The sequence below is a fragment of the Protopterus annectens genome, chromosome 10.part0, assembly GCF_019279795.1.
Source record: "Protopterus annectens isolate FY-2018-M chromosome 10.part0, PAN1.0, whole genome shotgun sequence".
NCBI lineage: Eukaryota > Metazoa > Chordata > Ceratodontiformes > Protopteridae > Protopterus > Protopterus annectens.
This window is the reverse complement of record NC_056744.1, coordinates 1,623,995,295-1,624,057,668: the sequence shown is the minus strand read 5'-3', so window position 1 is coordinate 1,624,057,668 and position 62,374 is coordinate 1,623,995,295. Positions and strand designations below refer to the sequence as shown.

At 39.1% G+C, this 62,374-nt stretch overlaps 1 protein-coding gene across 1 annotated transcript; it reads right to left on the bottom strand.

Moving 5' to 3' along the window:
- Nucleotides 1–1,780: 1,780 nt before the first annotated feature.
- Nucleotides 1,781–30,256, bottom strand: ASPHD1 (aspartate beta-hydroxylase domain containing 1). The gene is made up of 3 exons (XM_044086318.1): nt 28,789–30,256; nt 14,974–15,087; nt 1,781–8,131 (listed from the first exon to the last, which is right to left on the bottom strand). Exons 1-3 carry the CDS (start codon nt 29,582–29,584, stop codon nt 8,022–8,024), a joined length of 1,020 nt encoding a protein of 339 aa, XP_043942253.1. The 5' UTR covers nt 29,585–30,256; the 3' UTR covers nt 1,781–8,021.
- Nucleotides 30,257–62,374: the final 32,118 nt, after the last annotated feature.

Sequence of the window (62,374 nt, the reverse complement as noted above, 5' to 3'; positions counted from 1 at the left end):
GTATTATATTTAAGGTCCACAACAAATCTGTTATTGCAGTATTGAACATTAGGTGCTTTGATTATATAATGCTTTGATGCCTAGACATTGCAGTTAGAATTCAACAAAATGGCATTTGAAACAAAGGAATGATCCCTAAATAGCTATTAACTACAAGGATTTGAGACGTGGCTAAAATATTGGGGGGACAAAGGCCCAAAATCAAGGATGATTTGTAAATATTAATCTAATTTACTTGGAAAGTTAATAGAACAATATGTTTTTCATCAACATGCAATTTCTGAAGATTAAGAAATATGAAACTCTAATGGCTGCCATTATACTGACTGAGTAATCCTCAGTAATTTCTTAGAAAATCCGAAAATCAAAAATTTTTCAAGGGGCAGGAAAAAATACGAGACAAAAATTATGGATGTTCTGCAAAAATCAGGAACATCAAGAGCTATGTGCCACCCTATTTGTTTTACAATTTACTTATGCTTATGTACATTGTTTTATTTTTTTACATGTATTTTATGTTTTCCTTTATAAGTCTTTTATTCTTTTACATTTTTTCCTCCCACTTGTTGTTCAGCACCTTGAAAGATTTGATTTGATAAAGAGTATTATAAATAAAATGCTGGTCGACTGTCTGGAATGATTCAGGAATGTCAGAAGAAAACCACCAGAAAAGTTCATGGGATGGATAGGAAAGGATATGACCCGAGATCAGAGGAGCTAAAGCTCTTCTTACTAGAGATCGAACAAAATAAGCGTGGAGCAAAGTACTGATTCAAATGATAGTCTCAAGGAGACGTGAAGCAGTCATTTCTCAAAAGTAAGAATGAAGGGGTAATGGCGGGGCACAGGCTGTTGATTGTATGGAAAATTTCTTCAACGAGAGGGGAGAATCCACAGAGGCATTCAAGAAGGCTGAGAGCAGGTGGAGAAAGGGCAAGGGTGAGGCAGAAATGTAAAAGAGATACAATGTTAAATGCATTTAAAAGGAAGAACAGGTAGGCTTATTGCCTCCTTCTGCCACTGAGCAAATGTAATACAACATAGTGTAGGAACTATTTCTTAACACACAGTATGTTCTTTGTTCTTCCTTCACACATTGTTCAAAAATTCCATGTTGTGGCTAACAAGCACCTACTGTTTATTCCATGCTGGTAACCAATAATGAGCTTGAATATATCTTCATCTCATTTTATCAAGTGTCCACCCAGTGTATTCTGCAACCAGCTGTTCTAATTTGACCACAGTGATTGCCCTGGACTATGTCTTAGAAAACTCGACTGTGCCACTATATTTATTGGATCATCAAAATAAATAAATCAGTGGAGTGTATTGAGAAATGTACTGTGGGCTACTCACTACATCCTGGATTGGATTTTTTCCAGAAACTTCACCTCCAACATTTTTCCTATTGTGAGGGGGAACATTACCATCCACCCATCTACCCACTGCTACATACAAAAACCCAGAGGTCTTGACATCTTGGGATAAATATCAAACTTTCCAGCAGTGCACATATCAGTGTGCTCCATTTCAGCTGTTTGAACTGTTAGCCTCGCATCCTTCAATTACAACCCCTGAATTCATCAGCAGCTGCTGTGAAGACTTATCAATCCTACTATGCAGAACAGTAAAAAACATTTTATCACCCTCTGCATGTACAACATCTGTGAGCCATGACACTAAATTCTGATGTAAGCCAACACATCTGATGCATCCATGACATTGGTTATTGAAAGCCTGCCCATTGTCTGCAACAAATAATTCACAACAAAACCGCTAATTGTGCAAAATAATGTTTAATTTATTGTGAATATACAAAGCAAAATGCACTTTTGAATCAGTACTAGTTTGTCATTCCCAGTGAGCTGAAGCAGAGAGCACCAGCCACCTACAATCCCTTTGTGCAACCTCGTACTATGCCTGGTGTTTGTAACTGACAATGTATGCAACTGCAAGTTTTTAGTAACTTACACCCACATCTTAAGCATGAATCACACCTTACTGAATACCAGAGCACATCACCCAGCTGACAGTCGAGTACTGCTGGCAACTCTTAGCTGGCCCTGGTAATGTAGCCCATGTCCAAACTGCACCAACCAGATTATTGCAGTCCAGAATGCAATGCAATGGTTTGGGTGGTACAGGTAAGACATTGCAGTCCAGAATGTATGCAGCTGTATGATATGATGCAGAAAGCTTCTATGGTTAGGAAGACCACCTGCAAGAGATGCTGAGTTTCCTTACTTACATTCATTGCTTAATTCTGTGTTCATTCTTTCTTTCAGATGTAGTGGCTGGTCTAATATGCCCTGCAACAATACTGTTAATGGTACCCACAATGCCAGTCTGACTCACTACTGATCACTGCATTTCTTGTGGCCTGTCATACTTTGCTTCATACCAAGAAAGGAGATACTGCCCTTGAAAATGGAGAACTTGACCATGGGATGGAGCAAGTGGTTCATATAGTCAGCATTATTTTCTCTCATTTGTTGCCATATCTCCTTCATCCAGTCTCAGCAAAGTATTTTCCTTTCTCCATTTCCTATGCTCATAATCATTATATTTTAATTTTGTGTCTACAATTGTCCTGTCTTCTGCTGGACATTCCTAATAGCCAACTCCTATAATCTCATCATATGTGAAGTCATTTGGTTTAGCCTGAACAGTAACTTTTTGTTTTTGATAAAATGTATAGACAAAAATAAGGGACTGCAGTGGAGGCCATTATTTTCACTTTGTATGGCAATTTGACCTTGGGGCTTTTTGAAATGAAATATATTTATACTACAGATTATTTTATTGAGAATATAGTGAAATATATAAGATAAAAATATGACTTACTATTTATATGTAAAGGGAGAGCTGACAAATTACATATATTTATGTAGGTTTATAAGAAAATAGATTTTGGTTAAAGTTTAAAATGAAAATGAATATAAAAATAATTGATTTTTTTTTTAAATTTAACATTAATAGGAAGTAAAAAGAATATGGTAACAACAAAAATATGTAGAAAAGAATCCAATGCTGCGCCATGTGTACATGGCAAAAGCAGGCAACCTGAAAGTTAAGGCCTGTGTGGAAGGTAGGAAGGCAGAAAGGAATCGATTTTTGGATGTACATACAAGGATTTGATTAACACTGAAAATAATAAAGTTAAGGATTGTGATTTATATTTAGTGATGCAGCATAATGCATGTAGTCCTATCTTAATTTAAAATATTAAAGATAACTGACATTTTATTAAGGATGATTTAAGAATAAAGGTAGCCATCCCTGGAAATGTTAAAGTTTCTTACTCCTCTGGGTCGGAGTGTTAAGGATATGATATACGTGGGGGGTGCAGGGGGTCTTGCCCCCTGCATATATGTGTTTTAAGTTGTTTTTTTTTTTTTTTGAATTTTCAATATTAAAAAACTTCGATCATATGGTCCCGACCATATGAGTTTGAAGTTTTGTAATTTCGATCATTCAACGTAGACCCGATAGTACATAGCCAGTATACACCAACAAATGTTAGTGTAACTAAAGAGGGTATCTGGGCAATAATTCCTCAGGTGTGCGAACATTGCAGTGGTTGTAGCTTTATGGTGGTCAGATGTGAAATCAGAACAAGCACTCACAGTGTAAGGTTGTATGATAATAATTTTTACAAAGGTAAGACTGTAGTATATGTTATACAGTGCCTTGTAAAAAAGTCTACTTTGGAGAAACAAAAAGGAAATTTTCAGATGGACTTAAAGAGCACTGCAGAAATGTTAAAAAAAAAAAAAATCAGTAGTCCACTGGCACAGCTCTTTAATAATTTACCAGGAAGTAGAATATTCAAATATGAGGTCAGACATTGTTTATAAGTACATGAAAAAGGAGAGAGTTGATGGAACTGGTAAAGAGGATTTTGAGATACAAGGAAACATGCTCTATTTTACACTGTAATAGGCTGACAGCTTTGATTTTAATCAGGAAATTAATTGGAGTGCAGTAATTAGTTAATGCTTTTAATTGATGTTTTTAATGTTTTACAATGGGTAGGGTTTGTACGTGTGAACTAGTTTGTGGTTTGAATGTGTACATCCTTTGAAGGCTGCTGTAGCTGAGGCACTAGAAGGTACTATTAAAACGTGCTGCTCTGGACTGTGATAGTTGCTCTTCTTTTCTTAACCTCAGGATTATGCTATTAGCACTTCTGGCTTTATTCATTTCTCTTTTCTGTTGCTGGCCACCTTCACCTTATATGACTTGGTGTGGTGCAAGATGAGTTATACCCTCTCCATTGAGAACTGCCATGTGATGTTTTCCAGTGGGGTGCCTAGTAAGGGGACAGGTAAGAGCAAAGGGCTCCATGTGACCTTTGACTTATCACACAACAGGAAGCTGTTGGTCTCTGTTATTCCTTAATGTGGACTTTGGGCCATTAATGTAGATGGGAAGTTACAGTATGTACACATATCTGTATAGGGCTGCAGAGCACACTGTGCTTAATGTAAATAATAAAAGCTAAAGAGCCACAGTTCACTGCAGATCTCATCAGATGCTCCCTTGTTAGTGTGTTTTACTCCTAAATTGCCTCCTATGGGAACTAGCAGTTTCCCCCTTTGATGCAGTTTTCTTTGCGCTGATTATGTTAGAGAATATGATGCAGAAATATCCCCCTACATGGGGGGGGAGGTGGCATGCAGAATTTTTTTTGTCATTTACTTAATCATGTTACTTCAGAAAGGACTGGCTCAATTTCCATTTGATCACAAAGTCATATCCCATGATCCCCCTCTCTCATTTTTATCTGCTATAGGATTTGTCCAGTGGCTCTCCTTCCTTTGTCTCACTGGCTCATGTTATCCTTCCATGAGAGAGTGACAGGCATCCCAGGAATGGACATTTGGTGAACCTTATTTGCCCATTCGTTTCTCCTGGAAGGCATGAGTTGACTATTAGGGGGTGGGTCAGATGATGGTCCTGTGGCTTTCCCTCCCCATTCAACCATCCGTAGTAGGCAGCTTGCAAACTCCACAATAGTTATCTGGTTAGGGAGAGACACGTGCTTCCACACTTCTACCTCCTTGGCTCAGTAGTACTCAGACCATGTCCATGAGTGAACAACATCCCACTAGTAAATTTTGTTAATATGGTGGTCCTAACCGACTCCCCCTGATGGGTGAGTTGGCATTTGATGCTCAGACTCATCATCTTCTGCCTCACACCTCCAACACCCATGCTGCTATGGGCTGTAGTTGGGCTTCATTCCTCTTTGCCATAAAGCTAGGCACCCTGCCTTTCATCTTTAACATAGGCCTGTCTGACTACAGTAAAGCTCCTGATCTCCACCAAGGGATGTTGAACCTACATCTGGAAATGTCTGAATCATTTACTGTTCTGCCACCCTCTGCCATGAGGCAGGTAAGTTGGCTTGTCTTATCACATCTCAGGCAGCCTTGCATGACTTGGAATGCTAATCAAACCTGATCCATGGGTGGTGCAGGCAGATTATACTACACTATGCTGTACAGCAATGAGCCAGCTTCTGTGAAGTGATAGTTCTTAACTTTTTTTGTTAATGTACAACCTGCAGACTTTAATTTATGCAGCCAAGTTTCTCCTTGTGGTGTTTTTCTCACTGCAAAGGTATCTTTGTCCTTCATTTGCTTATTCTAATAATTGTTTCCATCCAGTCATTCATTTCTTTTCAGTACCCCTTTTATCCAGTTCAGGACTGTGGGAATCCAGAGTCTAACCTGACAAACAATTGGTATAAAGCAATAACCAGTCCTGAATTTCTCTTCAGAATGCATACATTTTGTGCCTTTTTTTGCCTTATGCTGGGGAATTGCAGGACAGAAGCAGATGCACACAGAAACATATAAACACACTTAAAGGCAATCTGAACATGATCACTTCATCTACCTGTATATCTTTGGGACATAGGAGAAAACTGGAGCTGTAGGCAAAAACATGGACAGAGGCAGGATATGCAGACTCTGCCCAGAAGAACCAAACCAAAGAACTAAGCACTGTGAGCCACTAATTTTAATATGTCTTTTAAAATGGAGGGGGAAAGTACATGTTACAATTGGTCAATATGTCATTTTTGTGTGTTGCAATATAGCCATGACCATAGCCCAATTGAGTTATTCAGAAGATGTGAGGGAAAAGTGCAGTAGCCATTTTAAAAATGGGTTATGACACTTCAAGGAGTTAATTCTGGACTGAAAAGAGTTCATCTTATGGACTAAAGGCACTAGCTCAAGTGCCCATACCTTATTATCACCTGGAATGTGTTATTGTTAATTGTAAGCTACACCTTATTGTGGATTACAATGAGCAACCTCAGAGGTTCCTCACAAGGAAAATATAGGGTGTAAACCACATGTCCTGTATGGACAAACTAAAAGCCCTATACCTTTACTCTGTCTCCTACTGTCTATTAAGGAGTGACCTATGCCCAATCTACAAAGCACTCACAAATCCAGCCCTGATGGAACTGTTACACATCCACAAGTCAAACAGAATGAGGGTCAACTGATTTAGGGAGCTACACTTAGTCAGCAACTCAAACAAAACATGCTGGAGAGACAGATATGTGTCTCAGAGATTGCCCCATCTTTGGAACAGGCTTCCAATTCACATTATGCAGAGCCCTTCCCTGTTCCTCTTCAAACGTAATTTGGATCAATAAATCCATGCCTTCCTCTTGCCCCTGGGAAACATATATTGGGTAAAACTGGGTTATATTGGCTAGGCTTGTAAGGGCTCTTAAGCAGTTAGCCTAGTAATTTCCTATGAACCTATAAACCTTGTATAACCTTTTTTTCTGCAGGGCTTAGGTTAAGCTCTAACGCATTTGCCTCCTTTGAGTTTCTTGCAAAACCCAGTACTACTTTTGTGGTCATCTATGTCTGTCCCCTACTGGACTTATAAATAACTGAAACATCATATGCCAACTAGGATCTTACCAGGGATAATGCAATGACAACACTGTCCCCATTCCAGCTATAAAATACTGTAAGTATAAAAATGATTTATTTATTTATTTACTTATTTGTCTGTTATCTGCACCGATATCACGGAGGCCATTTGCAAATGTGTCTGCAGATTACTGTTCTCACCCTCCAAGCAGAAGGTCAAACATGCTAACAGTGTGTTCACAGTGAGAATGCTACATCTTCAGCTATTCTGAGATACGAACTGTGTTTTCCTTTCTCTGTTTTGTTATAAAAATGACAGTCCTAGCCACAGCACCATCACAAATCAAATATGCTCTGTTAGTGTCTGCCATGACTGAAAATTTGAATATCTATGCTAACTGGGTTTCTTAATGAAAACACATAAATGGAGAACTTGTATCAATTACTGCATTCTTCCTGTGCTACAGAAATGTACATGTAAACAATATAGCACAGTATGATTTCACCATCTCATAACACAGAGTTACTGAACTATGCACTGAATACCTGCCCTTGCTGCCAGGTTCACTATGATTTATAAAATGCTGTACACAAATGAATCCATCTCATTGGTTGACATGGCTCTGGAATATACCATGGATGTGGGGGTGAATATTGCTTAAAACAAAAGGAAACAGTTTACAGATATAATAAGTCCATTCATGGATACACTGTTATGGTTAAGCAGAGCTCTTATTTAAGCTGCCTAATGTGCCTTCATGCTAACACTATGGAGACTTGCTAGCCCAGAGTCCCTCAATATTAGGCATACAGGCATTGATAGTATCTCTCTGTGAGAGTCATCGTGTTCTATAAAGTTGTAGATTATCATTTCCATATGTCTATGGTGCGCCATATTGCAAATGCAGTAAAAATTTATATTTGCTGGAGATCTGAATTTCAGTTGAAAAAACGTACTGTAACACCTTCCGTCTTCCCAAGAGAGCTTAGTAATGTCACTTTACTCTCCCATATAGTTTCCTGCTTCATTTTACAAAATTCCCACCTTGGAAACGGAATGAAATAAATATCCCCTTCCCTGAAAATTTTTTCTTTTTTTTCTTTGCCACTGTGCACTTATCGTCCAGGTGCAAAAATGTAGTCTAGGGCCTGGCGTTCTGCTGCTGCTATGTTTGGATGCCAGAGGTCCACCATGAAAATCACCCGGGGGCCATCTTCAAAAGAACCTGAAAGACGATACCAGAAATCAAAAAGTTTGTTTATTTCTCTCATCTTTAGCTTTGATGAAAACAATTCCCAAACATGAAAATCAGAGAAAATGCTGAAACCCATTTAAATAAGACAATAAGTGGTTTGAAACCTCAAGACATTCATAACTAATGTTTGCGCAAATCATTGATTACATGATGCATATATATGTATAGGAGCCAACAATAAAATTTCTTTCTTACTATAATACTTGTTTATCTTCTGAGATCTGTCTTTTACATACAGTGAACACTCAGCTGCATAACAGAATGTATAACTTCCGATATGCAAACGCCTGAGCTATACAGTTTATCAGGAATGTTATCTTACAGGAATTTGGGCACAAGACACACTCTGACTGTGGTGCTGAGTCTGAAAAAGGGACATGTGGATCACTGTTTGCCCTGTATAACAAATACAAATAAGTGACAGATGTCAAAGTGTGAGGTGAAGAATCTTATGGCCAGTGACCACCTCTTCACACTCAGATAGATGTTTGGGGTTTTTGTGACACCTGACTACCATCTGTTAGTGGGTAAAAGCTCTCTACCAGACATTAAGGTTCATGGGTTCATAGTTGTACACTAGGCTAGCAACCACTTTATAAGCCTAGCCATGCAATCTACATGTATCGCAGGAGTTATTGCACCTAAGAGGTTACTATAACAGGTGTATGTTAGTTATGGGATAATTTCACAGCTGCATCTGTCTATCAGAAATATAGGTGTCAGATAAAGGGTGAATTTCTGATTTCTCATTCACTGGTCCAGGTTGCACTTGAGTAGGGTTAGGGAAGGGCTCTGCTTTACATGTTTGGGAAGCCTGTTCCAGAGAAGGGGGATTCTCTGAGATACATACCTGTTCCTCCAACATGTCCTATTTAAGTCAACAAAGTTTAAATCCTACAGTAGTTCTGGTGCTGTTCACTTTGCAGATATGCAAAAGGTTCATCAAAGTGGGATGCTAGGATGCCTTGTATGCCAGGTATAAGTAACATCTCAATTGTCTGTAGGAAACAGAGTATAGCGATAGGGCTTTGAGGCAATCTGCATAGGACTTTATGTTTACCCCCTGTATTCTTTTTGTGAGGAACCTATGTGGACTTTCCAGCTGTTGCATGTGCCTGGTCAGGTAAATAAAAAAGGGGGCGTTATACTCAATGATGGGTCTAATGAGGACTGAGTACAGGGGCACTATGACTTCCCAGGACCAAGATGCCATGCTCTTACTTATAAGTTGAGTGACATAGAATGATTTTCTTGCAATCTTAGACACATGCTTGTTAAAAGACAGGTTATTATCTACATTAGTCCCCAAATCCCTGACTACTGTGTCTGCCTTTAGGGGTGTTTTATCAATGAGATAACTTCCCATGTTGGCTAACTTCCCAAAAGGTACTATTATGCATTTCTTCGCATTGAGTTTTAAGCAATGGCTTTGGCACCAGTCATTTGTCTGTGTTAGCCCTTCTTGTAAGATATTAATATCTTGAGGGGTTTCTTTGATTGCTCCTAGAGTATAATCAGTGCAAACATGGTAAGCCAAAAGCCCTTGACATTGACCTTGACTTCCAGAAATAGATACCAAAGAGGGACAGATACAGCGCAAAGCCCTGGGGGATCTACTGGTGACTAGCCTCTTTGAGCCACTTGGCTATCCAAGTTGCATAAGGATTTATGCCTAATTCCTGGTGTTAGCTTACAATTCTTGAGTGAGACATTGTTAGAAATGTCTTACCTAGGTCAAACTAGGCAATATGCACCATTTTGCCCTCATCCATTGCCTTGGATACCTTTTCAAAGTATTCCACCAGGTTCAGTAGATATGATCTGATTTGATGAAACCAAACCAGTTTGGGTACAATGTCTGAATGTTTTCTATATTACTGGCAATTATTTCCATGATAATTCTTTTTATGGCTTTACATATGAGACTAGTCAGACTAATGGTTGTGTAATTCCCTGGATCCATTGATGGTCTGCCCTTGTGCAGAGTTATGACCACTGTAGTCTTGCATTTGCATGGTACAAAGCTTGTGTAGAGACTAGTTGATAGTGACATCAGTGTCCCTGATAAGTCATGTTTCAGGCTATTTAGGAAGTATCCTGGGATATTATTGGGGCCCATTGAAGCTGTATTCTTGACATTACAGACAGTGCGACTGGGGTTGGTGGGGGGGTTGGAGATGAATCTGTCAGCCACACAAGTTGCTATATCTCCTGATTCTGTGAATGTGGCTGCATTTACCAACAGTCTGGCACACTGTTGTGAGCTGTCTTTGAGGTTTGGAACATAGCAAAAGAAGGCCTTTCTTTGAGATTTGGGACATAGCTAAAGATGGCCTGATGTTTGTTCTTAGCTTGGGGTGCTACCGTTACTTCAAAATTTGCTTTGTTGAACTTGATTAGTCCTCTTAGTTGTCTATTCAGTTTGCTGAGAAAGTTTTTATATTTTTTTGTGTTACACTTCCTAATTTTTAGCTATGACTGATTTTCATTTGTTGTACAACCTATTTAAATTTTGTTTCCACCAGGTAGTTTGTTGTTTGAATTAGTTTTGGGCTTACTTCTAATGAGTATAACAGCCTCTGTGCATTCATTGACATAGCAGTACAGAGCTTTTGTGAATAATTCCGCATAGCTTTGGTATCTAGGTATGGAGGGGGTTGACATTTTGACAGGTTATCATTTAATAAAGCATAGTTTGCCTTGGAGTAGTTTCTAATTGAACTAGGGTTTGTTGGGGTTATAGAATTTATTCTTATTTTGAAGGATACTGCTTTGTGGTCTGACCTTACCAGAGAAGACAAGACATTGGGGGGAGGAGGGTTCAGTGTTGTCCCATATTTGTGAGCACCAGGTCCAATATGCTTGTATCTTAAGTAGACATATGCACTAAGAGGTCCAGGATGTTTGTATTTATAAAGTCTAGGAATCTCTGGGCCTGTAAATCTGGGGGTATGTAGGATTCCCAGTTTACATAAGGATAATTAAAGTCCCCCCATAAGTATGATATTTTGTTGAATGGTGATTGTCTCCAGTAGGTCAAAGTATGAGCTATGAGTTTCATGAGACATAAAGGGTGACCTATAGCTTGCTAGGATATAGTATGAGAATTTGTCTATGGTAATCTGGATGTGGAGCAACTGCAGTGAGTCACCCTGTTTAACCAATCTAGAGGGATGCTTGTTACTGATGTAGATCAAGACACCTCCACCTTTAGATCTTGTCCGTGCAGTTGCTGGTCTAAATGTGTGGAAGATGCTGAAGCCTTGCACTGCTGGGTTACTCTCTGGGGCTTTAAACCATGTTGTGGTAACTACACAGATGTCTGCATTTTCCATGGTGAGGAGAGCTTGGAGGGAGTGGAGCTTCTTGTTTAGACTCCTGGCATTGACAGTAACACCCTTAGATTTCCTTTGGTAGATTTTGCTATGTTTGAAGGTCTGTCAATTTGTCATTGCCTAAAAAAGGCTCTATGGGGGAGGATAAAGTTTTAGCCAATACTTGAAAGCCTAGAGGGGACAGGTGTAAACCATCCTTGGCAAAGCAACGTGGTTCTCCCATGCTGACAAATATTGTATCCCCCTAGAATGACACCAAAAACTAAGCAAATTATTAAAGTCCATAATCTTCTGTTTTTATTGTGGCATCATCCTCGGTGAAGGTAAAATGCTGCTCAGTACTAGGCACATACCAGCCTGTGACACAGCCATAGAGCTGCATAATGTTTCTCTCTGGTCATTTGCATCTACGTGGAATATGACTGACTCATACTGGTACCTGTGGTACAATGCCTTTAAAGTATGCAAAAACTAGTGAACCTTGGCCCATGATAGGCAACTGACTATTGTTTTCTCCTTGTTCAGCATCAATATGGCATCAGTGTGTCATACAATTGGGTCCCCTATGCCTAGAGTCCTGGATAGTGTATTGACTTCCCTTATGGGCTTAGTAGTTGAGGATCCACTGGGTTTGGGTGTATGTGCAGTGTTAGGTGTTACACCACTGGGTGTGGCTGTATATGCAGTGTTAGGTGTTACACCACTGGGTGTGGCTGTATGTGCAGTGTTAGGTGTTACACCACTGGGTGTGGCTGTATATGCAGTGTTAGGTGTTACACCACTGGGTGTGGCTGTATGTGTAGTGTTAGGTGATACACCACTGGGCATGGCTGTATGTGCAGTGTTAGGTGTTACACCACTGGGTGTGGCTGCATGTGCAGGGTTAGGTGTTACACCACTGGGCATGGCTGTATGTGCAGTGTTAGGTGTTACACCACTGGGTGTGGCTGCATGTGCAGGGTTAGGTGTTACACCAGTGGGCATGGCTGTATGTGCAGTGTTAGGTGTTGTTTCTGTTGAATGCTTTCAGGTTTACTGAAGATAATTTTTTGCAGGTGGAACATCTGTGAGGTCTTTGGGGCTTGGGAAGATTGCATTTAAGTGCATCAGCATAGTAGGTCTATATGTGGGGAGAGTGGTGGGTGTAGCTTGTGGGTTTCTGACAACCATATTATTATTATGAGTGTTTTGTTTTTTTTACAAAAGAGTTTTGCCTCCCGACACATTGTGCATTTACATCTCTCACATACTGTATTTGTCTCTTTGAAGATTAAATGGTTGTCACTGAACAACAGACAATTGTTACATTGTCTCAGTATACCCATATCCTCCAAACTGTCTGTAGAGCAATTGGGAAAGTGCATATCCATTATGTTAGGTCCTTAATTGGGTGAGCTACAAGGGTTCAGTGCTTGAAGGGTTAATAATGGGCTGATTAGTGGTGCTTTGGGAGCTAGAGACAAGACTAGGATACATAATACTAAAGTCAAGAGACAGTGCTCTTCAGTGCACAGGCTAGCTGCTCTGTGCTACTCAATGTGCAAAGAAGTTGCTCTACACTCACCAAGTTATTGTTACAGTTTTTGACATAGTTTCATAGGGAACAGTTGTTTTCTAGCTGTCTGCATCTATACAGGACATTACTAACCATGGTTGCACAATGGACAGCAGTGTGCAAATGTGCCAAATGTATACAGGCAATTAAAACACAGAAAACTGTCTAAGTCCTCTGGTCAATGAAATCACTAGACTTACAGATTTTTTTATGTGTTTGCCAACTCATATAGACCAGACCACCACTTACTGCCAGTCACCACAAAACAACTTAAACAAACTAGCTGGGCAAGATGATTTCAAATATTAGGGACCTTTAAAATGCAAAATGAACAAATAAAGGAAATATAAAGCAGTTACACTCCTAAACAGTTAACTTAAGTGCAAAATAATAAAATAAATCTGTTATCTACCAAAGATGAAGAAAGATTAATTTAGGACCCTCTCAGAATGTGGTATGGGTGCCAAGCAGATGTGAGCACTAGGAAAATGAGCAGGGGACAATTTATAGTAAAGGAGGTTTATTCAAAAGCAATACTTGTTTACTGGGTGGGCACTCAGTGTTAAGAATCTATGGAAAACAACGGGTAGGAAAAGTATGTAAATGGCCTACACAACAGACAATAACAGTGAAAGAAGAAAGGAAGGGACTTTAGTAGTATGATTACCATAAGGGGCAAAAGACAGAGACATAGTCTTTTAAAACCACAATAGGAAAAGGGCAAGAGGGTTGGGAAAAATTTAAAAAGCTGCAAGATGCAGGCTAGTTAGAAAGCGATCAAATTAAATAAAACTAATGACTCTGAGCTACAGGTCAATGACTCCAGTAAGGTTAGAACTTCAGAATATGTAGTTAATGTCTCAGTGGGGGCTGCGGCAGACACAAAGAACAGGGAATAGAAAGACACTGGAATATAACTTTAAGCAGGTAAATGATTGGCAAATATATATATAAAAGCACTGAAGCACCAATTCTGTAGCACCAATCCTGGAGCAGAATTTACACTACTCTCAATGTTGCAATTCTACCACTGTCTAAGGTACCAGAGTAGGCAGAACTTTACCAGTAACATTGTTTAAGGAAAAATGGAGTAATAAATGACTAAATAAAGCTCAAATCTGGCAGTAGTTCACAGTTCTGCAACAACTTTGAATGAATCTATAAGACTAAGGCCCCAGACAGGGTTCAAAATACAAACAGCTAGCTTTTACAATTAATTCTACTCCAGGAGATAGAACTGCAGTATAATATATAAACAATGCTAAGATCTTGCAGCAATATGCAGTCTTCCCACAACTGCAAAGGAAGTCACAAAACTAAGGTCCCATAGCAAACTAAAAAATGCAAGCAGATAACTTTTTTGGCTAAAACATGGAAAAAAGTAGAAAAGCACAAAAAAGTATCACCACACACCTGACTATAAGTGCAACTTAAAATATTTAAGCAGAATTAAATGTGGGTAGACATTTACATGGATAACTTTCTAGAAACCTGTATTCAGTTCTGGGCTAAAAGTCACTGTATTCTGACATCTCAGGTTATACAAACTGATATGGTAACATTAAATAAAACACCCCTTTTACAGAATAATGGAACACAGAACCCTTGTGCTTAGCCCCAAAACTTCAAGAGATATTAACATGGGAAACTGCTTAACAAAGTAACTGACCAGGGTAGCAGGGAGCAGAGTGGCTGCAGTTAGCGGGAGGGTAGGGAAACAACAATCTGAAAAAAAATAAGAGGGATGTTGGGTTACAAAGACTCTAGGCTAAATTCTGGGTTGGGAAGGTGAAAAGTGCTTAACTGAAACTTAAACATAAAAGGCTTGGAGGTAAGAATATGCTACCAGGTTCTAGTAATGTCGTAATTTTATCCTGTGGTAATGTAGAGGAGAACAACTGACTTTAAAAGAGTCTACTTACCATTATGGGATGTTGTGTGAAGGAATGAGTCATCAACCAGCAGACAGCAGCCCTCGGACCAGCACTGGGGCTCTCCACCAACCACTAGCTCACAGCCCTGTGGAATCTTCAGACCTGAAAGAGTCAGAAGGTTTAATAATGAGTGACCTTCAATGGTTCTGTTATTTCCACATTCTCTTCTTCTGCGAACATCAGCACACCCCCATCCCCATGTGTTTAAATTATATTGCCAATGTGCTGAGAAAGTATGTGTTACTGAGTTCAAGCACACCCCTTTCCAGTTGTGCACTAGGATGAGAATCCTGCTTCATACATTACAACCACATATGCTGATTCTTACATCATATAGCAAGAACAGGTATTAGGCTCATGACCAACATTAAAGTTATGTTTTTGTACTTGCCTATTTATTCTTTATTAACTGTCAGATTGCAGATCCCTAGGAAAAATAATATCTGAGACAATCTTTTCAAACCACTGGGTCCGAGAATGTGTATGCTTCAGTATGAGATTGGGGTAGTGTGATCTGTGCTTCAGCCTTTAAAGTTTTTTTCTCTTTTTTCCTGAGCTTTGTGCAACTATGAAGGTTATTATTATATGTAATATATATATATATATATATATATATATATATATATATATAATAAGGAGGAGGGTGTTAGGAGCAAAGTCCCCTCCAAATGTTTTGATTTTCCTTGGATGTGCAGCATAACTGCATTTTTTTTGCATTTGAGGAATATGCATTGGGTGTTAAAACTGTGGGAAATCTGAAGTCTGACTTTGGGTAGTTCTAATGGATCAGACACATATATACATATATATATATATATATATATATATATATATATATATATATATATATATATGAAGAAAGAGAAAGTGAGAGACAGAGACAGAGACAAAATGTAGAGTTTAGTTTAGATAACCAACTAGTAGATTTCTGGGAAACTGGAGGAAGATGGGAAACTTGAGTACTTGCAGAAAATCCAAAAGGATTCAAAGAGAGTATGCAACCGCAATGAAAGACTGGAGGCCGGGACTGAACCCCATACAATGGAGAGGATGAGGTACAGGCATCAGCATGTGATACAAGGGCTGTAAGCCATTCTCATGTATGGACTATTTTTATTTTCTGTTAGCATATTTTAAGAGTCTGTCTTGCTAAATAGGTGAAGACAACTTCCTTTCTGTCCTGCAAGAGAGCAAACCATCCTAAACACAGAAAGACACACACACACACACACACACACACACACACACACACACACACACACACACACACACACACACACACGCACACGCTAACACATAAACTCACCATACCTGCCAGACACACCAGTTACCCTCAGTTTTGTCACTAATGAGGTCTGCAACCCATAGAAGTCTCTAGTGAAGGCTGTAGTCCTATCTGTCAATCACTTCCTTCCCTTGAGATTTATAAGGTCACAAAATGCAATTCATTCCCCTCCTTCTCCTATGCATTCCTGACAGACCAGATCTACTAAATGAATCTAGGTCTTTTGAATTGCAATGCCAGTGTTCTATCCCTCTGTGCCATGGAACCAGCCAGGTCTTGTAGATTTAAAGAAATGAAGGATATTTTCACACCTGATTTAAGCATTTTCTTTAACATTTACATCAGTGTTTTAGCACTCCGTTACCCCGGCAAGGGTACAGACAGACATACCCCAGGGGTATAATACCACCACCCAAAAATAAGTAGTAAGAGACATCCACTAGGTTGAGAAATCTCTTCAAACAAAACGTGATATAATTCACTTTGGTATCTTGGCTAGTTGTCTTCAAATGTAAAATGAAGTACAAAGATCTTCTTTCTGCTTCATATCTTCATTGTCTGACTCCTTTCTCCTGTCTTCCATAGTACTTTCTCCAAAAAATCCATGTTAATGTGCTTCATACCTCTCAGCCTCTTAGAGCAAGAAATCTGGACAAAGCCATAAATAAAAATGGGACAAAGGCCCAAAAATTCTGTGAAAATCTGTACAGTTGAGCGGCATGTGTACTTTCCTTTTTTCTGCCACCCCTCACATTCATGTCCCTTATCCCTATCTTCTTTATCTTTACATTTCTTGCCTCTTCCTGCTCCACCTCAGAAATAACTAGTACTAAGTAAGTTGTCTTTTGCCCCCACATGTGTGAGTGAGTGTGTGTGTGTGTGTGTGTGTGTGTGTGTGTGTGTGTGTGTGTGTGTGTGTGTGTTATATATATATATATATATATATATATATATATATATATATATATATATATGTGTGTGTGTGTGTGTATGTATATACACATATGAAGGAAAAAACTGCAGAAACTGGAAAAAATATCTAGGGATGTGGAAGAACAATCGGATGTGAAGACACCTTTAACTTTTAGCGCTTTTGTCCTTTATTGTTACAGAGTTTCATCAGAAAGTGCACTTTCTGATGAAGTACTGTAACAATAAAGGACGAAAGCGCTAAAAGTTAAACAGGTCTTCACATCTGATTGCTCTTCCACATCCCTAGAATTTTTTTCAAATATATATATATATATATATATATATATATATATATATATATATATATATATATATATATATATATCTGTGTGTGTATGTATGTATGGGTGTGGGGGTGTTAGCTCCTATCAGCCCTAGCATCCAATTAACCTAGCCATTCCCCTATCCTAACTGGTATTATTACTGTGCATCATTAACTAACACTTAGGTAATCTCATTATTGTCCTGCCAGGTATCTGATGAATTTCACACACACACTGGGCTTGGATTTTTCTGTTTTGATCCTTCTTTTTTGATCTGGGCTTTACAAAAGAATGTAAATTTTCTCAGTATCAATCTTACATGCCTATACATGCTAGAGGTTTGGCTTAGGTTTGTACTGACTTTTGTCAAGCTTGTTCCATAGTTTATTCATCTAAGGCTAGGTTTCTGATGTACATATCAGGGTACGTCTGTGGTTAGGAATCCCACACCCTCCCTATTGCACAAATGGTAGAAGAAAAATATGTATCAATCACAAGAGCACTTTTGATGAAAAAGCTTTAGTTTGAGACCTTCTGTATAAAAGCTAGACCCACAAACCCTGAAAACTTGATCAAACTAGAAAAAGACTTAAACAAAAGCATTCTGTTCCATCTCTTCAATCACTGTTTATCTCTCACATTCTATCCCATTCCCTCGGTCACTCTTTGTCCCTCACAATCCGCATTCTTTTCCATTCCATCAGTCTTTATCCCTCATATTCTATCCCTTTCCCTCTGTCACTTTTTGTCCCTCATATTTCACATTCTATCTCATTACCTCAGTCACTCTTTACCTCTCAGATGCCATATTTTCTCATTCTGTCATTTACTCTTTGCCCCCACTCCCCACATTCCACATTCTATCATGTTACCTCAGTCACTCTTTCTCCTTCACATTTCACATTCTGAACCATTCCTTCACTCTCCAACCCTCACATTCCAGTGTCTAGCTCATTCCTCAGTCACTGTTCATCCCTTACATTCCACAATCTCTGCCCTTTCCTGAAATTCTTAGTAATTTAACAGAAAAAAATGAGGGACAGAGTGAAAATATAAGGCAAAATCAGGGATGTTCTGCAAAATTATGAACTTTGAGAGGTATGCTTCATTCTCCATATAAAGGTGTGGTAAAGCTTGGTTTGTGAGTTATGTTAACATTCATCTTCCTTTCTTGCTTCACTTGTTGTTGTGTCTTTCTGCTTTTTCCCGGTTAGGGGTCGCCACAGCGGAACTCCAGTCTGCTAATGATTGGCAGTTGATTTTTACGTGCTGAGTTGCCGGCCCTAACGCACAACCTTCAACGAAGGTACGCCCATTCACGCATGTCTCCACAGAAGATGCTCTAGCTATTTTTTACCATGCATGATATGCAAGTATGCAGTGTCAATTACTAGAGACTGGTGTCTGTAAGAAAGCACTTGTGAAAACAGCAAGATGCCATTCTGTTCCACACTTTCTTTTATTAACTTCACTTTCTCAGTTATATGCTGTCTTTTGGCCCATGGAACATGCTTTGACAAATAACATGTTTAGACTTCCTGCCAAGGTAGTCCAGAGTATTGGACTCAGTGTCCGTTTGGTGGTTCTTGTGAAAACGTAATATATCTCTTTCTCTGTATAGAGAAGAAAGCAGATTATTTACTTTTAAAGAAGGAAACATTAATCTTTACTTGCATCTCATTTGCTGTTATAACCTGTGTTTTTACCAGAAAATTTGCTTTAAAGAATACTTCAGAGGTAAAACCTTATCCAAACATGCTGTTAAAGGTAACTGTTTCCCCAGGGCACATACATAAGCACAACGCTGAAACTTAAAGGTCAATACTGCATCAGAAAGAGTCATATTACACTTTCATGGTTGACTATCTTCATTCAACCTCAGGAATATAATGTGTCATGGGTGTACAGTACATGCCTTAGTAACATTATCAAAGTGTATACTTCAACAAAACTTTTTTTTCATAGCAGACATCTCAACCTCTGAGTGCAGGGAATCTGTGCAAAGCCAAAATAGTTGGGGGTGGGGGTGAAACAAAGGCCTAAAATCAGGGACACTTTTTAAATATTGCTCTTTTAAACTTAGAAAGTTGCTAGAATAGCAGGTTTTGCATTAGCATGCACGTTCAGAAGGATATGAAATCTGAAACTCAAGCATGTCATTATTTTGAAACTTCATGCATCAATAATTTGACAGAAAAAGCACACGTTTTATGAGGAAAAGACCAAAAATATGTAAAAAAATCTGGATGTTCTGTGAAAATCTGGACAGCTGAGAAGTATATCCCATAGGAACATCATTTTATTTATGCCTGTGTCATGGTTCATTTCCTCTGTAGCTGTTTGCAAAGGTGTACCCTTTGTTGGCCACTTAGTGAAAGGACCACTGTTAGAACTTTTCTTTTTCATCTCAGTAATGTCTCCAAGTTTCCATCTCATTTTTACAGCTGTCATATCACCTTGTCTCACCAAAACAGAAGCAACTTTAGAATTATAAACCATCTTTTGCTACCTCTTTATTAAAAATGGAAGGAGATATGCAATGCATTTTCTTTTGATGAAACAAGTTTTACTTTGTCCTTCCCTGAAAACCTGAGGCAGCAAACACTGATACTGTATCTTGGCTGGAAACAGCTTCAATTAAAAACTTGTTCTTTACCTTTTCCCATTCTCTCAATCTCTAAAATACCATTACATCAAAGACAGAGAGAAAAATATTAAAGGAGCAGGCACACCATAAACTATTCTTGTCCCAAAAGTAGAAAAATATCCCCACCCAAAGACAAGAGAGTGGACCATCTGAGCCTATGCCCCCCCCCATCTGTCCATCCAGCTCCAGGTTTATTAATCAAATCTAGATCACTGGAAGTGGAGTCTGGCATCCTGCCAATGCACCACCAGCCTGGGTCAATCTTAGCAGATATTTATCCTACTTAGCCTCTCTTCAGTGCCAGCAATACAACTCTGGCTACCATCCAGCCCTCAGACTACGAATTGAATGGTGTCCTCATGTTTGTGGAACATACCCAAGCTGTCCCATTTATCTTCAGTAACTTCAAATGGTCGTAACGCAGAAGTGCCAACTGTCAAAAGTGACCCTGGGTTAACAACTGATATATTTACATTGATGAGAGACACAATTCTGCAAGTGGAAGCACTGGAAATTGAACCCAAGCCTGCAGCAAGAATATTGGGGGTTGTACAGTCCATTGAGTCTTGATACATCAACAGGCCATTTCAATTGTTAACTTCTCCTGAAATTGTGAAACCTTAGAAAATATATTATTAAGAAAAAGGTGCAAACAGTAAGGCCCCTGCATAAGAGTTTGGGGAAGCCTGCTCTCCACTTCACCCAGGATATCCAACTAACCTTTTGTTGTAAATGTGTTCACTTAAACAGTCTGTTGATGTAGCAGGACCTGATGGACCAGACCATAACCATCTCTTTTCCAATCTCTTATCTACAGTGCTACAGTTCCAGTCTAAACTTTTTGTTTACGTTCTACATATTCCTGCTAAGGCAAACATGGCAAAACACTAACAAAGCCATTTAGTTATTTTTGCCACTGGTGCATTTTATCAAGTCATTTGCTACATGCCTCACCATTGGACCACAGGGGGATAGTCTTCCTTTCCCTCAAAAACTACTCCCAAAGCAGTGACCTCTTTCCTTACCAGGCACCAGGAAGCCAGGTTTGTTTTTCAGGCATGAATCATCAGCAAAGCAGGCAGGATGGTGCTTAACATTTCTGCCAAATGGCCATCTGTTTTCTCCACTGCAGTATACCTCAGTGCTTACAATATGAATGATAAACCTGTCATCAAATCCTTTTCGTTCTGTACACTAAACTAATATATGCTCTCCTCCCACAGTACTGAACAAGATGAATACCTTTCATGGTCATTCTGCAGGACAGTCCTGCTTTTGACTGTAATATCCAGCAAAATATATAAAAATAAGTACATAAATAAGCATGAATACATACATGTATTTTTATGTATGTCTGAATGCATGAAATGGAATTAGAAAAAAAAAAACTCTAATTAATACAGATGTATAATCATGTTCAGATCACACCTAAAATAAATTCCCCCATACAATTGCTACAGAACAGAAATATCATGTTATGTTATAAGTGAAATAAAACATGCCAAGTTGTATGTAGAACAGATATTGCCATACACTCGTTAGTTGGATTTATACCTCAAAATACCCTGAATGTGTGGTAATATATGTTCAATGCACACTGCAACATGCATGTGTCATTACATCTGCACACACATGCATGGACAGGCACATATATACATACACATACATACACATGTGTGCGAGCTCACAAACACACACACACACACACACACACACACACACATGCACACACTTTGTAACGGGTCTATATTATAAGACTGAAAGTGCATATGTGTAACTACATAAAAGTCAACACATAATGCACGAAAGCTGACAATAGCGAATGGCCACATAATCAAATTTTTCATTAGGGAAAAAACTTATGTGGCAGTTCGCTTCAAAACATAATTTAAGACCATAAACAGGTGGGGGGCTTTGCCCTGACACCCCCCAAGGTGGGGGGCTCTGCCTGCCACAACCCCCTAACTAAATATACCAACTTTGAGATCGCACTATAGGGAAGGAAAGGGCAAATCCGTGAAGTTGGCCAACTATCTCCTTGCCCTATGACATATTCATGGAATCGCTTAAATGCTATTCGATGAATATGTGTTGTTTCCATATTCGCTAAGAAGGCCTTTCATGGTTCTAATATAGACCCTTTGTAACATAGCATGGTAGCTCTAACAGAACATTGTCTAACAGATAGGGATACTAGGTATAGGTAGAGACATGTAGTGAGCTAAGAACAGAGTCAAAACGGTATCTGGTAGAGGGGGAAAAGGACACAATTATATATGGGAAAATACACTGAAACAAAGTAACAGAGACCTACCCCTTTAAAGACAGACACCTGCAGCCCAGGTAATAGACATCAGCTGTACATCTGTGTCTTTTTAAGGCCAGGAAACCTGCAGTATGGCAAAAGTGATTAGAACTAGAGTCCTGCTGAGTTTAGAGTATTTTGGTGAAAGAAGAGAAAAACCAAGGCCAAAGTAGACAGCTCTGAAATGGGAGTCCTGGTTGGAGATTGGTAGTGTCGATGGAAGTTCTGGTATCTGAGTCTCAGAGTTGCTTAACTGGAGAGTTGTCACTAAATGACTTTACTATCAAATACTTTGGATTGCCTAGCTAGAAAGGGGTTGGTAAAAAGACTTCAGTTTCAACCAGCAGAAGTCCTAGTGAAAAAAAACTTTGAACTACCTTTTGTGTGTGCCACCTGTAAACTCTTTTGCTCAAGGACTGTGTAATGATGAGGTAAGACGGTCAGCCCCGATATCTGTGTTTCCACTTTATTTGAGGAGTGCCTCCAAAGTGGCTGATAAACTTACCAATTTCTTGTTGTGAAAACTAAACTGTTGACTTACTGGTTGATTTTCCACCTGTCATTGCATTTTTATTCCTGTTTATAGCAAAGTTAGCACTTTTTTGTTCAATGTACTAAAACCACTATTTTCATATAAGACTTATGTGTGTTTGCTGCTTGGAAATAGCAAAACTAGCAGATGTAGTGGGCACCGATGGTTCATGCCTTAAGTTCCAATTCCACCTATTGGTGTTGAGCAGCGAGTTTTGATTCAGTGTGATAAGAGATTTTTTTCCCACTTTAATTTCTGGGCATTGAGTTGTATTGTTGTGAATCTCCTGAAGTTAGTCCATGGTCCAAAGAAGTGTCAGATTTCCAGTGATGGGCTTTAGAGGTTACAAGATAACCATTATTAATTAGCTCCTGCAAACAATAGTTGCTGCTGTTTTATCAGTAGCACGGCCAAGGTCCACACCTCAGCTCAAGCCACTTAATGTTGACGAAAACATCAAGATGTGTTTAGTAACCTTTGTGAGAACAGCCAATCAAGACAGGTGGGATTGCTCCATTTGGACTTGAATTTTGGTAGCTAACTTCAAAGTGGAGCTCCTCTGTGCTTACATGGACATACTTGGTGTAGACTCTATGGATTTTGATGAGGTATGGTGGCAAGGCAGGGAGTCACTTCCAAGACTGAGGTCCATAAGTTTCACAAATTGACTTTTTTCTAGGTGCAAAACAGTAAAAGTACAACTACTTGACTTAAAGCACATTATAAAGTTTTTGCGTAGCTCCAGAAGATCTTATCAACAAGGAAGTGAAGTTAGAAATGCTTGTGATAGGAAGGCTTGAGAGAGCTTTGCAGGCATCCATTAAGAGCTAGGTGTGTCAAGTGGGCCCATAAGATACCAAGAGCTTTGTAATTTTAGAAGAAAAGGTATTGTACTATGAGGTGGTATGTAAAGAATTACCTACCTAAGTAGGTCATAAAACTGTGAAAGGAGTGATGGGGAACATGTACTCTATTCCATTCTGTGATTTAATTGCAGTATACAAGGGCATTTTGCAAAATATCACAGTGGAGATTATGTTAGGCACTCCCATATAGGCAACTAAAGAGCTAAGGAGGTTGAAGGAATGCAGTTAAGTTACCACCAGGCGGGTCAAGACAGCATTTTGTTACTGTATTGCTGCACAATTGATGAAATGCTTGATAAAAGTAGCTAGGCAAAAACTGCAGGAACTGTTGGACTCTTGTAACATGATTACCTTAGTGAAACACAGTACATCTTTAAAATGAAAGCTCGCTTATCAGGGTCCATTGCAGTTGTTTCTATCTATGGCAAGAACAGGTATTACCCAGCTATCCAGGTGGAGGTGCAAACCCAGTTTGGCAAAGCTCTGCATCTGGTAGCCATGCTATCCCATTTTCACGAGGATGAAATAACTGGGAAAGCTTTCCCATTTTACAGACCTTTAGAAACAGTAGGAGGGGAATAATGTTAAGGTATCTAGAGCAGCCCTTATTGAAAGGAACAGTACTGAGACACTTTACCAATTTGTAATATATACGCAACTCCCCCAGTCAAAAAAATTATAAAAGCAGGGGTTATATGAGACCCATGGTAACAGTGGAGGGCCATAGGAAGACTAAAGTGTGGAAAACTTACCTGGAGAGGTGATGATGATGCTGCCCTTGCACTACAGAGATGCACAGTAAAGGCAGGGGGAGCAGTACTCAGGGAGGAGATAAGGTCCCAGAGTCCCAAATGTGACATAAAATTACAGGAAGGGGTAAATGAGGATGGAAAACTCCAAAGTAAAAGGAGGGCTTCAGATAAAGGGGACAGTAAAGATTATCCTTTAAAGTACTGTAGTGAGTTACCCTTCCCTAGAGACAAATCGGACGTAGATAGTTCTGTACCTGTCTTAGCAGTGGAGGCAGAAGTGTTCTCTACCTCTCAAGATGCTAAAAAAGAAAGGGATCTCAGTCTGTCCCAGTTCCAGTTGATTCCTGATTATGGCAAAGTTAGCCTGTTTTATGTTCACATGAATAAAACCACTGTTTTTACATGGAACTCAAGTGTGACTGCTAATTTGGAGTTACACACACACACACACACACACACACACACACACACACACACACACACACACACACACACACACACACACACACACAGAAACTACTACTTTTGTTGAACAGTGCTTTGGTCAACATCTGTTTAGTAGACACAGTTTGGAATTTGCTCTTTCCCTGAAAACTGTGCAACTTCAGAGTTAGGCTGTATAATTAGCAGGGGGTGTGATGGGTGTCCACTGCAGAAAATTGTGTTTTCTTTTCATTTTTGTTTTAAACTTTTTGCAAACACTGAGATTGATGCTAACATTATGCACATCATTAGTGCCATTTGACAAAGGTAAGTAAATATATATATATATATATATATATATATATATATATATATATATATATATACACACACATATATAGGTTTACCTTTATAATATTGATCACGTATTACTGAACGGCCACATCACTGAACCATTTCCGCGAAACCAGAACAGTGAAAACTTTCAAATGTCGAATAAACTTCGAATTTCGACATTTCCAACCGCGCCACACCTACAAACAAGTGCTAACATGGGTCAAAAAGGGAGCGAGATTTTGCAGTTCGGAAATTCGGTGTTCGAAGTTTTGTGAAGTCGCAGTTCGGTGTTCGCAGAAGTGGGTTCGACATTCTGGACGCCAACATTATAAAGGTAACCTATATATATATATATATATATATATATATATATATATATATAGATATATATATATATATATATATATATGTGTGTGTGTGTGTGTGTGTGTGTATATATATATATATATATAAATATATATATATATATATATTTATATATATATATACATATACATACACAGAGACACACACACACACACACACACACACACACACACACACACACACATAGACGTACACTTGGAAAAACAAATCCTTACTTTCATCTAGATTTAAATACAGCAAAAAAATCTCTCAATAGCATATGAAACAAAAGAAACAACTAAGGTAGAACAGAAATATGTCTTAAGTCTGGTAATGTGAATAAAATGAATTATGACAAGTTTCAGTATGCAATAATTCTATTTTCAGTATCTGAAGAAGCGGAAACCCTAAATAAACTGAGTGCTAATCTTTCCAGTGGGTTAACTCAGGATACTGAAACACCAGTGGGCTACTTCCATAAACAATAGAGACACTGCATTCCTTTACTTGTCCTCTGTTCCACTGCACTCAGTGGGCTGGATCTGGAGACATACAATAAGTATAACCTATGGGACAGCTGACAAGCATTGCCCAATCACAGCATTATTTTATTATCACCTTTTTCTCCCTTTTCCTGTTACCTTTCTCTGTGTGTGGGATTTGAGTTTAGAAACTTGGATTAATTTTCAGGAAATGACAGCAAAAAAATTGGTCACTGCTAGCATCTCTTGTTTCTACCAACTGAATGCCCCATCCCCCGTAGTCAGACTTGTCCTTTAAGCAGGACTGCCTACTGATATGTCCCACAAAATACCCAGGGTCTAAGCAGCAGCTGTTGTATCATCAAGTCTGCCATTCTCATACAGGCCCAACTTCATTCATTCATTTAAGCTGGCAGTTAATTGAATGAAACTGTCATTTTTCCAATAAAATAATTCTTATTAGCCTGATTTTTTTACTTCCCTTACCTTGTCATTTGGATCTGTTCCATCAGACTGCTAAGCTGTCCCAGATTTTCAGGGATGCTTGCCTCTTTGTTATGCACTGTTCCTTGTAAAATTAGTGATTTGGACAAAGTTATTAAATAGTTACAGACATCTTGATACTCAAATAAAATGTATAATACAAATTCTCCTCTTTTGTTAACTTTGTAAGAGAGAACTCTCAATGCATAAAAATAAATACCCTAAGTATATTTAAAAAGTGTCCCTCTGATTTCACGCCCTTGTCACTACTCTCCTGGCATAATGGACATGTGAAACGATGGGCCTGGCAGTCATGTGGTGCATACCTACAAATGTTTACATTTGATTGTGGTAGATGGAAATATCACTCTTCAGTTTTCAAACTCTGCATGCACTAATATATATGAGTTGCGTGCAAGAGGGATACATGCTGATCCATCTTTATGTGGCAGATTTGCTCTGGTAGTGTGGGTTAAGCAAATGAGGAGCCAATAAGACTGGGTATAATCTGGTGGGTTCAGTTTAACTTCTATGTGTGCAGCACAGAGCAAATCATTTCACAAAGCAATGCTTCTAAATCACATCTGAAATGATGCACCTTTGTCTAAAGGGTTTAACCTGCTTAACATAAATAAATAAGTAAAATATGGGGAACAAACTCTGGCAAGACACAGTAGTAATTTTAGAACTGGTTATGCAAGGTCAGTAGATAAGCTTCAAACAGATGTGGTATTTATATGATGTAAAATCAAAATCTCTGTGTAAATATTTGCAATGTTCGACTAACTTCAAAGTATTTGCTTTTCCATTTAGGATACTCCCTGCTATATTACTGCTGCAATGATATGACCTGCCTTGTGATGTAACACTTTGAACTGTGTGAACCAGGACCATGTGTCATTGTGCATGTTGGACAGACATAGAGTAGTCTGGACACGTGTAGATAAGGCAGCAGTATATTATTTGAAAGTAAGGATCATTCTTTGTAATCATTCTGGGGCAGAATGTAATTGTAGGAATTCACTTAGCACTGTATAGCAATGATGTGGCATTTAACAGCATCCTTAATTTAGCATGAGACCAAACTGACCATGGATGCTTTCACATTACCAAACCCAAGCTTATCTCTCATAAAAAGTAGCCGATACCCTCATTTAAAAAAAATGCATTTTTAAAAGTCCTACTTCCTGATGAGGGGTTAATTTTTCAGTCTTATCTTTGTACCAGCAGTGACTTTGACAAATTTCCAGAATATATATCCCCTGTGGCTTGCTTCCCTGTTAAAGCCCAAGAGAAGAAGAAGCGTTACCCCTCCCTAATTATGTCAGGAATTCTCTACCTGCCATATGATGGCCCCCCGAGTATAAAGACAAAGAACAAGAGAGTGACAGAGAGATAGCTCTATATATATATATATATATATATATATATATATATATATATATATATAGAGAGAGAGAGAGAGAGAGACACACACACACACACACACACACACACACACACACACACACACACACACACACACACACACACACGAACATGTGGGATTCTAGCAGTCTCCACTCTGTTTGTTTTTTACACTCCCCCATGGAATATTCCCCAGCATGCATTGCACACATATATGAAAGCATGTCCAGTCTTCACACCCATGTCTCCTTCCTTTCCTTACAGTTATTTAGGATTTCTTTACCACTAATGCCTGACTTTTCTTTGGTCCTAAATGTGGTTAAACTCTGCTTTAGTACAGTGTAGGAGTCACGGGCCAAACCAACCATCTGACTTTTCCTTAGCAGGAACAAGCTGCCCTTAAAAGTTTGAAGCCCACCCACACACACACACATACACCTTTCCTATATATTATGCCTTCAGAATATGGACAACCAACATGACAGAAAAATGGGCATCAGCATTTAGGCATTGGCTCCACTGCACAAAAGCAATCAAAGAAAGATCTTTCATGGACTCTAAGATCTCAAAAAAGGTTTACACAGCTTTTGTTCTCATAAGTTATATTTACAAAGACCACTGTCTTCAAAATACCTAGGAAACGGTTCTAATAATGGTCCTAAATAAGTATGAGGAGTATAGAACCATGCTTAGATCAATCCTCACCTAGATTGCACCGTAGTCGTGCATTAGTAGGCCCATAATCACCAGATAAAAAAGTACCAGGTAGCAGGACAGAGAAGCAGGCATTGCCAAAAACATTGCCATTGATAAAGGTGCGCAGAGTATTGAGGATGCGGTAGGTGCGTGGGCAAGTGCGACAGTTGGTGGGGACACAGTTGCCCTTGTTATACAGGTAGTAAGTGTACCATCCTCCAGAGGTTGTAGCGTTTACCGTCCACCCTTTTGGGACTGATCCACTGCTAAAGTCTCTCTGAAGGTTCTCAAACTCACTTAAGACAATCAGGTAGTTGCGCTCTAGGATCTCGACATCATGTCGCTGGGCATCACGAGGAAAATATGGTGCAGATGGCATATCAGGCAAGGAAAATATCTTGGGCTTCTGTATGGCAAGGCGATCACTTAAGTAGCGGGACTGTTCACGGATTCCTTTATGTATACGTCCCATACCAGCCCAGGAGTAACGCTTGGCATAATCTTGAAGACTGCTATATAGTTTTCGGTTCAACCCATCCCGATGCAGGCTAAAGGCACTAATGTCCGGAGACTGGCAGACCAGGTAACCATTTGTGAAGGCCACCCCTTCTGGCGTTTGCCCACCCACAGACATAATGATGTGGGACTGATCTGTGCGGCCCACCTGATAACAGTACCAAATGAAGAGGAAAACCAGTCCTACCAGTAAAACAAAGATAGGTTTGGTGGTCAAGTCCAGTTTCTGTGCCTTAAATATCAGCAATCCAACCAGCTTCTGTAAATCCCATTCAACAGTGCTCTGCATGCTGGTTTGCCTCTGTCGTATCCTTGTCTCTTAAAAATATGTTCCTATTACCATGGTAACAGCATCAACAATCAGCCAAGAATATTTTCTGTATTAAATATTTGTGAATGTAACACTTTCAATCTCAATTTCTCCATGTCTTCAGGAGAGCGTGGGAGACTAATTTAACAAAAAGAGGTTAATTGTGCTCATTGCTTGTACTGCCTTTTCTCTTTAAGGCAGAATTTCTCCTGCAGCTCTGCATTGCAACATCTCAGTGTATTCCATGGGTATGCAAGTAACTGAAGAGTAACAGTGAAATGAGAGGTCTTGTCTCGCCTGCTGACAGTCTGACTTGTGTTTCTGCACTCCGATTGATTAAGAAATGATGAATAATACAATCTTTCTCCATTATTTTCCCTCATGTCACTGTTTGCCTTTTAATTTTTTCTCTGGTTTCCCCTTCCCCTAGAATTCACTCCTTTTCTCTCAGCTTCTCTGAGCATCCCAGGGATACTGCAACTGAAGAATTTCCAAAGGCAGTTCTGCTCCAAGCCCCAGACGTCATTTATTGCTGCTGCTTTTTTTTTCTCCTCTCTCCATCACGATAGAGGCTGTAATGCGGTTCTCCTCTCCCTCCTGCATGGGGGAGAGGGAGAGAGAGAGAGAGAGAAAGAGAGAGAAAGCTTGCCTGACAGGACAGCTGGGATGGAATCAGTCTGACATCATGCCCCCATCTGCAGTGTGTTTTTAGTGTTCACTCCTTGCTCTGTTTGCTCAGACTGTGCATTTCCACTTTTAAACCTTCTTTTTATTTTTGATGTAACTGTAAGATCTTCTATAGGTACGTTATCCATCAAACTGTCTGCTCAGCTGTCTACATTCTGATTCATTCATGATAATTTATCAATGTATCTGTCTTGCTTGTGTAATTTAATGTTTAACGTAACTGTGTGTATGAATCTTTTTTTCTGTCTTTTCAGTCTCTGACACATACACATATACAAACGCACACACACACACACACACACACACACACACACACACACACACAATCGCACTCACACACATATATACATATAACAAATTAAGCACACTTAAGACAACACAGTATTTTTTTCACAACAGGCTTCCCCATGATGCACAAATATGAATGCACATGCTCTTACCAAATGACATATGCAACTGGTGAACATGCAAGCCACAAAGCACCAGACTCACTGCCTAGAGACACAAAAAACTCCACTGTATACATTTAGACCAGATGACACTTACACAGTGGTGGTATGATGCTGAGATATGTATATAAGATTACACAAATCCATATAAAATCCTCAGACCATGCTCATTACATGCACACTTCACAGTCTGTATACAGACAGACCTCCACAGGAATTGCAATTGTCACACAAACCATAAACACATCAAAGTGACACACACACTCACACACACGCGCGCTCAAACTCTCTCTCTTTTTATTCACTTATAAAAAATCTAAGTCCATGCTTACAATTCTCATGTTTCCTGTATACATATACCTTATACAAATCTCTTTCTCTCACACACACACACACACACACACACACACACACACACACACACACACACACACACACACACACACACACACACACACACACACACACACACACACACTCGCACTCACACACATATATACATATAACAAATTAAGCACACTTAAGACAACACAGTATTTTTTTCAAAACAGGCTTCCCCATGATGCACAAATATGAATGCACATGCTCTTACCAAATGACATATGCAACTGGTGAACATGCAAGCCACAAAGCACCAGACTCACTGCCTAGAGACACAAAAAACTCCACTGTATACATTTAGACCAGATGACACTTACACAGTGGTGGTATGATGCTGAGATATGTATATAAGATTACACAAATCCATATAAAATCCTCAGACCATGCTCATTACATGCACACTTCACAGTTTGTATACAGACAGACCTCCACAGGAATTGCAATTGTCACACAAACCATAAACACATCAAAGTGACACACACACTCACACACACGCTCAAACTCTCTCTGTTTTTATTCACTTATAAAAAATCTAAGTCCATGCTTACAATTCTCATGTTTCCTGTATACATATACCTTATACAAATCTCTTTCTCACACACACACACACACACACACACACACACACACACACACACACACACACACACACACACACACACGCATATATAATACAGGCATGAATATAAGCATCTTATATTTTCACAGTCACATCATACTCTAGTTCTCATCTCTCTATATATATGTGTGTGTGTGTGTGTGTATATATATATATATATATATATATATATATATATATATATATATATATCTACACACACACACACACACACACACACACACACACACACACACACACACACACACACACACACACATTGGTGTCATACACCTTATTGAAAAGACATTTTTAAAAGGCAAATGATTGAACACACATGTTTGAACACCAGATGATCAAAATTTTGCAAGGGGGCAACCCCCCACGCTAATTGTATATGCCAACTCCGAGATTGTAATACAGTGGGGAAAGGGTAAAGTCCTTGATCCTACTGTACCGCTATCTTGCACTAACTAATGCCAGCATTCTTCTTCAGTTAAATGCTTCTTTTAACTGATTGTGCCAGTATTCTGAATGCTCAATATTCTGAATATTTGACCATCAGTTACCTATACATATATATATATATATATATATATATATATATATATATATATTTTTTTTTTTTTTATTTTTGTATTTTTAAAGGAACGTGAATATTGACATGGATCTTACATAAAGTTTGACAACAGTCTCTTTCAGTAATTCGTATGCTGATATTGTTGTCCCTTTTCTGCTCCCCCTCTTACTATATATATATATATATATATATATATATATATATGTGTGTGTGTGTGTGTGTGTGTGTGTGTGTGTGTGTGTGTGTGTGTGTGTGTGTGTGTATATATATATATATATATATATATATATATATATATATATATATGTATATATATATATATATATATATGTATAGATATAGTTATTTATTTATTTATATAGCCACCCGGCAGTGTGAACATTTGCTGTAGCAGATGGTCAGTGTTGAAATGGGCAAAAGGGGATTGATGCCAATATTATATATCCATATATATATATATATATATATATATATATATATATATATATATATATATGTATATGTGTGTGTGTGTGTGTGTGTGTGTGTGTGTGTGTGTGTGTGTGTATAAACATAACCTGAGATAGAAGTATAAATATAGCTACTTATGAGTACTAGTAGATGGGAGGCTTTCTATGAAATCAAAGATGGCACTCCTTTTTGACTGCGAAGGGGGAGGGGCAATTTTGCTTGTTAATGCTAAACTGCCTTTTTTATGCTACCATAAACTGATGGTTTGTATGCATAAATTATGCTATTTTTTAAGCACATTCTGTTACTGATAACTATTATCGGAACAGCATGATGGCTCAGTTTTTAATGTCTTTTTCTTAGTATTCCGCACTCAGGTGGTATAGAGGCGGTAGAATTTTGGATACAGAGATCAGGACTCTATACAATGGGTGAAATGAACTTTTTGGTTTCTTTACTTAAACTAGTGCTTGAGCACAATGCTTTCAAATATAATAATGAATGGTACTTACAGGTAAAAGGGACAGCTATGGGGGCTACTTTTGCGCCTATATATGCTGACCTATTTATGGGCTACCTGGAGGAATTATTTATTTACAATACTCAGTTCCCTTTTTCTGAACAGCTTGTCATGTGGCGACGGTTCCTAGATGATTGTTGGGTTGTATGGAGTGGCAACGTAGAGAGTTGGTTGGAATTTAAAGAATATTTAAATTCCAACAATTTTGGAATCAAGTTTGTTGGGAAGCTTGAGTTATTCACAATAGATTTTTTGGATGTAAGTGTCACTAAAGCAATTGATGGCACTATTATTACCTCCTTATATAGGAAACCTTTTTCAAAAAATTCTATATTACATGCTACTAGTTGCCACCCTCCCCATACAATTAGGAACATACCCAAGGCACAATTTAGGAGAATTAAGACCATCTGTTCTGATACGAATGATTACAACATAATGGCTAAGGATTTATCCTTAAGATTTAAAATTAGGGGTTACAAAACTGGTAATATTAAAGAGGCTTTTGATGTTAACAAAAACCTGGGAAGGGATCTACTTTTGAAAGATAGTGTAGATGTACCAAAGCAGATGCAGAAGGGTGAAAATATTCGGTTCATCACCACATATGCTACCAATACTTATCTAATAAGGCAGGTTATTGATAAATATTGGTTTATTTTACATAATGACCCATTATTACATACAATTTTGGACAATCGGTGCCAGTTTGGATATAGGAGAGGTAAAAATCTAGGGGAATATTTGTCACATTATAAAAAGGGTTTTGCCCCTACAACATTGGATTCTTCTAGGAGGGGAAGTACTTTTTGTGGACACTGCAAATATTGCAATTTGATGTCAAAGACCACAACATTTACTTCAGCCAACACTAGTAAGGTATATGACATTAGATGCTTTGTCACATGTAGTACATCATGGGTGGTATATATGGCTTTGTGTAGATGTGGTTCTTTTTATATTGGACAAACTTCGTGTCATCTAAAACAAAGGATTGCCACCCATCTTAGTGATATAAAATGCAAGAGGATGAGAAGTGCATTATATAAGCACATTTTAAATCATCCTACAGCCCACTTTGTTTTTGTTGGTATTGATAAAGTAAATGATATGATTAAAGGGGATGTACTTAAACATAAGGTATTAACCAATAAAGAACGTAGATGGATAGTAAATTTAGGTGCTTTATTCAAGCCAGGTCTGAATGACCATTGGTAACTATTTCATCTTTAGTTAACTAAGTTTTGGGCCATATCCAATTGGTTTTTGGTATTTTTGTATTTTTGCATTTGTGTGTAAACATACAAATTTATATATATAAAATTTATATTTATATATATATATATATATATTGCAATATTAGTATGTTTTTTCTGCATATATTATGTATTTATGCATATTTTGATTGAGTATTAATTAGGTTTATCTATGCAGATATATGTATTGGTGTTATTGTCTATGTATAAGTATTCTAGTCTTGGGATTAATATTAGTATAATATAACATAAAGATATATATTCTATATGTTTTTTTTGGGGGGCTTCTTTAATGTGTAACGAATTATATACTTGTATAAAATGTAAAATTTATATTATTTAACATCTTTAGTACTAGTTTAAAAATGGATTAAACATTATTATATATGTTTTTTCACTTTAAGTAGTATTTGCAGAGTATCTCTTTAAGAGAGATAAAATGTGAATGTGGTAACACGCATATATGCGTGGTGAGCTCATACTGCTGTATCACACTGATGACGCTCAGTTAGAGCGAAACCGGTCTGTGGGGCAGACTGTTTTTGGCTTAAATAAAGCCTTTCTTCCAAAACGGCCGACTAATTGTTTTTTATTATAGTGCTGGACATGTTTGGTGTGCTATATATATATATATATATATATATATATATATATATATATATATATTTTTTTTTTTTTTTTTATTTTTGTATTTTTAAAGGAACGTGAATATTGACATGGATCTTACATAAAGTTTGACAACAGTCTCTTTCAGTAATTCGTATGCTGATATTGTTGTCCCTTTTCTGCTCCCCCTCTTACTATAGATATATATATATATATATATATATATATATATGTGTGTGTGTGTGTGTGTGTGTGTGTATATATATATATATATATATATATATATATATATATATATATATATATAGATATAGTTATTTATTTATTTATATAGCCACCCGGCAGTGTGAACATTTGCTGTAGCAGATGGTCAGTGTTGAAATGGGCAAAAGGGGATTGATGCCAATATTATATATCCATATATATATATATATATATATATATATATATATATATATGTATATGTGTGTGTGTTTGTGTGTGTGTGTGTGTGTGTGTATAAACATAACCTGAGATAGAAGTATAAATATAGCTACTTATGAGTACTAGTAGATGGGAGGCTTTCTATGAAATCAAAGATGGCACTCCTTTTTGACTGCGAAGGGGGAGGGGCAATTTTGCTTGTTAATGCTAAACTGCCTTTTTTATGCTACCATAAAGTGATGGTTTGTATGCATAAATTATGCTATTTTTTAAGCACATTCTGTTACTGATAACTATTATCGGAACAGCATGATGGCTCAGTTTTTAATGTCTTTTTCTTACATGATTGGGTTCAAGCCTGACCTCTGTTTTCTATGTATGCAGACTTTGTATGTTTCCGTTTATATCTGCATGGACTTTTCCTGAGTGCTTCCATCTATGAATAAGTGAGCATTTTTCCTCTCAAAAACATTCTGAGTGACAGACTACTTCAAACTGCAGGTGTGAGTGTGTGCGTGTGTGCGTGCATGCATGCGTGCATGCGTGCGTGTGTGTGTGTGTGTCTTTCTATCACTCTCTGTCTCATATATATATATATATATATATATATATATATATATATATATATATATATCAGAAAGGGAAAAATAGTGGTACAGGAATGACTGCTCTAGATATTGGCATATGAATTACTAAAATGGGCTGTTGTCACAACTTCTTATGTAAGATCTGTGTCAAAGGTCACTTTGCATTCTTAATTAAAATAAGAGAAAGGGAAAGGATTCAAGATGGAATTGCTTGTTTAAACCACAGTTTATTAAGTTAAAATGAGATGAGTACTTTCCCCCTTGTCAGAGCTTAGTCATAGCTAAGTTAAACATAGTAGTAGTAATATATACTTTTCTATTTTCCATATAAATGTTGTTGTTGTCTTTCGGCTTTTCCCGGTTAGGGGTCGCCAGAGTGGAACTCCGGTCCGCTAATGATTGGCAGTAGATTTTCACGAACGCAGAGGTGCCAGCTCGATGTTCAACCTTCAGCGAAGGCATGCCCATTTACGCATATCTTCTGAATGCCCACCCAACAGCGGGGAGGACATGCAGACCCCACACAGAAGGCACTGCCCGCACTCCAGCCGAGAATCGAACGGGAGAACCTCTTCTAGAGCAGTTGTACCTGTACAACTAGTTTTTCCTTTTATTGTTGATATATATATATATATATATATATATATATATATATATATATATATATATATATATATATATATATATATAAACCTCAAAACTCTACGCTTAGCAAATAAGTTACTAGTTGCCACCGTTAAATCCAATAACAAATCTGGTGACTGCCTGTTTACTAACTTTGTTGGAAATACTTGGAACAGACTTCCAAATGATCTAACTTCCCTTATATATACTCCACTGTTTAAGAACCAACTAAGAGTCTTCCTTAAATCCCAATGGTCATGTACATGTTCTAAACCAGACTGACACCCTCTCTCCTTGCTAAAATACCTCAAAACTTCCTCAGCACTGATACCCACTTCTTATTTCCTTCACTATTTTTTTACGTTCCTCTACAATTTTTTTCTTGTTTTAACTCAGTATTTTCTGTACCCTGTCAAGCTACTACATAATAAAAACTAGCCTTTCCAGAGATTTGTAATATGCCATGTCCTGTGAGCATCTATGTATATAAAATGTTTGATAGATACCAGCTATACATTTCTTTTTCCTTTCTATGTCTAACCCTCTACTCTGAATCTGCTATACCTATTCTTCTATAGCTACATCTAATGCTCTAAATCTCTTTACACTAACTCTAACGTTATTATTTTTTTCTTTTTTCTCACTTTTTTTATATTGCTATTTTTTTTTCTCTTTCCCTTTTTTCCTCCTCTCACCTACTAACTTAAATTAAATCTATGGTAAAGTGTTTTTTTTTTTTTACATTATTTAGTGTTATAATGTTTTCTTAAAGTAGATGCTTTGTATCTTTATTCAATTGAATTAATACTGTTTTGGAGCTTTTTTCCCCAAGCCTCTACTGAAAATGGACATATATCCAGCTAGACTAGCCCTGTTGACAAATGTAAAATAAATAAATTAAAAAAAAAAAAAAATATATATATATATATATATATATATATATATATATATATATATATATATGTACTGCGGTGGTGGTGCTGCGGTAGCATTGTCGCCTCACAGTAAGACGTTGTCCTGTTCAATTCTCAGCTAAAGCGTCTTCTGTGTGGAGACATGCGTGAATGGGCGGACCTTCGTTGAAGGTTGTGCATCAGAGCTGGCAACTCGGTATGTAAAATCTACTGCCAATTATTAGCGGACCGGAGTTCCTCTGTGGCGACCCCTAACCGGGAAAAGCCGAAAGATACAACATATATATATCATATATATATATATATATATATATATATATATATATATATATATATATATATATATATATTTTTATATGTGTGTGTGTGTATACACACACACACACACACACACACACACACACTGTATTCTTTGGGCTTACTCCACAGGTCAGGATCATTTCAGTTTACTGTCAAATTTTCAAAAATAAAAAAATAAGCTGAATTAATACTGCCCACCCTTCTAGAAGTGGATGCATCCCAAGATAAAGGGGCATAGAGTAAATGTAGAAAACCTCAGAACATTTATACCAGGATAAAAAGACTGACATTGGAAATCTGCAGAATTTGCATTCATCACCCAGGGATACCTGCCTGCAAAGAAATAAAAAAATACCAGGCGAATTGCTCTGGTTATCCATGATATCTGCTAACAGAAGGGAATACTACAGCACCCAGCAGGGAGCAGGATAATTCCTTAGATAAGGAAGCATGGTGTTGTTCATTGGTTCATAGGTTCATACTAGGCTATCTGTCCTAGGGCATTTATAAGCCTAGCCAGAGTTGTGTGGCTTTCACCACCCCTTAGGTTGAAGAATACTATACCCATTAGTTTGCCGTGCCTCTGTCCAGCAGTGATACAGAGATGATCCCTGGGGTAAACCTACGATCTCCCATCCACTGGTCAAGATTCCTCTTGAACAGAGCCAGCGAGGTGCTCTGTCTCACATGGACCAGGATTCTGTTCCACAGCATAGGGAGTCTCTGGGTGATGAATCTGTCCCTCCAGCACGTCCTATTTATATCCGTGTTGACGTTTAAGTCTCTTGCTCTTGTGGCTCTGGTGGATTTGGATTTTTTGAGGTGGAGCATGTCCATTAATTCCGGGTTGGACATGGCCTTGTATGTCAGGCACAGGTCACCTCTGAGCAGACGGTATGCAACTGAATAGAGCTGGAGTTTCTTCAGTCGGGCAGCATATGGCATATTTTTGAGCCCCTTTATCCTTTTGGTGAGGAACTTTTGGGGTCTTTCCAATTGCTGCAGGTGTCGGGTAAGATACATTCTGAATGGGGCATTGTACTCAATCATTGGTCTGATAAGTGAAGAGTACAGGGGAACAATGACCTCCCTTGATCTGGATGTGAATCCCTTCATAATCAGGTGGGCAATGTAGAAGGTCCTCCTAACCACCTTGGCAATGTGAGTGTCAAAAGAAAGGTTACTGTCAACTTGGGTCCCCAGGTCCCTGATAACCTCTTCTGTGCTTAATGGATTGCCACCTATGTGGTAACTTGGGGTTACCTTGTTTTACCAAAGGGTATGACTATACATTTTTGGCTTAGCTTAAGGCCATGGCTCTGGCACCAGTTATCCGTTTCTATGAGACCTCTCTGAAGGATATCTGTGTCTGATGGATTTTCAACTATGGCGCCCAGTTTGCAGTCATCTGCAAACTTTGTCAGCCACAATCCTCCTATGTTTGCCTGCACTTCTGAAAAGTAGATGCCGAACAAGAGGGGGCCCAGGACTGAGCTCTGTGGGACACCGCTTGTGACCGGCTTGGAGTCTGACATGGCACCAGCAACTCTAACCCTGTGGGTTCTGTCCTTGAGCCAGTTTGCAACCCATCTTGTGACATATGGGTTTACATTTAAGCTGGTGAGCTTTTATATGATACCCGAGTGGGGTATTGTGTCGAAAGCTTTTGCAAGGTCAAGGTAGGCTGTGTGAACTGCCTTACCCTCATCAATGGCCTTGGTGACTGTTTCAAAAAAGTCGACCAAGTTCAAGAGGCATGATCTGCCCTTGACAAAGCCAAATTGGGTAGGATCCAATGTCTGTAGGTCGCCAATGTCTTTATTTATGAGTTCCATTATGATCCTCTCCATAGCTTTGCAGACCAGGCTTGTTAAGCTTATAGGGCGGTAATTACCAGGGTCCGTAGAAGCACTGCCTTTGTGGAGTGGGACCACAGTTGCCGTATGCCACTCTTTGGGTATGTATCCTGTGGTAAGGCTAAGATTAAACAGCAGCCTTATGTGTGGGTTTAGTTCCTCATTGAGTTTGTGTAGCACACAGCCGGGGACACCATCCGGTCCCATTGATGCTGTGCTTTTAGCTTTAGAGAGAGCAGCTCTCACCTGGGCATTTGAGATGATTGGGAGGCTACACTCTGCTGGGATAGATATTTCTCCTTTTGGGGGGGAGGGAGGGGAGAAATTTGCACTGAACCTGTCTGCCAGTATGTTTGCAATGTGTGTGGGTTCAGTGATTTTTGTATCATTTTGGACTACTTCTGAGCATATCTGGGAGTTTCCACCCAGATTTCTAACATAGCTAAAGAAGGCCTTATGACTGTCTTTTGAGTCCTTGGCGATTTTTCTCTCAAAGTTGGCCTTGGATGATTTTATGAGTGATCGTAGTTTTTTACTAGTATTGATCAGAGATGTCTTCCCTTTTAGGGATTTTGCTCTATCTTGTAGTAGCTTTCTCCTCTTGTTATAAAGTTTGTTTATGGCTGGGGTCCACCAGATTGGGCGCTTGCCTTTGGTGGAAAGGGTCTTGATTTTATTTGGGATTGCTTGATCCATGCAATCCTGGAGGTGCTCAGAGAAAGCATTTGTAAGGGATTCAGCAGCGTGGGTTGTGGTTTCCAATGGCTCAGGGGCCTTGAAGGATACCACACCAGTCTTAAGAAGTGTGAAGTTGGCTTTTGAGAAGTTCTTCACTGTGGTCTTTTGTTGGGGTGGGGGCAGGATGTGGATCTCCAGTGAGATTAGTTTATGGTCTGATCTCACCAATGAGGGATATACTTCCGGTGTGGAGCATTTTGTCCCCATGTTTGTGATGATCAGGTCTAGTATATTTTCACCTTTTGTGGGAATGGTGACAAGTTGTTCCATAGCATTTGAGTTTATGAACTCCAGGAACCTTTGGGCTAGGGTATTGGGGCTTGAGTAATGTTTCCAGTCTATGTTTGGGTAGTTGAAGTCAATTTGACTTCTTTGAATCAGTCTCCAGAGCCATGGACAAGGGTAAGGTGGTCCACACAGCCTATCTAGACCTTGCCAAGGCCTTTGATACCATCCCCCACTCTGGAATCATAGATAAACTTACTAAGTTGGGCATTAATCCCTATGTCACCCAATGGGTTGCTAAATGGCTTACTGATAGAACCCACACTGTAAAGGTAGCCGACTCCAAATCCAGCTCCAGACAAGTGACAAGTGGAGTACCTCAGGGTTCAGTCCTGGGGCCGCTCTTGTTTGGCATCTACTTCTCTGAAGTACAGGTCAACACTAAGGGACTCTGTAACAAAGTTTGCAGATGACTGCAAACTGGGAGCCATTATTGAATCCCCAAATGATGTGGATACTCTACAAAAGGGCCTTACAGAAACAGATGCTTGGTGCCAGAGCCATGGGCTCAAGCTCAATGCCAAGAAATGTATTGTTATCCCTTTGGGAAAAAACATGTATCCATGAATTACCATATAGGTGGCAGTACACTAAACACAGAAAGTGTGATAAGAGACTTAGGGACACAGGTGGACAGTGGTCTCACCTTCGATAACCACATCGCCACAACAGTCAGGAAATCCTTCTATGTGGCACACCTCATCACAAAGGGCTTTTCATCCAGAAAAAAGGAGGTCATTGTCCCACTGTACTCATCCCTCATTAGACCCATTATAGAATACAACGCCCCATTTGGTATGTACCTCTCAAGACATCTGCAACAACTGGAAAGGCCTCAGAAATACCTCACTAAAAGAATCACAGGCCTAAAGCAGATGCCCTATGCTTACCGCCTTAAAAAACTCCAGCTATACTCTGTTGCATATCGTCTACTCAGAGGCGATCTCTGCTTAACATACAAGGCCATGTCAAACCCAGAGCTGTTGGACATGCTACACTTAAAGAAATCCCAATCCCTCAGAGCTACACGCTCCAGGGATCTAAACCTTGTCATCACAATAAACAAAACATGCTGGAGGGATAGGTTCCTTACCCAGAGACTCCCCAGACTCTGGAATAGATTGCCCATACATGTCAAGCAGAGTGCCTCTTTGGACCTTTTTAAGAGGAACCTTGACAATTGGATGGGAGAAAGGAAATTCACCCCAGGGATCACGTCAGTCACCCTGCTAGACAGGGGTCCAGGAAAGTAAATAATGTGGGAAGAAATAGCCAGGGAATTGTTATGGCTAGGCGTGTATAGGCCCTAAGGCTGATAGCCTAGTACCAACCTATGAACCTATGAAGTCACCCAATATGATGGTGTTTAGAGAGACATTTATACTCTCCAGTGTCTGACTCTTCAGGAAGGCTGTGTGGGGTTCCTGAGTTTGAGAGGGTGGCCTGTAACATGCTACAAACTGTAGAGCAGTTTTGCCTATGGTTAATTGTACCTGAATGGTCTCTGATGCTTCGTGAGTTGCCACCAGCCTGGAGGTGTGGGTATCCTTGATGAATATGGATACACCCTCTCCTTTTGTGGTACGGTCTGGGTTTTGGGGCCGGAACGCATGATATGAGGTAAAACCTGATAGTGCCGGCGTGCTCTCAGGAGCCTTGAACCAGGTTTCAGTCACAGCACAGACATCGATGTTCTCCATACTGAGGAGGGCTTTGAGGGCGTGCATCTTGAGATTTAGACTTCTGGCATTGAGCAGCATTACCCTTAGTTTTTTTCCATTATTGTTTTCTAGGGTGGGTTTAGAATTTGAGCCTTGTCTAAAAAGGCACTATGGGGTGGCAAGAGCCTTTGCCAATATCCAGAAACCGAGGGGTGACAGGTGCAAGCCGTCCCTTGTGAAGCAGCGTGGCTTGTCAATCATGTCATTCCAGGCAGACAGACATTGGATCCCCTTAGAATGACACCAGAAATTAAGCCAATTATTAAAACTGATAATTTTGTCTCTGTATTGTGGCATCATTCTTGGTGAAGGTAGGATACTGCTCAGGGTCAGGGTCATACCAGCCTGGGCTACATAATCTGAGAGCTCCTTTATGTCTCTTTTCATGTAGTCCAGGGGGGTACGTCTCAGGTCATTCACACCGGCATGGACAATGACTGAGTCATACTTGTACTTGCTGGGAGTGACCTGAGTGCTTGTGTTATGTGGCGGATTCTAGCGCCCGACAGGCAGCTTACTGTGACCCTCTCCTTGTTCAGTCTGGTGAGTGGGACGTCAATGTGTCTGACTATGGAGTCACCTATGACAAGTGTGTCTGGCATTGTGTTTGGCCTTAAGGGCTGTGACTGATTTGCACACTGACTTTGTGATCTATGTGTTGCTTGTGTTATGTCATGAGGTGGCAGTTGTTTGGGTGTCTGCTTTGGAGGCCTCTGCTGTTTTGGTAGATTTTTGATCAGTGCCTCAGTATGTCTTTGTGTGTTTATGTGTTTGATTTGTAGTTGTGATAGTTCTATGTGAGACTGGGTTTATGGTGTGTGTGGTTACCTTCTCCTCCTGTCTGGTTTTGCCAGTCCTGAGTTGAGAGAGCTCAGCCTCCAGTTTGGCTATATAGTTGCATCTCTCGCATGTATTTGTGTTTTGTGGGAGGAGGAGAGGGTTGTCTGTTTACATGAGGCAATTGTAACATTGCCTCAATATTCCCAGATTCACCAGCTGAGCAGGAGAGGATGCTAGCAACTGACCCTTTGACATGCTAGAAGAAATGAAAAGTTTGCTGTGTAACTGAGTCAGAAAGGACCTATAGGGAAGTGGGTACCAAGGGGTTTTAAGCTAGTGAAGTACTTTGTATAATATAGCAGTGCTTTACCTGTCTAAAAATGCTTTAGGAACAAGTGCTGAGCTTTACAGATAGAGAATAGACTGTTTAGATTACAAGTAGAGCAGTTCTAACGGAAAAATGAAGAGCAGACTTTACGGAGCCAGAAATAGTTTAACCTTGTTTAACTGGCTGCCTGATGGTGCTCTAGTGGCAACTCCGCTAAATGCAGAAAAGGCAATAAGTCAGTAGTACAGGCTAGCACACTTTAGTGGGCAGCCAAACAATTAAATTAAACAGCAAACAAACACTTTTCGACTTGAATTAGACTAATTTCGACTAAAATGTACTTTTAAGTGCAGATAATAAAAATGCAGTAAATAACTCTGAAAACAGTTAAAGCTTGCTCTAGGTAAGCAGTAGAAGGTAAAACAAATATAAAAAACAGCAGGATACTTAATCAGGAAAGCAGTCGCTTTTTTCAGTTCTCTGTAGCCAGGAAGACTCAAAAGGACCACGTGGAGCTGTGTCTGAGCAATATGGCTTCAAAAAAATGCCAGAGGCAGATTTTAACCAGGGAACTTCAAAAGAGCTAGAAATGGTCCAAAATGACCAATTACTACAGCTTCTTGTGCTGAGGTCACTTCCCTCAAGGACAGGTAGGCTATTCAAGGCTTCCCACTCCCACTGGTGAGCTAAGAAACTTCCTTCTATCCAAGTAAGGCAATGGACAACACAGGAACTACAACACAGCCCAGGATACAGCAAGGCCTGTAAACTGGTCTAACTAGTTTAGGAGAGGCAGGAAAACAAGGAATATTTTTTTTTTGTTTTAAATAGAAACACACAGAAATGCAGAAAAGGCAATAAGTCAGTAGTACAGGCTAGCACACTTTAGTGGGCAGCCAAACAATTAAATTAAACAGCAAACAAACACTTTTCGACTTGAATTAGACTAATTTCGACTAAAATGTACTTTTAAGTGCAGATAATAAAAAATGCAGTAAATAACTATGAAAACAGTTAAAGCTTGCTCTAGGTAAGCAGTAGAAGGTAAAACAAATATAAAAAAACAGCACGATACTTAATCAGGAAAGCTGTCGATTTTTTTCAGTTCTCTGTAGCCAGGAAGACTCAACAGGACATATAATCCAAATGAGGTGCAAGACAACCTATGGAGTAAAGTACAAACTCTCAAGAAAAAAATAAAAAATGGCATATGAACAATTACAATAAACAAGGAGAGCTTGGAACTCGGGGACTCTAAAAGCTTTAATGCATTAGGAGAATAAAAGTAATTGGTCAGAAGGTCACAGTGGCCCCATCATATTGCAAGCAAGCAAGATTTAGTTCTTGCCTGGAAGTGTAGCCTGGTAGCTTAGATTCTCATAGCAGGGTTTGGGATGTGTTGCAGAGATTTATTTACTTATTTATTTAACATTTGTTTACCGGAGAAGTCCGACTGGGCAAGTTTGTCCATTTTCAGCAGAGGCCCAGGGAAAAAAGCTTCACATAATAACATCATAACAGTCAGTATTTTAAACAATAGTGAAACAATCAGAGAAATGATAGTAATAATTCACATAGTAACACATATTATCACCTTTCAAGTTAGTAATAAAGCTAACAGAATCACTTAGTAACATATTTTGGCAGTTACACTTATTATCAAGAAATTATTCAGTGGAGTAGTGTCTTATAGATACAACAGCTTAATATACAATGGAGTAGTGTCTCAGATAGACCTGTCTGGTACTGTAAATTGTTATGCTTAATGTTGTTATACTTATAATCCCATAGGATCAGTAAGCAAATAGAGATGTATTTAAAATGGAGAGTAGGGGAGAGAGGGTGAGGATGGGAGTAAGTAAGGTATTCAGTAAAAACAGAGATATAGTGAAAGTGGAGAACAAGAAGAGAGAGGGTGAGGAGGGGAGTAAGTAAAGTATTCAGTAAAAACAGAGATATAGTGAAAGTGGAGAACAAGAAGAGAGACGGTGAGGATAGGAGTAAGTAAGGTATTCAGTAAGCATAGAGATACAGTGAAAGTGGAGAATAGGAAGAGAGACGGTGAGGATAGGAGTAAGGTAATCAGTAAGCATAGAGATATAGTGAAAGTGGAGAATAAGAAGAGAGAGGGTGAGGAGGGGGGTAAGTAAGGTATTCAGTAAGCATAGAGATTCAGTGAAAGTGGAGAATAGGAAGAGAGACGGTGAAGATAGGAGTAAGTAAGGTAATCAGTAAGCATACAGAGATAGTGAAAGTGGAGAATAGGAAGAGAGAGGGTGAGGAGGGGAGTAAGTCAGGTATTCAGTAAGCATAGAGATTCAGTGAAAGTGGAGAATAGGAAGAGAGAGGGTGAGCATGGGGGTAAGTAAGGTATTCAGTAAGTACAGAGATATAGTGAAAGTGGAGAATAGGAAGAGAGAGGGTGAGGATGGGGGTAAGTAAGGTATTCAGTAAAAACAGAGATATAGTGAAAGTGGAGAACAGGAAGAGAGAGGGTGAGGAGGGGAGTAAGTAAGGTATTCAGTAAAAACAGAGAAATAGTGAAAGTGGAAAACAGGAAGAGAGAGGGTGAGGATGGGGGTAAGTAAGGTATTCAGTAAAAACAGAGATATAGTGAAAGTGGGGAGCAGGAAGAGAAAAGGTGAGGATGGGAGTAAGTAAGGTATTCAGTAAGCACAGAGATATAGTGAAAGTGGAAAACAGGAAGAGAGAGGGTGAGGAGGGGAGTAAGTAAGGTAATCAGTAAGCAGAGATATAGTGAAAGTGGAGAATAGGAAGAGAGACGGTGAGGAGGGGACTAAGTAAGGTATTCAGTAAGCAGAGAGATATAGTGAAAGTGGGGAGCAGGAACAGAGAGGGTGAGGAGGGGAGTAAGTAAGGTATTCAGTAAGCACAGAGATATAGTGAAAGTGGAGAACAGGAAGAGAAAAGGTGAGGATGGGAGTAAGTAAGGTATTCAGTAAGCACAGAGATATAGTGAAAGTGGAAAACAGGAAGAGAGAGGGTGAGGAGGGGAGTAAGTAAGGTAATCAGTAAGCAGAGAGATATAGTGAAAGTGGAGAATAGGAAGAGAGACGGTGAGGAGGGGACTAAGTAAGGTATTCAGTAAGCAGAGAGATATAGTGAAAGTGGGGAGCAGGAACAGAGAGGGTGAGGAGGGGAGTAAGTAAGGTATTCAGTAAGCACAGAGATATAGTGAAAGTGGAGAACAGGAAGAGAAAAGGTGAGGATGGGAGTAAGTAAGGTATTCAGTAAACATAGAGATATAGTGAAAGTGGAGAATAGGAAGAGAGACGGTGAGGAGGGGACTAAGTAAGGTATTCAGTAAGCAGAGAGATATAGTGAAAGTGGGGAGCAGGAACAGAGAGGGTGAGGAGGGGAGTAAGTAAGGTATTCAGTAAAAACAGAGATATAGTGAAAGTGGAGAACAGGAAGAGAAAAGGTGAGGATGGGAGTAAGTAAGGTATTCAGTAAACATAGAGATATAGTGAAAGTGGAGAACAGGAAGAGAGAGGGTGAGGAGGGGACTAAGTAAGGTATTCAGTAAGCAGAGAGATATAGTGAAAGTGGGGAGCAGGAACAGAGAGGGTGAGGAGGGGAGTAAGTAAGGTATTCAGTAAAAACAGAGATATAGTGAAAGTGGAGAACAGGAAGAGAGAAGGTGAGGATGGGAGTAAGTAAGGTATTCAGTAAGCACAGAGATATAGTGGAAGTGGAAAACAGGAAGAGAGAGGGTGAGGAGGGGAGTAAGTAAGGTATTCAGTAAAACAGAGATATAGTGAAAGTGGAGAACAGGAAGAGAGAGGGTGAGGGGGAAGTAAGGTATTCAGTAAGCATAGAGATATAGTGAAAGTGGAGAACAGGAAGAGAGAGGGTGAGGAGGGAGTAAGTAAGGTATTCAGTAAAACAGAGATATAGTGAAAGTGGAGAACAGGAAGAGAGAGGGTGAGGATGGGAGTAAGTAAGGTATTCAGTAAAAACAGAGATATAGTGAAAGTGGAGAACAGGAAGAGAGAAGGTGAGGATGGGAGTAAGTAAGGTATTCAGTAAGCACAGAGATATAGTGAAAGTGGGGAGCAGGAACAGAGAGGGTGAGGAGGGGAGTAAGTAAGGTATTCAGTAAAAACAGAGATATAGTGAAAGTGGAAAACAGGAAGAGAGAGGGTGAGGAGGGGAGTAAGTAAGGTAATCAGTAAAAACAGAGATATAGTGAAAGTGGAAAACAGGAAGAGAGAGGGTGAGGATGGGAGTAAGTAAGGTATTCAGTAAAAACAGAGATATAGTGAAAGTGGAAAACAGGAAGAGAGAGGGTGAGGAGGGGAGTAAGTAAGGTAATCAGTAAGCAGAGATATAGTGAAAGTGGAGAACAGGAAGAGAGAGGGTGAGGAGGGGAAGTAAGGTATTCAGTAAACAGAGATATAGTGAAAGTGGAAAAACAGGAAGAGAGAGGGTGAGGAGGGAGGGAGTAAGTAAGGTATTCAGTAAAAACAGAGATATAGTGAAAGTGGAGAACAGGAAGAGAGAGGGTGAGGATGGGAGTAAGTAAGGTATTCAGTAAAAACAGAGATATAGTGAAAGTGGAGAACAGGAAGAGAGAAGGTGAGGATGGGAGTAAGTAAGGTATTCAGTAAGCACAGAGATATAGTGGAAGTGGAAACAGGAAGAGAGAGGGAAGAGGGTGGGGGCAAGGTAGTAAAAAACAGAGATATAGTGAAAGTGGAGGAAGAGAGAGGGTGAGGAGTAAGTAAGGTATTCAGTAAAAACAGAGATATAGTGAAAGTGGAAAACAGGAAGAGAGAGGGTGAGGAGGGGAGTAAGTAAGGTAATCAGTAAAAACAGAGATATAGTGAAAGTGGAGAACAGGAAGAGAGAGGGTGAGGATGGGAGTAAGTAAGGTATTCAGTAAAAACAGAGATATAGTGAAAGTGGAGAACAGGAAGAGAGAGGGTGAGGATGGGAGTAAGTAAGGTATTCAGTAAAAACAGAGATATAGTGAAAGTGGAAAACAGGAAGAGAGACGGTGAGGAGGGGAGTAAGTAAGGTATTCAGTAAGTATAGAGATATAGTGAAAGTGGAGAACAGGAAGAGAGAGGGTGAGGATGGGAGTAAGTAAGGTATTCAGTAAGCAGAGATATAGTGAAAGTGGAGAACAGGAAGAGAGAAGGTGAGGATGGGAGTAAGTAAGGTATTCAGTAAGCACAGAGATATAGTGAAAGTGGAGAACAGGAAGAGAGAAGGTGAGGATGGGAGTAAGTAAGGTATTCAGTAAGCACAGAGATATAGTGAAAGTGGAGAACAGGAAGAGAGAAGGTGAGGATGGGGGTAAGTAAGGTATTCAGTAAGCACAGAGATATAGTGAAAGTGGAGAATAGGAAGAGAGAGGGTGAGGAGGGGAGTAAGTAAGGTATTCAGTAAAAACAGAGATATAGTGAAAGTGGAGAACAGGAAGAGAGAGGGTGAGGATGGGAGTAAGTAAGGTATTCAGTAGAAACAGAGATATAGTGGAAGTGGAAAACAGGAAGAGAGAGGGTGAGGAGGGGAGTAAGTAAGGTATTCAGTAAAAACAGAGATATAGTGAAAGTGGAAAACAGGAAGAGAGGGTGAGGAGGGAGTAAGTAAGGTATTCAGTAAAAACAGAGATATAGTGAAAGTGGAGAACAGGAAGAGAGAGGGTATGGAGGGGAGTAAGTAAGGTATTCAGTAAAAACAGAGATATAGTGAAAGTGGAGAACAGGAAGAGAGGGTGAGGATGGGAGTAAGTAAGGTATTCAGTAAGCACAGAGATATAGTGAAAGTGGAGAATAGGAAGAGAGAGGGTGAGGATGGGAGTAAGTAAGGTATTCAGTAAAAACAGAGAGATATAGTGAAAGTGGAGAATAGGAAGAGAGAGGGTGAGGAGGGGAGTAAGTAAGGTATTCAGTAAAAACAGAGATATAGTGAAAGTGGGGAGCAGGAAGAGAGAGGGTGAGGATGGGAGTAAGTAAGGTATTCAGTAAGCATAGAGATATAGTGAAAGTGGAGAATAGGAAGAGAGACGGTGAGGAGGGGAGTAAGTAAGGTATTCAGTAAACATAGAGATATAGTGAAAGTGGAGAACAGGAAGAGAGAGGGTGAGGAGGGGAGTAAGTAAGGTATTCAGTAACCATAGCGATATAGTGAAAGTGGGGAGCAGGAAGAGAAAGGGTGAGGATGGAGGTAAGTAAGGTATTCAGTAAGCATAGAGATATAGTGAAATTGGAAAATAGGAAGAGAGAGGAGGGGAGTAAGTAAGGTATTCAGTAAGCACAGAGATATAGTGAAATTGGAGAATAGGAAGAGAGAGGGTGAGGATGGGGGTAAGTAAGGTATTCAGTAAGCAGAGAGATATAGTGAAAGTGGAGAACAGGAAGAGAGAGGGTGAGGAGGGGAGTAAGTAAGGTATTCAGTAAAAACAGAGAGATATAGTGAAAGTGGAGAACAGGAAGAGAGAGGGTGAGGAGGGGAGTAAGTAAGGTATTCAGTAAACATAGAGATATAGTGAAAGTGGGGAATAGGAAGAGAGACGGTGAGGATAGGGGTAAGTAAGGTATTCAGTAAGCAGAGAGATATAGTGAAAGTGGAGAACAGGAAGAGAAAAGGTGAGGATGGGAGTAAGTAAGGTATTCAGTAAACATAGCGATATAGTGAAAGTGGGGAGCAGGAAGAGAGAGGGTGAGGATGGGAGTAAGTAAGGTATTCAGTAAGCATAGAGATATAGTGAAAGTGGAGAATCGTGTGAGAGAGGGTGAGGATGGGAGTAAGTAAGGTATTCAGTAAGTATAGAGATATAGTGAAAGTGGAGAACAGGAAGAGAGAGGGTGAGGAGGGGAGTAAGTAAGGTATTCAGTAAAAACAGAGATATAGTGAAAGTGAAGAACAGGAAGAGAGAGAGTGAGGATGGGAGTAAGTAAGGTATTCAGTAAGCATAGAGATATAGTGAAAGTGGAAAACAGGAAGAGAGAGGGTGAGGAGGGGAGTAAGTAAGGTATTCAGTAAAAACAGAGATATAGTGAAAGTGGAGAACAGGAAGAGAGAGGGTGAGGAGGGGAGTAAGTAAGGTAATCAGTAAGCATAGCGATATAGTGAAAGTGGAGAATAGGAAGAGAGAGGGTGAGGAGGGGAGTAAGTAAGGTATTCAGTAAAAACAGAGATATAGTGAAAGTGGGGAGCAGGAAGAGAGAGGGTGAGGAGGGGAGTAAGTAAGGTATTCAGTAAGCAGAGATATAGTGAAAGTGGTGAATAGGAAGAGAGAGGGTGAGGATGGGAGTAAGTAAGGTATTCAGTAAAAACAGAGATATAGTGAAAGTGGTGAATAGGAAGAGAGAGGGTGAGGATGGGAGTAAGTAAGGTATTCAGTAAAAACAGAGATATAGTGAAAGTGGGGAGCAGGAAGAGAAAGGGTGAGGATGGAGGTAAGTAAGGTATTCAGTAAGCATAGAGATATAGTGAAAGTGGAGAATAGGAAGAGAGAGGGTGAGGAGGGGAGTAAGTAAGGTATTCAGTAAACATAGAGATATAGTGAAAGTGGAGAACAGGAAGAGAGAGGGTGAGGAGGGGAGTAAGTCAGGTATTCAGTAAGCATAGAGATATAGTGAAAGTGGAGAATAGGAAGAGAGACGGTGAGGAGGGGAGTAAGTTAGGTATTCAGTAAACATAGAGATATAGTGAAAGTGGAGAACAGGAAGAGAGAGGGTGAGGATGGGAGTAAGTAAGGTATTCAGTAAGCAGAGATATAGTGAAAGTGGAGAATAGGAAGAGAGAGGGTGAGGATGGGAGTAAGTAAGGTATTCAGTAAAAACAGAGATATAGTGAAAGTGGAGAATAGGAAGAGAGAGGGTGAGGATGGGAGTAAGTAAGGTATTCAGTAAGCATAGAAATATAGTGAAAGTGGAGAATAGGAAGAGAGAGGTTGAGGATGGGAGTAAGTAAGGTATTCAGTAACCATAGAGATATAGTGAAAGTGGAGAACAGGAAGAGAGAGGGTGAGGATGGGAGTAAGTAAGGTATTCAGTAAGCGTAGAGATATAGTGAAAGTTGAGAATTGGGAGAGAGAGGGTTTGGAGAAATGGGTTCAGCCTGGTGAGGAGCAGGAGCATAACCAGTTGTCGTATAGGTGGGACTTTAGCAGTTTTTTGAAGTGTGTTAGGTTTGCTGCGTTTAATATGTTCCGGGAGGTGGAATTCCATGATTTAGTTACATAGTTAGAATATAGTGCATCTCCAAAGCTGTTGTTGGATTTTGTAACTTTGAGTATTAATTTTTTTGAGGATCATAGAGTCCTACTTTTGAGGTGGGTTTGTACTAGATTCTGTAGGGATGGACATTTGTCAGGTAGGTAAACTATAGAATGGGCTATGGTAAGTTGGTTTGGGGTTGGTAGGTTGTGCAGCTCTAGAAATTAGAGTTGTTTCAGGGCAAGACTATGGTGGGTCATTTGGGACAGATTAGCAGCAAATCTGATTATCTTATGGTAGCATGATTCAAGTTTGCTTAAGTCTGATTTTTTTTGAGGTTAGTAAATAAAGGGGAGGCGTAGAGTAAAGTGGATAGTAGGTGGGTCCTGGCAATAGCTTCTCTGGAAGAGTTTGTTAAGAAAGGTTTTATACTGTAAAGGGAACAAATGTAATGTGGGCCTTTTTGATGGCATGAGACATATGTTTGTTAAATTTTAATTTATCATCTAGAATTTATTTATTTATTTTACATTTGTTTACCGGGAAATTCCGACTGGACAACTTGTCCGTTTTCAGTGGAGAACCATGGAGAAAAGCTCCAAGACATACAAAGACTTAGACAAATTTATCAATTTTCCAAAAGAGAATTTGTCAAGTTTAACATTTTACATAAATTATGTAAGAAAGACAATATTAAAAGTAACTTATCATTTTGCAAGGAAATACATGTTAACAGTTGGTGGATCATTAAACAGAAAAGAAAAAACAGACTAGCAGCTAAGGTTACTGTTGAGTAGAAGAGAAATTATGTAGCAAGTTCTGTTTGAGCTGGTCACTTTACTGCAAGCTTTACAGGGTTAGTTAACTATTTCCACACCTTTCAGATGCATGCAGTACATCTATGAGCAAGTTACTCCGCCTCTGAAATGTTGTTGGTCTCATTTCTGAAAGTTAGAATTTGCATGTCATTAAACTGTCAGAAGAACGGAAAAAGAATGTTAGAATCCTCTGCCTTTTATCACTAAACTATTTCCACATTGTCTACTCAGGTGTTTTTCTAATGCTCAAAGACCAAGTTTGCTGACAATTGGTATAACAAAAACTGCAGGAATGAAACTCACTGTCTGTAATGTTAGAAACAGCATTTTATTAGCCAGGGTTGCTCCACGTTCTCCAATATACAATTATTGTAAAGTTTGAATTATACATATCATGAGTGTGTAGAATAGTAAATGTCAGGAGTGGATAAACACTGCATGGGTGGTATAGAATGTTTGTCATCCTTCCACAAAACAGCAATGCACATTGATACTTTTTTGTTTTGAATTCACAGGTACTACTGCTAATCTTTGCAAATTAGGTACTGGTAAATGTTTCATCAATGAATATTGATATATTCGGTCTACAAACTGCACCCCAATAAGAATGTAGCCATTTCATTACTGTGTCATAAGTGCGACATCAGAATCATTTTATGTATACAATCGTTTGTTAACCTGGTAAGTGAAATGGCCTTTCTGGACCTTTCCTGAATCATAAGTGAGGTCAAAAGGACAAGCACCAATACATAGTATATCAATGAGTTAGAGCAACTTGTGTGGGGCTTTATCAGGCATGACGTAGGCCTCAGGGGGAAAGACAAATGCAGTATTAATTGAGAACTGAATATAAGTAGTTAACCAACATGTACTTAGAAGAAAACTGAAGTACCTAAAGAAAACCCACATAGATGTAATGACAGCGTACAAATTTTGCATAGATGGTATGTGAAAGCCAGACTGAACGCCAGACCATGAACCTGTGAGATTGCAACACTAACCACTGCACCAGTTTGACAATAACAGTCTTACTATAATGCCACAAACACTATTAAACATATAGATTATGCTTTGCTATGCTGCAATGGATGTTTTAATAGAATCAGAAATGAATTTTGGGTTTTAGTAATATTGCTGTGGCATAACACAGAGTGGAGGGCTGTGATGAAATACTTTATGGAGGGTAATGGGATGCATCGCATACAGAGACTATGAGTGCAGCGATACGCAGAGTTGTGACATGTGGAGTGCTACATATGTCCGATTCCTTGAATTCTGAGTGCTTAAGGAGTTTGTCATTGATAATCTAAGCAGGAAACCCTTGACTGCCCAAAACACGTTTTGTTAAGTAACTTGTGCCATATCTGAGTTACATACTGACATTACCCATATTAAATGGAGAAGTGTAATGTGGAACATGCCTTTTCCAAATGCAGGATTTCTGGTCAAGACTGAGCAGTTGTTCATCAATGCAAATATAATGAGATGTATATCAGCAGTGTTGGTAACAGAGGTGTCACAACTAAAATGCTATCTGCTATTTTTATATATAGAAACTTTAAGGATTGTAGGATACTTCATCAAAATGAGATCCATAGTTAGGGATCTGGAAACCTATGTTGACAATGAACTGTCCTTTGACCACCATGTATCTACTGTTGTAATGAAGTCCTTTTTCAACACATAGCTTTTATCTAAATATTTTGTGTCCAGATCCAGGGATGTAATTGGTTCACTATACCTGGCACTCATTAGGCCGCTCATTAAGTATTATGCCCCTTTTGGTATGTACTTGACCAAACACTTATCACAACTGGAATGACAAGAATGCATTCTCACTAAAAAAATCAAGGGTCTAAATCATACAAATTATAAAGACAATATCAAAGCCTTGGCCCTCTTCTTGGTATCATACAGGCTGCTAAGAGGTGCCCTCCGCCTTGTGTATACAGCTGCAATAGCCCCTATTCTGACAGACCTATTACACATTCACAAGTTCAATTATATCATAAACATCCACTCAAGGGATTTCAATCTCTTTTGCAAAATAAATAAATGTAATATGTTGGATGGATTGGTTTGTGTCACAGAGAATGTTACTTCTAAGGAACCTTCTTTCATTTCACAAAAAGCAAAGTTCTTCTTTTACACTATTCAAATGTAATTTCAATCAGTGGTTGGGAAACATAAAATTAATCCCCAATTTGGCACCCATATCCCTTATGGAAAGGGACAACAAGCAAATGTCCAAACATATCCTTGTTTGGCCTACTTCTGGGTTATTTGTATACAAAATATAAGGGTTAAAATTACAATGGGTATATAAAGCCAGGTTATTAACCTAGTAAGTACCTTTGAACCTTTGATTTGTTGTGTGTGTGTGTGTGTGTGTGTGTGTGTGTGTGTGTGTGTGTGTGTGTGTGTGTATATATATATATATATATATATATATATATATATATATATATATGTATATATATATATATATATATATATATATTTATGAACCAAAGAGTTAAAATGTCACACAGACAAAACGATTAGTAAAACCTACATTCAGATCATAAATACATAAAAAGAAAAAGTCATGGACATTCAGAAGCCATATGGTTGAAACACTTGATGTCCTTAAGGGGTCATTTGTGTATCCCATGGTCCTCTATTACAGGAAGTTTAAGGTATCACACAAGGAAAACTCTAGCTTGGCTAGGTTTTTCCAGATAGGAGTTAGGCATTATAGTCAGCATTGGTATGACAAAGGTGATGCAGCCTGTCATTGTGATGAAGATCACATGTTGTCAGGATGTGTCATACATGCTATGAAAGGATTACTGAATCTTGTAGACACAATGAGATTGCTACTAAGAGCAGCTGCAGTATTGTAGTTGTATAGTCTGGGTAAAGGGGCACAGCTGGAGAATCCTGTGTCAGCTTTTCCCAGGAGTGTTGGTGAAGTTGTATAAATACTTATCTCAAAGTGTGTGTGTGTGTGTGTGTGTGTGTGTGTGTGTGTGTGTGTGCGCACATGTTGGTTTGCAGGATGCAAGACCAAGTATTTTGAGGACTGAATTTTGCCAGAATGTATAATTTATGTTTATTAACAGAGGTCTTATAGTGACTCCAGACCCAACCAGCGAACCAAATGCCAAGACCTGAGTTGAAGATGAGGAACTTGACAGCATGTCGGACTTCAGAAAGGTCTCGACAGAGGCCTGCTCCACCACCTTGCTCACAGAAGGGGGCTGCAAAGGCACCTGTCCTTCCTCTGTGATATTGAGCCTTGGAGGACTGGCGGACAGAGAGAGTTTTTTATCCGAGGCCTTAAGTTTGGGTCTTTTTTCCTTCTTTTGCTTAGGGGGCTCAACCTCCAGATGACAGAAGTATGCCATCTCACAATAGGAAGCGGATTGCTGACTAAGGCGCTTAGATAAGATTTTGGCATATGCCTTATAGTCCTAGTATTGAAAAGGGTGCACAGATGACAATTAGAAACATCGTGGTTTGGGCCTAAACAAGCAGCACACAAGGTATGAATGTCTCTGTGTGGGATTTGTTTACCACAATGGAGACAATTTTCATCATTATCTGACATGAGTCATAAGTAAAGAAAAGAGCTCCCCAATGGGGTACTTAGCTTTAGAAGAATTTCTCACTCCATTCAGGAGAAACTGACGCACTCACAACTGCAAACTGATGTCATGGTGTTGACTGGCTCCCTTTATACCCAACCGTCCTGACGTCAGGGTAGGGCATCTGCCAGCCCAGGGAAAAGAGAGTTTCTTTATTCAGGTAGTCCAGCTGATGAAGGGCTTCCAAAGCAGTAAATCCCATAATTCTAGATTGCAGCAGTGAATAAACTCGAACAACTACATTTATGGTAAGTTTATACAGCTGTACCTTAACACAATGATGCTTTCTGTAATGTCTTTAAATATCCATGGTCTCACAGATAAATATAAAAAAGAAACAGCAGTAATCTATATTAAAAATGTAAAGTGCAAATAGCTATGCTACGGCAGACACACCTGGAAAGAACACAACATGTGAATTTGATAAAGAAATTTTTCAGGATGGTTATTCAGCAGAATACCTGGGACAGAGGAAACGAGGAGCACTTGCATTAATTGCAAGAGGAGCTCCAGTAGTGATAGAAGAGGATACAAAAGATAATAAACGGAAGATTTGTAGCACTAGGGGGCTACTGGCAAGGGAGGAAGATTACACTGACATGTATTTATATTCCACCTAAAACTGCTATAATGGAGCTTAAGAAAATTCTGGGAGAAAATGATCAGCTTTCATCAAGGAGCATTACTTATAGGTGGGGACTGAAATTTGATTTGTAGCATTGAAGATGTGTCTGGGGAGCCCAAAAGGGAAAATATAACAAGGAGTGTAGATTTGTGAAGATATTTATAAAAATTGGCATAGAAGATGTGAATTTAATACTAGGAGTTCAGGATTTGCATATTATTCCCCAAGATACAAAAACTGGACTAGGCTAGATGGCATTTACATTTCACATGAACATGTTCATTTAACTGAATGTCTTGATACACACCCAGTAACTATTTCAGATCTTGTGCCTATAATAACTAAAATAAAAGCACAGTATAATAAAATAAAAATGAGACACTGGTGCTTTCCTACCTGTCTGTTGAAAAGAGAGGAATTTAAGGAATGAGTAGTGGAAATTATTCAGGAACTATTAGAAATAATAGAAATTTCTTCTGAAAATATAGCTAGGGGGTGGGATAAAATTAAAGCGAAGTTTAAAAACAGGGTGGAAATAAGAGAGAAATGGTTACAAGAATTATTTAGAGGGACTGACAAACGTTAAAGTACTGCAGAATAAGGGGAAATATCACAGAACAGGAAGAGGAGCAACTGCAGAATGCTAAACAGAAAATAAGGGATTACCTCTATTATGCATGAGTTTAGAAAGATTGCTGTTAAGCTACTGTGTTTTGATAATAATTCTAGAGAACAAAACAAAAGCTTTTAGCACGACTCAGGCAACAGAAATTAGAAAGGGCTGTCACAAAGCTTAGGGGGCCTATAACAAGGAAGATAAAAAGAGATCCTGTAGAGATACTAGAAATATTTTGGAAATTCTATGAAAACCTGTAAAAGCAGAGAAATATGGAAATCAAGAAAAGGTACAAATGGAAATGTACGTCGCTGACCCTATTCAAGCGTAACCTTGATGACTGGATGGGAAACCACAAATTTGTCCCAGGAGTTCCACCTGTGTCCCTCATTGACAGGGGCAACAGGTGCTGACTGAGGTTTCTTTTTTGGGGATAACCTCTTGGCTCGGCTTGTAAGGGCCCCAGGGCCATTAGCCTGTTAACCTCCTATGATCCTGTGAAATAAATATGACACAGTTAGAGGCAGATGAACCTTAATTTCTAACAGTTAGGATAAGAAGAGGTGAGATGAAAATGCTGATGTTATAACTAGTCTACAAGAAAATTCCTAGGAATAGATTATATTCCTGTGGAAGTTTGGAAGCTAGGAGGGAAACACTGATAAAGATCTGGAAGGTGTTGTTTAACAGTATTTTAAAGGGTGAGAAGTACCAACATCCTGGAAGAAAGCAGTGGTGGCAGTAATACCCAAAGAGGGTAAAGACCTATCATATCCAATGTCATACTAAACCATGTGTTTTTCTGTAATGGCTAAAAGAATGGCAAAAGTGATGCCAAAACTGATAGATATGGATCAGTGTGGATTCATGCAGGGGAGGCAAACATTTGTCAACATTAACAGAACACTGATGGTCCAGAGGGAAGCAGAATGTAAGAAAATACCAGTGCTGTTGGTGGGTCTTGATGCAGAGAAAGTATTTGACAGAGTAAGCTATTTCTTTATGAGCATGGCAATAGAAGCATTTGCATTCCATGATGAAATTATAAGATTCATTAGGAGGATTTATGAGGGATCAGATGCGAAAATTAACGTGGGTAGGTTCCTCTCTGATTATTTCTGCTTGAACAGAGGAACCAGGTAGGGCTGTCTTCTTTCCTCTTTACTGTTTGCATTATATTTAGAACCATTGGCAAAAAAAACAAGAGACTCAGAAATTCAATGATATAATTGGTATGGTAATCAGGGGGCGGCTGCGGTGGTGCAGCGGTTAGCGTTGCCACCTCACAGCAAGAGGTTCTCTGGTTTGATCCTTGGCTGGGGTGCCTTCTGTGTGGAGTCTGCATGTCCTCCCTGTGTTCTTGTGGGTTTCCTCCGGGTGCTTCGGTTTCCTCCCACATCCCAAAGACATGCTGTAGGTGGACTGGACACTCTAAATTGGCCCTAGGCGTGAGTGTGTGCATGTGTGTGCCTTCTGTGGAAGGTTGGGCATCGGGCTGGCAACACGACACCATAAAACTCCACTGCCAATCATGAGTGGACAGGTGATCTGCTGTAGCGATCCCTAACTGGGAAAAGCCGAAAGAAGAAGAAGAACAGCGGTCTTATATCCTGATACAGGGCTCTATCAGTTGGAGCACTGTTTACCACGACATTTTTATATTCTGCTGGAGATTTTTACTGATGCCCTGTGTTAGAAACTGTCAAAGTCAATGCTAAAAGCACTCTGGTATATCCCAGAAGTAAAAAAAATCATTCAAAACGTAATCTTCCCTTCAGGTGTTGTAGTTTGTTGTATGCTTGCCCTCAGATGAGATGTCCTTAAAATATTGTTAGAAGTGGATTTTGACACAGCACTAGCCTGGAGAACATTTTTTTCTGACAAAACTAAGGTTGCACAATTGTCAGAAGCTGTTTGTTCATTGTTTACTTGTTCTCTGCTGGATCATAGACCCTTGTTTTGTATACTCTATTCTTGTACATTTTTATTTACTGGGAATCTCATTTCTGTAAGGCACCTTTTTCATTTATGTATTACGGCACTTCTGTAAAGATATTTCTTGCATTTTTACTGCTGTACAATTTCTGGACATCACTAAAATTATGCCCTGAGCTTCATATGCTCTGCTGCTGTATAATAATAATAATAATAATAATAATAATAATAATAATAATAATAATAATAATAATAATAATCATAGTGGGACAGTGCAAGCATCTGACTAGGATTCAAAACAAAGGGTAAAATGTCACAGAGACAACCATTCAGTAAAAACTGCAGAAAAAATCCAGGGACACTAGAATGTTACTATATGATACATTAAACCTCCTTTAATGGAGGCCCATGGGATATATACAAATGAAACCTTAAAGACATCAAGTGTTTTAGTCACATGGCTGCTGAATATCCATGTTTTTTTACTTTTTAAGTATTTATGGAAACATTCATGCTAATAACGCCAAGCCCCACTACATGTGGACATGCGTGTTTCAGCCTTTTTACTGACCTCATCAGCACAAACAGTGGACTAGGAAGATCAGATCGATTTTTCTTGATTAAGGCACTTCTAGACAAGACTTGGTAAGACTGTAGCATGGCAGAGACTGGAGGGGTAATTACTACAAACCACACCCAAATTCAGATTGCCTGACTGACTGCGGTGCCATGGTTTGCTTGTGATTTCTGATCCAATATTGAGTTACAATCAAGACTGCTGATGGTGATAACAGAAACGGGAGGAGGAAAATGGGCCTAGAATGCTAACAGCCAATTTGGATAAAAATCATCTCCCAATCTTTTGCTCTGAAGTGACACACATCCAAACAACAGCAATGCCTTGCTGCAGTAGGACCTGAAACTAATTGAAGAGGTTCTGTTCCATCTTTGCTACTGTACCTTGATATGTGTGCTGCTGATCTCCGGCATGATACTGTTTGTATGTTATGTGTAGTTTTTCTGTTGGCTGAAATGGGGCATTGTCCAGTCTGGCTATCCTTGTAAAGAAAAAACAAATACAAAACAAAATAAATACATAAAGTGATAATATTTTAATAGCTGAATCCAATTAATCAGCACGGCAGTGTTATCTCATGTAAAATGACCAGCTGCCATGACTGACACTGAGCCTGATAGCACTGTATGATGAGAAACATTCAATTGTTAAAGCTATCATACTATTTCTTATCTTAGACAAATAGTTTATTTTGATGGTATAGTTTGCAAGAAACAGGAAATTGGGGTCATTTTTTTTTTTTTGGCTTGACAGGCCTTAGAGAGCATCAAAAAGTAATTGTGGGATTTGTTAGCTAGAATCTTCAATGACAAGTTGATTCTGACAAGGGTTTGAATGTTACCCTGGTATCTTTCAATTACCAAGAATGAAAAGGCCTTATTGTTTTTATCAGCGATGGTAGCAAAAAAAAATGTGGTCACTCAGAATTGGATGGAGCCTATCCCAAAAAATGAGTAAACAGGTAAGTGCAATGTAGGAGTTTGCAGGCAGAGATGTGAAAGGCATGAGAAGGCATTTGTGGCATAAATATATGGCCAGATGTTGCTACGGTATACTTATTTAGATGCGGACTAAGGTTGATTGATAAGAGTGATTGCCAGTGAAAAAAAAGAAAAGTTAATGGTAGTACATTTCTCATGTAGAGAAAAGAAAGGAATTTCTTGCAGGAATATTTCATTAATTTCAGTGAATACATTTTCAATAGTGTTTATACTATTCTGTGATGAAGCTTTGTGAACAAAATGATTGTTTTGTTAGAAATGGGGATTTATTACATCTCCCATTATTTCAATACAATATTATGCAAACCTTATGCATGATGCAAGTAAGTACATGAGAAATGTGTCTGTATTAAGATCTGTAATATTTATACATGGAGCTCCACTCAATCTAACATGTATTTTGCTTTTAACATTCCATCACAAAAATACTGCTTTAGTAGCACTGTGTTAGCAATACATAACTGGTCTGCAGCAGCTTTTCTTCTATAGTAAGATAAATCATGTAATAGCAACATTTGTTTATAATCCTTCTGTCTTCCTCACCAGTATTTCCATTTCAGTTTCAGTCACCTTACCTTTTCTTGTCCTCCTACCTCCACATCCTTTTGTCCAAGACGTGGTGTTATTTTCTCAACCTCTTCTATCAAAGGAAGGGGGGGGACTGTTTTTGTTTCTACTCTTTGGTAATAGCTTTCTTACCCCTTATCATTATAACAGCTATTAGATAACTATGGGACCCTAGAACTTGTTTATCACTTCTTAAATTAAGCATTTGCTTGGATAGCTGCACTTTTTTCCCCACTGTTGTCTTTAGCAACTTTCTTAAATCCTCTTTGAATTATCTAATAGTGGACAGTCCCAGAATATATCCAAACATGTACTCCTGTTTCAACTGTGGGTGTAGTAAAACTCCTTCTTAACCTGACCAGGGTGCAGGCATTGCCAGAAAAATATTTAAAACTTCTTGTCTTGGTTGCATATTTCTGTTTTCTTACCATTTCTGCCCATACTTCCTCTAACACTGCCTCCTGTAACTCTTTCTCCCACTTTTCCTTTATTTTCCTAATTATATTTTCTTCTTTTACTTTTAAAGGAATTAATGCTTTTGATAGTAAACCTTTGCTGAGTGTCTCCTCTGTTCTGTCTTATTTATTTCTTCTATTATTTGTGGCATAGTAGTATCACCCTCCTTGATCTTCTTCATTTTATCCCATCTCCAAGTCACTAATACTCCTATTCCACCCCATCTCCAAGTCACTACTACTCCTATTCCATCCCATCTCCAAGTCACTA

Excerpts from the sequence above, each read along its gene's own strand:
- ASPHD1 (XM_044086318.1), bottom strand. The coding sequence starts at position 29,584 with ATGCAGAGCACTGTTGAATGGGATTTACAGAAGCTGGTTGGATTGCTG. Across the intron at positions 15,088-28,788 it reads ACGACTACGGTGCAATCTAG|GTCTGAAGATTCCACAGGGC; the intron begins GTGAGGATTGAT and ends TGACTCTTTCAG. Across the intron at positions 8,132-14,973 it reads TCACACAACATCCCATAATG|GTTCTTTTGAAGATGGCCCC; the intron begins GTAAGTAGACTC and ends ATCGTCTTTCAG.